This window comes from Macrotis lagotis, chromosome X (assembly GCF_037893015.1).
Source record: "Macrotis lagotis isolate mMagLag1 chromosome X, bilby.v1.9.chrom.fasta, whole genome shotgun sequence".
Taxonomy (NCBI): Eukaryota; Metazoa; Chordata; class Mammalia; order Peramelemorphia; family Peramelidae; genus Macrotis; species Macrotis lagotis.
The window spans coordinates 580,782,701-580,854,789 of NC_133666.1; the positions used below are offsets into that span (position 1 = coordinate 580,782,701).

The 72,089-nt window shown below is 35.1% G+C and overlaps 1 protein-coding gene across 1 annotated transcript; it reads right to left on the bottom strand.

Annotated features, from left to right (window-relative positions):
* Nucleotides 1-8,916: 8,916 nt before the first annotated feature.
* Nucleotides 8,917-49,547, bottom strand: TNFRSF11B (TNF receptor superfamily member 11b). Its single transcript, XM_074201415.1, is given in 6 exon segments — nt 8,917-10,152; nt 12,353-12,577; nt 14,220-14,411; nt 19,393-19,762; nt 49,409-49,522; nt 49,524-49,547. Coding segments are annotated over 6 exon segments (1,314 nt in total). The 3' UTR covers nt 8,917-9,763.
* Between the last annotated feature and the right edge of the window lie 22,542 nt (nt 49,548-72,089).

Genomic DNA, 72,089 nt, shown 5'->3' on the forward strand with positions numbered 1-72,089 from the left:
ATGCACTGATTATTACAAGATGTTCATAGAGGATTGAGGAAGAGACAAGGTGGTGATTAGGGTATTACAATATATGGGATGTCCTTATAAGACTAGCAGAAGAGTTGAAATGATGCTATAGATAATAGTCATTTGTCGCCTTCTAAGCAGGGGAATGACATGATAAAAATCTGTATTCTCAAGAGGTGGAAGAATAATCTTCCCAAATTATATTCTGTATATGCCCCTACTCTGCCTAGATATGTTCAGAGACTGACTTGAAATGTGATTTACTGTAGAGGATAATTTTCACTGCTATTTCATGAATGGAAAAACATTTACAACTATTTCTACTAGCTCTAGAAATGAAAACCAGCTTAAGTCCTCTCCTTGCTTAGCACTGGGCTTCCAAGGGACTGCTATACATGCTCATATATTTACTCTGTTCATTGAATGAGACCTCCAGTTTATAGCAAGATTGAATGAGCTAGACTTTGCCCAAGGCAATAGAAAGTTAAGGACTGAGCCAGGAAAAAAGTCGGTCTACCAGTTCCTTCAATTATTTCATGTCTTGTCCAGGTCGCTATGATAGCTACCCTCTGTTTTCCTGATAGGTCAATCAGTTGACAATGAATTAAACATTCATCTTGGATGATGGCAAATATACCTGAGAAAGTATATGCCATATAATTTCTTTTTTGTAGGGTGTTTTTTTGCAAGGCAATGGGGTTAAATGGCTTGCCCAAGACCACACAGCTAGGTAATTATTAAATGTCTGAGGCCAGATTTGAACTCAGGGACTCCTGATTCCAGGGCCAGTGCTCTATTTACTGCTCCACCTAGCTGCCCTATGCCATATAATTTCTGAGAATACTCACAAGTATAGCATATAAAATACAGTTATACTGCACTTGTCTTATTTAAATCTGGTGAAGTGAGAAATATGTAAGGCCAATTAGTTCACATCTTCATCAATGCAATTCCTTTGCATTTTTATATTTCTGTTCAATCTTTCTTTAACTTGCATCACTGTTAACCTTGGGACCTACAAAAGAGACATGCAAACACTGGGATATGTGTAATGCATCAGAACAACTTTCCAGGATGAATCTCCTTTCTTTCTCTCCCCCATTATTTCCTGGATATGTCAGCTTTCATTTTCTGCAGAATGACATTTCCATGCCTGAAAATGTAAGCTTGGTCATCAGAGATTATTTTCCACATATTGAGAAAGAATATAGTGGTGGTCACACCCTCCTCCTCTGAGTTTCAAATGACTTCACTTTTCTACACTTGGCCTTAGATACAAAATTGGGGTTTTAGGAAGAAATGCATCCTGCTAACTCCTTCTGAATTTATTTCACTTGTGGTCTATATTAAGTCCTACAACTTACTGGCCTCTTTCCAGGATGGGTATGCCTAATGAGACAGCAAGATCAGACTTTATTGGGCATGACAGAATTGATTTCCTCTTGATTAGGGGAAGGTTTTATTCAGTCCCTAAAAGTAGCAGGTAAAATTTTCCATTGAGAGTCAGTTTTGTCTTTGGTATAATCAGAATTGATGCAAAATTAGAAAAAAAGGATAGCATTGGAGGAAAAACCATTGACTTCCTGAAACATTTTATCCATGGATCAAATATTCCTATTTGAAAGCTTCATTTAAATGAAGAGAGACTCTTATGATTGCTGGGAAAACTTAGGCTCTATCTCATATCTATTCCTTGAAAGGGAGAAACGAACTCAATATTGTTTTCTGAAGACTCTTGAACAATGGCAAAAATTCTATGCTCCACAAAGGTAGGATTATGGCAAGTAAGAAGGCTACAATTATCGACATTTAAATATCAAAATATGTTTCCATTTAATAGCTCGTATAAAAGGGAAATATTTATCTTCCTTGGCCAGGTAACTAGCAGTTCTATTACAGAGTCCTTCCAAGGCTAAGTGATTAGACTGAAGTATTATTTTCAAAGCATTAGTCTCTCTTCATTTCGATCCTTCAGCCACTTAACTTCAAATGGCTCCCTATTGCCTCCGGGATCAAATTAAAAACTCTTTATTTGCCATTTAAAGTCCTTCCAAAATGGGTCATTTCCTACCTTTTCAGTCTTTTTACATTTTACTCCTCTCCCTTTTCTTGTTACTGGCCTTCCCAATGCTACTTGAAATCAATCCTTCAACTTTCCAACCACCATGACTAGTTGTTTCTTATGCATATAATATTTTCCCTCTTCAGCTTTGCTTCTCAGCTTCCCTGCTTTTTCAATGCCTTTCTTCTGAGGTTACTTCCAATTTACAGGAAATATATCTTGCTTGTTCAAAGTTATTTTTATGTTGTCTCCCCTAATAGAATATGAGCTCCTGCAGGGCAGAGATTGTGTTTTTGCCTTTTTTTGTATACTTACTATTTAGTTCATAATAGGACTTAATAAATCCTTTTTGACTGACTGTACCATCTTTCAGCAAAACTATAAATTACACAAGGTTTGCTTGAGGAGTTCAAAATCAATTTTGACCTTCACGCAAAAATTCTACATTGTTTTCCTCCACTCTTGTTTCCTAGGTTTCCTCATACACTTATGTATACCTTGTTAATGTTCCATGTTAATCCTTCAAACACATCACCATCAAGCTATCTTATTTATATTGAATAGTGTATGCCCAATCAAATCATACTTCAATTATCTGTTTTAACCTACTAAATTTCATTAAGTAACTGTGAGGTAAAATTTTTCTTACACCCAGTCCCAACATGCTGCAACTCTTTGTTTTCTTTTGTTTTTTTCCTAAATTTTGGACATTTATGTATTGACACTTGAAGTCTTGGAACTTTTGACTTCTGTGAATTTCTAGGTATCTCAATTGCTACTCCTATTTATTCTTTAAGATTAATTCTACAGTATCAAGAAAATATGTGGAAGATACACAAGTAGTTTCACTCCTCCACCTTTTTGTTTAGTTTACAATTCCTTTGATTAGATTCATGAGATAATAAGAAAATATATTCATGCTAGCTTTTGCTAAGCGTGTTCCTTATCTGGTCAAGAATCAGGAACCCTATATTCTAAGCCATGATTGGAAATTCAAATCCCATTCTCAATTAGTTATTATTAGTTAGATATTCACTTCCTAAATTAATTTTTTATGCAGAGAGAAAATACATTCCTTGCCTTCAATGTGCAAGAATGAGGAAAATACTATAATATATAGTTGCTTGACTAAGATTTTGTAATCATTGATAATAATTTTTTAGACCTCTCCTGGCAATGTCACTTGTGCCAACTTGTATCACTAAAAATATGTGGTTGTTGCTCATTTTGATATATTGTGTAAGGTTATCTCTCATATTTGGGAGCGATACAAGTCCAAAGAGGACAAGAGATATTTCTATTATTGCTATCAGACTAATAAATTGCTGCCTCAGTACCCTTGAGCAGGGAATCATCAAAGACTACAACTCTTTTCGACATCCTCTGTCTCTTAATGGTTGAACTCTCACAAATAGCTTGATGACTCTATCATAATAGTCGTGGGAAGGCAAGCAACTTCTTTAAATTATCTAACTCTTTTTTTTCAAATAAAAGCCTCAAATTTGTTTTAAATTCTTATTGAATATCTAATGCTTTTTCCTTTTTCTTTCTCCTCTATATAAAATTCTTTCTTGCTCTACTATATTCAGAATGGTCATATCCTCTCCTCTCCCTCAGATATTTGTTTTTTTTTTCTCTATTGAAATATCTCTTCTTTTTCATTTAGGGAGTCTTCATTCTCTTAACAGCCTGGAGTATGTAAAGGTGTTATTTGATTCCTTTTACTTTGTCTCTGTTGGAAAAAAAATCACTCTGTACTTATAACACAGATAATAGTCACTCAGTAATAGGAGAAATGCAAACATCTTTCCCTTAATAAAAGTCTTTCACAAATTTCGCCTTTCAATAACAACATTGTGAGATGAACAAACTTGATGGAAGCAGCTCCTCTCAGCAGTTCAGAGAGCTAGGACAACTGTATTAGACCAGCTATGGACTATGTTATCCCCATCCAGAGGAGGAAGAAAAATATAACAAAACAAAACACATACACACACACACACACACACACACACACACACACACAAACACATATATACACACAAGCACGCATGCGAAACCAATCCATAATCTGATGAACACTTTATAAAAATTATCTCTTATGTATCTCTTTCCCTTAATCCTAATTCTTCATATCAAAAATAACTAATACTGTTCTGTAAACATGTTTATCAAAATATGTATGTACAATGTGAACCTGACTACTGCTGATGGGAAGGGGGTAGAAAGGGAGGGTGGAAGAATATTTTATAACTTGAAAATATGCATATGCAAATGGATGAAAGTAAATAAATAAATTAAAAAAAAATTCCCCCTATTTAAAAAAAGAAACAAAAAGAAATTGCCCCTATTTTCTACAATAGTTGATATCCAGGCTTTTTTTTTCTTGATCAATAATGCCCATTTGTGGAAATGCCTGGGGTAGGGCACTAAATGCATTATGTTTGTATATTGTGCAGAATTATTAACTTTCCTAGGGCTTTTCATTAGTGATAGTTTACCAATTTTGTTAATGATGATGACTCCATTTCCCCTAAATATTGCATCATGAAATGTTTCCTCTCTTGATCTTATTTATACTTCATTCCAGATAGATAAACTAGCAATTAGAGCCAAACTCTGAAGTTAGTCCTTAATAAAACTGACTCAGGTTGAAGTGTTAGAACCTTCAGACAAAAAAAATGACTTTAAGGCTTTATTTTTGAACAGATTTTTAGGTCTTTATTTCAGTGTTGCTGCTATTCACAGAAAAGTCTTTTTTCCTTTGTTCAGCTGGGAGGATCACATGGTCTTAAACATCAATCAATAAATATTTTATAAGTACAATATATAGAAATAATTTAAAATTTATGCTAATTAGATTGCTTGTCAGTCTTCAATATCATTGATTCTTCTTTAGTTTGTTCTTAAATGTTATTTTTTAAAATTATCAAGTCCATTGTTTTTCTCCTTTTTCCTCCCTTGATGAAAAAAACAAAAGCTTTGCAAGAATATTTATCATACTTCCCATTCTACAAAAAAATGATTCTCTTGGTATTCTTGACTTCTTATTTCTGTTTTCTTTCCTTTTAAAATATTTTTCAAATTTGTATATTAAGTAAAACAAACTTTTCATATTGGTCACATCCAAAAATATAGTTCTCATTTGTCATATTTAGTATATTAGCATATTGGGAAGCTGAGATGAGGTGAAATTCTTTACCACTGGTCCTCTGAAATAATAGTTCATTTTTTGACTAGTTTTTAAATGATAAAAAAATAAGTAATTTATATAACACTTACTATGTTTCAGGAACTTGATCTTCATAATATCCCTAGAAGGTAAGTGCTTTTATTATCCCCACTTTACTGCTGAGGAACTGAATAAACAGGTTAAGTGACTTACCCTGGTTTACATCACTATTTATTATCTGTATTTAAATTTGAACTCAGGTCTTCCTGACTCAGGTTTAGCATTGAACCAATTTGTGGCAACTATCAATATTGTATAACTGGTACACCTTGCATCACTTCATACAACTCTTCCCAGGTTTTTATTTCTCATAATTTATTAGAGTATGATAATATTCCTTTATATTCATATATCATAGTTTGTTCAGGCATTGCCTAATTGATGCTACCCTTTTTTTTTTAGTTAATTGCTAGTTCAAAAGAGATGTACAAAATAAGCATTTTTTAAATCTCTTTCAGGAATGGTGTGAAAATGTCACTGGATCAAAGAGTATGCAAAAATTTATTCAGATTACCAACATTTGGTTAGTCCATAACTCTTTTTTAAATTTTTTTGCAAGGCAAATGGGGTTAAGTGGCTTGCCCAAGGCCACACAGCTAGGTAATTATTAAGTGTCTGAGACCGGATTTGAACCCAGGTACTCCTGACTCCAAGGCTGGTGCTTTATCCACTACACCACCTGGCCACCCCAGTCCATAACTCTTGTAGTATTCTAATAAGACATTTAAACTTGATCATCTATGAGAATTTTAATGTGAGACTTTTTATTTACAGGACTATCTCCTATGACTTTTAATGTCATATCTAGGAGTTATTCTTTTCTTCCTTTTAAATTTTTTACAAAGTTTTGGTAGATGAAGGTTATTGTTATATTTAGAAATATGACAAAGAAAAAGATCAATAAAATAAAATAAAATTTACAAAAAATCTCTTTCATAAGTTTCCTTGATTGTCTTCAAATGTCAGCTAACACTGCACATTTTGCAACCTTGTTAGATCTTCAAACTGTTTAATGCCTTCCCTCTAAGATTCTGTCCACTTTAATCTGTATATATATATCTCCTGTTTGTATTAGTTTTGTTCAGTTGTTTCAGTTGCATCTGTTTCTTCATAACTCCATTTAGGATTTTCTTGACAAAGATACTAGAGTGATTTGCAATTTATTTTTCCAGTTCATTTTTCAGGTGAGGAAGCTACAGTAAACAGGGTTAAGTGATTTTTCCAGGATCACACAGCTAGTGAATATCTGAACCCAGATTGTTTTCGACCCAATTAGACCATAAGCATCTTGAAATTAAACATTGTTTCTTTTTCCCATACCTTAGGGAGATGATAATAGTTCTATAGCTGTACTCTTTGAATTCTCCATTTAGATGATTAGAAGAGTATTGAATCTGAGTATCAAATTTGAAGGAGGGAAACTGAGCAACTACAGCACATCTACAGGAGGACAAGGAGGATGCTTAGAGGACTTGAAGTAATTGAGATACCTTGAGGTACTAGAATTCCTTATACAATAGAGGAGAGTATTTATTTAGGACAGATACATGTAATCATTTTTGGTATCATGGATACCTTTGGCAGTCGGTGTCCTTTCAGAATAATACTCTTAAATTAACTGGATTCTAATCACTTATAATGTAATGAAGTTATCAAAATGTAAAAACCAAAACCAAAAGCAAAGGCCTCAGATTAACACCACCTAGTTGAAGAGCAACATGGTAGTCATGTCTAAATAAAGCTAAAAGGTAAATGTTGCAGGAAGAAAAAAAATTACCTTGCTATAAGAAAGAACCATGTACCTGGAGCAGAGGTGAAATGACCAATTGTCAGGAATATTATAGAGGAGATTTATGCTCTTAGTAAGAGTTAGAAAAGGTGGCCTCAAAAGTCACTTCCTGCTCTAAGGTATACTAATTGCAAATACTGAATAAAAAATCAATATAAATGTACGCATTCTGAGAAACCAATAGGATCTTGGAGGGTAAGCTCAAATCTCAGCATTCATTTTTGTCTTCTTATTGTCTTATTGTCTTCTTATTAGTCGTCTATCCTCAAATATTCAATTGGATCTATGATCTCATGGATTTGGTAGTTCCATCCAGTAATACAGATTAAAATCTACATATATTTGCCCATCATGTGAGAATTGTCGATTTATTCCCCAAATTGGGAATTTCTTTCTCAAAATTCCCAATTAACTGGAGACCTTGTTTCTTATCACCTGCATTTATGAGGATTCAATCCTATCACCTAACATAAATGTCTTGGCTGTAGAGGACAGAGGCAACACTAAGGAAGCAGCAGTTTTCCAACAAATATTGGAAATATTTACCAATTATTTCTGTGAACAAAAAATGTTAATTTTAAGATCTTGACAAATGAAGATTAAGTGTTATTGAGAAATAAGGTATAATTAATACAAATAGTAATATCACTATGTTTGTTGATGAGAGAAAAATGATGATTTTAAATTATTTAATTATAAAACTTACAAATTCAATTTCTTCCCTCTTTATTTCCACCACCTGAAATCTTCGGTTTCCTTTAAGATTCAGTTTAAGTCTCAACTTTTGCATAAGATCTCTCTTGGTCTGATACTGACTAGTATGGCTGAAATGAAGTGAACATGTTGGAGGATGGTGTAGGAAGATTGTAAAGGTAAAAGGGGCCTAGGTTATGAAGGGCTTTGAATGACAAACAAAACATCTTGTATTTGCTCTTGAAGGCAATAAGAAGCCATCATAGTTTATTGAGTAGGAGAATAACATGATTGGACCTGCACTTTAGGAAAATCACTTTAATAGCTAAATGGAATATTAGATCAATGAGACGGAAGAATAAAAATTGGGCATTTGCTCAACTGAAACAAAGTCTTTTGCTAGAACTGCTGAGTAAATAATTTTTAAAAAAAAATTATTGGATTTTCCAGTTTTCCAGTCCCCTTATTACCCTTGGTGGAGCTGCTCAACAAGAAATACTAAGGAGACAAGCCTAAGGTTCCAGAAATTGAGAACTGACACAGTCCCTTAATTTAGCACTATAAATTGAATGCAATATGATATAGTCAAAAATTCAATGTAGAATTGGACATGAGTTTAATTCATAGGCTTATCATTTGTTAACTCTTTGACTTCTAGGAGCTTCCTTTTGAAACTTCAGTTTCATTGTATTTGTCTTTGCATTTGTCTGTGTGTGTGTGTGTGTGTGTGTGTGTGTGTGGTTACTTATTTTGACTTCCAGGAGGAAACAGAAAGATTAATAATAAAAGACCTCTCCTGCCAATTGCGACCCTATCCACTTCCTTGTGAACCTCAAAATTTAATTTCCATCTTGGCTTCTATTTCAAGCACTAGAGTCTTCCACTCCTGCCTTTCAGATTATGAGCATTTTGATTTCATCTTTGCTTGGTTTTGTGAATAAAAGTTTTTGCCATCTCCCAATACTTGCAGTTTCCTTGGATTAGTCATATCTTAGATATGCTGCTGAAAATACAGACTATTATTAGTACTTTGATCAGTCAGATCTCTAGGCTCTTAATCAATGGAAGGCAAGCTATGGAAAGTAGAGGGAACACAAATCTCAAACTGCTCCTTTTAGGTAGAAACAATAAAAAAAAGTGAGACATTGAAAAGTCTACTGAAAAAAAATTTAATGAAGTTTTATAAAGTAAAATCATAAAAACTTTTAAATAAGATACATTCACTTTCTCAGAGCAGATAATTTACATATCACACATTTTCCCACATTAAAAACTCAACTAAATTATACATTTTTTCCTATCCATAGATGTTATAGCTTATACAGTGAAAATTACATTATAAACAATACTCCTTGGAGGGAGAATGGCAGGACCTATTAGGAAATGCTACATAGTCTCCATCGAAAAAAATATACTTTATCACTTTCATTTGTCATAATAATAAACAGAATATAAATTTCTCTTTCTAAAATTAAGACTTATACAATTCCCATTTAAGAAGATAAATATGTACAAACCTCCTATTTGAATGAATATAAATAGCAAATACTGCACTAGTGTTATCAGCACTTTTGGAGCTTTTACATAAAATGGCCTTTGGAAAAAAAGCATCCAGGACTGCTGAAAACTCCATGTTCTCCCAGCTAGACATTCCCATACATAGTAAGGCATGATGAAGTGAAAACATTTTCTGTCTGGGTTACAGTTTTCAGTTGAGTTACTTCTAGCAGTAAAGGGGATAAATAGAGTCAACTAGGTATTGAACCAGATCCAAGTTAGGGTATATTGAACTTTGGGGTATGCTGTCTCTTGCACATCACCAGAGTAAGTCACTTATTTACCAATTGATCACATGTTGGCCCAAATCAACAGAAGGTACCTCTACCCATCCACCCAGATGTGCCACAATGAAGAGATTGTTCACATGTTTCATCATCTCCCATCATTACACAAATTCTACCCCAAAGATCATGGCTGGTTATAAACAGCTGATTTTACCTGACTGGACTTGGTTCCCTATCATTTCTAGAAATAACTTTTGGTATAATCTGTACATTGTAAAACTGTGCAAAAACTTGACTGTCTTCCTTAGACTCTGAAGGATTGCTTTGGGAAAATGGTATGTTTTTAAGTGTTTCAGTCCTTGGGCCAAACCCTTCAGAGTATCTTGATCACCATTTTTTATTCTCCACAGGCTGAGCAGTTTTAGGATCTGATCAGTTGATTTACATAACTTCATAGTTTTTTCAATGTCTTCTATTCCTACTTTCTTCCCTGGTAAACTTTCCACCAGACTATGGAGCTGTTCCAGGGTGAGGTTCCAGCGCCCAATGTATTTCACCACACTGTTTTCACAAAGGTCAATATCTGTGTAAATTAGGGATCAGAAAGAGATGCTATTGTGATTCATATGCCCTTTATAAAGTCTCTTAAGCCAGCATATGATGAGTTTGCTCTGAGAATAACCTTTCATTTCTTAAATAGATAAAAAATATAAAATCATAAGCAGTTAAAAATAACAATTGAGAGTAACCAATATCTCAGTCTGAAAAGAATCAACAAAATCACAAAAAAATAAAGTTAATATACATTAGCCCAGTTGATAGTTTTTTATACTATTTAGGGTTAATTGAATGTTGAGCTGTTGGGCAGAGGAGGCTTATTTGTTTTTAGGTTTTTACAAGGCAAATGGGGTTAAGTGCTTTGCCCATGGCCACACAGCTAAGCAATTACCAAGTATCTGAGGTCAGATTTGAACTCAGGCACTCCTGACTCCAGGGTCGATGATCTATCCACTGTGCAACCTAGCCACCCCTGGCAGGTATATTATTTTTATAACATCAACAAAGATATAATAATATCACAATTTATAGAATCCAGTTCTTAAAAACAAACCATCTTTGAAATCCAACTAGTTCCAAATGCAGGAGAACTATCACCAGTGGATATAAATTGGATGATTTTAGCCAAGACAATAACAATCTTGATCAATGGGTAATATACTACTAAGGAGAAGTCAAGTAAATGTTTTCTAATTCTATTGATATTAATCTATTCTAATTAAAATTAACTTCTGTGGTATCAAGTCAGTCTTTAATACATGCATAATCTCATGAGACACCCCCCCATTAGTGAGGATAATTCCTGAAAACATACTAAGAAATTATCAAGCAAATGGTTTTCATAAAGAGAAGACTTCAGAGATGAGCTATGACATAATGATGGAAAAGAGAAGTTGTCCTATAGGACACTGCCTTTTCAGTTTTAGGGGAAATTATATATTTGAAAAGAACTCTTAGTCTCTTTCCTCTTTCTTCCCAAGAAATCTACCATCTGCAACAAATGAAAGCAACCAGCTGTTGTGTTGTCTGAGACCTTTACACTAAGAAATTATCTTTATGGCAATGGTTACTAATAAATTGTCTTTAAACAAAGTGTATTAAGAAAAAAACTTTTTTTTTACTGAATTTTCTTCTTCAGAATGGATATCAAATATCCACTGGTCTAGAACCTTTGCCTTCCTTTTAAACTACATATTTTAGGACTTAGAACTCATTTAGATGCAATTTGACTTGTGCATTTGGTTTACTGATTTTTTTTAAAAAAAGGTTTTTGGATTGGATTGTGTTTTTCCTCCAAGAATAAAGGAAAAGGAAAGTTTCTCTGGGAATATTAAAAATCTTTTATGCTGTTCATGAATATCTGATTTTAAAAGAACCACATTCATAGAAGCATTGATGGAAAGGATTTTAAGTATCCTCAATTATACCTACTTCATGTTACAGATAAAGAAATTGAGACCCAGAGAGGTTAAGTGACTTGCCGAGGATCACACAGATACTGTTATCTGAGAAAGGATTTGAATCTAAATAATTTTCATGCAATATCCCCACCATATTCTCCACCATATAATATTGGCTGCAACAGTTCTTGTTTTCATTCTGCTGACAGAATTCCAACAAATTCTAATCATGGCACTAGGTCATAAGGGCCAACTCACAGAATTGTTTTATTGAATATGAGTTTTAATTGAAGAAATTGTAACTTCAGATATTGCCCATTAATCCTCACAACATAAATATTTTAAACTATTTCTTGAAAAACAGGTTACATTATGAGGATTAATGAGAAGATACCTATAAACTTTACTTGATAAATGTGAGGTACTTTAACAAATAAATAGAACATATGTCCTTGATTTCAGTGGAAACTGAGGTCTCTAGTGGTTAAATGGCTTTTATTTGCTAATCAAATAAGAAACCCAGTAAGAAGACAAACTGCAGTTATAGGAGGCAGAGACCCTGCAATATCTTCATACCTTACCAGACTCTCAGAGTTAGAAATGGCTTTTTCTTAGAGGAAAAACAAGTCAATCTGCTTACTTTTAGGAAGAATGGCATCTGGTATTACATTAGCATATTGACCATATTATTTGGAACTCAGCAGGGATTCAAGATGAAGGATCATCAATTCTATACTATTCAATGGGAAAATTGATTATTTCTCCCTTGCTAAAGAAAGTATTCCTCTTGGATCCCTGCTTAAGTCTTGCTTTGGAATACTGTACCTTGAATAATCTTCTTGACCATATCTTGGTCTTTGTTTTGGTGCTTCCATAACTTGAGCAACTGAAAGGTTTGTTCTTGCGAACTATGCCGTCGCTTAATCCTTTCTATGGTTTCTGCATTCACCTTGGTACCAGGCAAACTGTCCACCAGGACACTGAGCCAATTAGGAGTAAACTTTGTAGGAACAGCAAACCTGAAGAATGCCTCCTCACATAAGGTGACATCTAAGTGGGATGACAGAGCAAAATTAGTATACCTATGGTTTAGATGTTTGATTCTTGAGAAACTATTGACTTTTAGAAGCTTTCTAGAAATAGAAAGTTTCCATGAAAGTTGTGTTAAAATTCAGTTGCATATTTAACCATTCTTTTAGCTGGAATTCCTTGAATATTGCCATCCTGGTTAGATGTAGAAGTAGAATATAAACTCCTTGAGAGCAAAGTCAGCTTCACTTATATCCTGGAACAGAGTGGCACTTGATTGTCTGTTGAGGTGAATTGAATTTCCAAGTTTTCTAGGTCACTTGATATTTTTTCTGACTCAATTAATTTTGAAGAATAATTATAATATCAACCTAAGTCTTTGCCTCAAACTATTTCTCTAATTTAATTTAAATAACTAAATTAAATTAAAGCTTATCTAGTATCCACAGGGTACTTTTAGATTCAGGGTACAAAATAGATTGCCTTCACTCTTAAGGAAATTACATTGTGACTTAGAGCAAGCATATCAAGGTCCTATATGATCTATATACAGAAATATTTGTCATATAGAGGAAAAGTAGAATAATTCTGAATAGGAGTCCATATTCTACTTCTCTGTGGACTATTTCTCTTAAGTTTTCTGAAAGAACTGAGGAAACATGTGAGGTCTTCCTAAGCATGATTCCAGATGTCTGAGTTGATTCCTGACAAAAAATTTAGGTAAGACAGCTAAAAGTTTAGCATGTGGGACAAGGAGGAACATAAAACTCTGCCTAATTCAAAATTAATTCAGATAAGTAGTAAGATCAAGGAATAGTCGATTAATAGCAATGTGCTCCATTGGTATACATGCAATGTTAAGGGACAAATAAGAAATTCATCAACACACTAGAATTTAGGGGGGCTATGTGAGCATATTTTAGACAGAATGATGAAGTATGAATGGATCATGGCCTGCACCTCCATGAATGAGGTAACAGATCCATCAGAAATTGAAGCACGTCTGACTTCTATTGAGTAAAATATTTGAAACTAGTAGAAGAGCTTTAACAATTTGCTTAGATGATAATGATATGTGAACCTTTTAGGCAATGACAATCTATTATAAATTACAATTATTTGTCAACTGACCTCATTTCATTTATTAATTTATACCTTAGTCAATAAAATGCTTACTAGGTGAAAGTAACAATGTAATCTTTCTTTAAAAATATTCTTTCATTTGAGATTTTCTCCTTTTTTGAACAGTCCACTCTAGTTCTCTCTCTACTTCCTTTGCTCTCTATTTCCTTCCATTGCTACCTATCCAATGAACGATATGACTACAGGCCACAAAGGGGGGAGAGAAGAATATAGTCTAGCAGCAAATGAAGGTGGAAAAGACTATATCAGTCAGACAATATGAATGCATTAAACTTGCAATTTATGAAGTATAATTATCAAATTGAAGATATAGACATGGAAGATCATAATCATAGTAACAACACTGAGGAATGACAATTCAATACCCTGAAGCAGGGAGGTTCTGAATGACATTAAGTGAGTAGACCATACAAGAAGAAGAAAAATAGTTGAATGGACAGAGAGGAAGAGATTTTAGGGTAAACCTTAACACACAAGATATTGCCACTCTACCAGATAAAGACTTTTGGAACATAATTACCTATTCCACATTTTTGAGTTGCTTCAGCGTTTCCAGTACAGAGATTGTCATGAGTTGCATTTCCTTTTGAAGCCATTTGGAGACCAAGGGCACTGCAATTTGTGTGTTTCCTGCATGGTGCTTTAGAGGAAGTCTCATTTGAGAAAAATCCATCTGGGCACTTTTTGCAAATGGTATTTCGCTCTGGGGTTCCTTCAGGAAAGATAACAATCAGTTTAGCACTTCAGAATCAAAGACTCTCACAGCAGGCCTGGCATTAGTACAGTTCTGAAAAACCCATTTAAAAAGTCCTCTAGTAAGTCCTTCCCACTGCTGTATACCACATAATCCATTGGACTGATTTTCTATGTTACTTATACCATAGAAAGAATGGTCAGGAAAAAACAGATGTCAACAGAATACTTTAAAGTATTATTCTTGAAAAATCATGAACTCTGGTAGAAAATAATTTCTGTTTGTTGTTCTATCATTCCTAGGAATTAATGTAATCTAAATGTCATGTCTTTAAATTCTAGCCAGCCCTTAGTGATGTTTGCTCTTGCCTTGAACATCAGCATACACACTGGCTCATAAATGTGCTAACCTCAGGAAGTAAAATTTTACAATATAATAAAGTGCTGAACAAAGGAAGGGAAATGGAGCTGCCTCCAAAATGCAAACCTGCCATTGAGCAATATAATAAATGTACAATGATATCCTATTTTGCTTTAGCTGTTGTGTTGAAAAGAATAGTCATTATAACTTCGAGGAAATGTGATTGTATGGGCATTTCACTGTTCTGTTGGAAGACATTTGATATGTTTGGAGAAAACATTAATAGGAAAAACTTGAACCAGCCAACAAATAAAGATGCTATTAAAATAAATAGTGTCAATACTCTCTTTTATGCATGGCTATGTCACACATTGTGTGGTGTATTTGCATATGAAAATATCTCCATCTAGTGTGAGTTAGCAGTATTTAAACTATATTTACAACAATAGATCATTCAAATACACTAAACAACAACAATAACATGCTATGCAATGCTAACAGCTAGAAAGATGTAAATGGGGAGAATTGTGTAATTCTCTCCCCGGTTAGAGACAGCTAGGTGGCACAGTGCTTCTGTCTCTGTCTCTTCTGTCTTGCCTCTTTAGTTCTTTTCTTTTTTTAACAAGACCTTTGATTTCTTCAGAATGTAGAACTCTACTTGAAGAAATTTATTTTGTCAAAATAGGACAAAATCATCTCCCTAATTTATAACCTTGGAAAGCTGCCTAAAGGGTAGTATAATAAGTTTGAGAGATTACCTAAAGTTGCACAACCAAGATGTGTCAGAGGTAAGAACAGAGCCCAGGCCTTCCTCACTCCAATGCTAGCCCCTCAATGGTAACACCCATATTTCCCTATTGTTTTGCAAATAACTGGCATTTAATGACTTGGGTAAAGAGAGTGGGGATGAAAAAGCTTTTAAGGTGAGCTCTAGGAGCTCCTAGCTAATACTCTTTCTGTTCTTCACTCAAGATCACTTCCAAAAGCTATTAGTACCTAGCAACAGGAAAGTGCCTTTTAATTATGATTTTATTATTTAATTTATTTGATTTTAAGCTTTGAAAATTAGAAATAGTGTGATCCAGTGAATAAACTATCAAAAGACTATAGTTTCACTGATGAAATCTCCAACATAATCTCATTTTAGATATTTTTTATAATTACTTTCAAGAAGAATCCAAGAAATTCAACAATCATTTATTAACTGTCCACCATGAACTAGGGTCCTAGCTATAAAGAAAAAAAAGATCCTCAAGGAGTTGATATTTTGTTGATTTATATGTAAACATAAGTATTTTTCAGTTGTGTCCAACTCTTCATGACCTCATTTTGGTTTTGGTTTTATTTTTGGCTAAGATACTGAAGTAGTTTAACATTTAATTCTCCAAATCATTTTACAAATGAGGTACTGAAGCAAACATGGTTTGCCTCAGTACCTTGTTTAGGATTACAGTGATTTACTCAGGATTACACAGCTAAAGTCAGATTTCAATTTAGGAGGAAGTGACTTCCTGACCTTGGGTAGGATGCCACTTTACCATCTAGCTTCCCCAAACAATTAAACATATTCTACATTGAAATTTGAGAAGGTGGAAGACATGAAAACTAAAAAGGATCAGGAGAAGCTTCCTAGTAGAGGTGATCCCATGACAAAAAAAAGCATAGTTGCCTGGAAAACCTGCATTAAAATACTTGTTGTGATATCCATTAATTCTGTGATTCTGGGAAAGTGATTTAAACTCTCTGTGTGCTTCAGGTAACTCTTTTAGAATGTACTATTAAATTGTAGGTTGAGGACTGAAAGAGATGTGGATGGAATTAGTGTTGATGGAAAGAGCTTCCATGGAGGAGGGGTACAATATCTTTTCTATAATTGTATATAAATCACAGTAATTGATCCTGCTCCCTAACTTCATGTGAGCAGAAATACAAAGAATAATCCTTAACATCACCAGAATGTGTAGAAATAGGCCTTCAACACAGTTGGAGACCACCATTCTATATAAGAAATTCCTTGTTACTTAGAAGTGTAGTAGGCACAGGAGAAGAAAACAAGGTGAAGAGGCATTTCATTGAAAAGGGGAGGAGGAAAGATGAATGTTTTGGAAACTGAAATCTCATATCCTTCCTTCTGCTTATGTTGGAAAATATTTTCCAGTTTGAAGACAGCCTGTGTATTCAGGGAAAGGGGGTGGGGGGAGAGACAGAAGTAAAGGAGGCCTTCTGTGGTGAGGCCAAATAGAATGGTTGCCTTTGTCCTGAGAATTCTGGTCTGACATTTCTTTTTGGAAACATGGTTTCATGCTTCCTTCAATGAGGTCCCTTTTTCCTAACTTCATTATTGTAGACATTTCATCATTGAAATTTAAAATTCCTATTTCTGCTCCAATCTAGATTAAATTACTTCAAATAATTCTATTCCAGTGCAAACTGGGGAGGGTTGGGCAATACTTCTTCCTTAACGTTTTCCTAGGAAACTCATTTTAGTGCCCTCCTTAGAGAGAGAGAGAGAGAGAGAGAGAGAGAGAGAGAGAGAGAGAGAGAGAGAGAGAGCGCAAGCTGGAGGGAAATGGATGATGTTGATGATGATGATGAAGTAATATCATTTATTTTACAGAAGAAAATCTTTTTTTTCAAGAATTGGTTGAACTACACAACCATTAAGATGGTACCTTTCATCTTTGAAATTATGTGATTCTGAAGGAGTCATTCTACAGGTACAGAAATGGTAAAGCAAGATATTTCGTATTCTGGATGTGACATTAAAATCAGGATTACCTTATTCAAATCATGCCTCAGTACTTATTAGTTCTATGACACTGTATAAATCACTTAATTTCTCTCAGCCTCAATTTGTTCATCTATTAAAATGAGAATAATAATTACACCTGAGATTGAATTTGAACTTAAGTCTTCCTGAGAGCTACTCGGTATTACTGTGGTTAGGGTCAGGAAGACATCTTCATGAGTTCAAACCTGGTTTTCAGATGCCTACTAGCTGTGGTGACCCTGATCAAGTCACTTAAATTTATTTGCCTCAGTTTTTGGTTAAATAAGCTGGAGAAGGAAATGACAACCCACTCTAGAATCTTTGCCTGAAAAACCCCAAAAGGGTTTCTAAAGAGTCAAAAGATAAATAGTTAAAAAACAACTAAAATTTCCCTGACTCTAAGGCCAGCACTCTATCCATTGGAAGCATCTAGTTGCACATCATCTGTCTTATTCTCTCATTTTCACTTACAAGTTATGTGTTCTTGGGCAGGTCTCCCTTAAACTTAATTGTCCTAATTACTGGATAATTTCTGAAGACTAAAATATCATGATTCTCTAAAATATTCTAAAATTTTCAAGTATGTAAGGGCTTTTTTGAAATTTTGTAAATGTGATTAGCAAAAAAAATCAGATTGTCTGAGGATTCCATGACATCTGACCCAAAATTATGATCTCAAAATGGAGTTTAAAGGAAATAGGGTCAGAATCTGTGATTTAATTGAAGTATGGAATTCCCAGGTGAGGAAATACCATCTATCAAAATAAGTTGACAATTTCTTTGCAATTTAAAATCTTTCAAATTGCATGTAGCACTGGTGTCAAACACTGTCTAGTAGGTCATGCTACAAGTAACACTCCCAATATGTGTATTGGGGATGGGTGATGAGAGGGTAGATTAAAATAGTTGAGAAATATTTAACAAAACAAACTAAAATATGATAAAACATGGATAATGTTAATATGTGAGTTTCTAAGTTAATATGTGAACTGCAAGGATCTTTAGATGTTTAGTGGTCTCCATTTCTACCTGAAGTTGACTCCACTGGCTAGAAGACTGAGAAGTTCTATAACTTGCCTAGAATCTAGCTAGAATGTATCAGTTGAACCTAACTGTTCTTGTCTGCATGGACAATTCTCTAACCATTATATACCACAGTGTTTCTCAAGATATAAAGGAAAGGGAACACTTTGTTTATAGATGAGCATTTATGCTAGGGTTCAATAATTTGTTTCATCTAAAATAAAGAGTAAAACTATTGAAGATATATCGCTCCAGCCTTTATCCTTTTCAGACACACAGCATGTTTGAATTTCCTGCCAAAGGAAGAGCCAGCTTTCTTTTTAATAATAAAAATATGCACTCCCAAATGGCTCTCATTTTTTGACATAATTAATTATAACTGTGCATTGTTACAACTTTAGTGCCTCATTAATATTGTTATAATTACTCTCTTGGTATCAATTAACATTTCTGATGTTTGTCAAAAAGCACTGTAGCTTGAAGCAGCCCAGCTTCCAAATGAAAAACGTAGTATTTATCAGGTATAAACAGTGTAACCCAGAGTAGCCTCCTTTTAAAAAAAGGATAATCCATCATGTTTTTCATTAGAGGGCAATTTGCTACATTTGAGACTTGTCACTAAATTGCATTTTAGTACCAAAGGATTCCTCAGAGAGCAATTCTTTTGGCAACAGTCCATGGCAGAGGTATAAGCCTGAGAAGCTTCTCCCATTGCTTTTGGAGTTTGCTATCCAGTAATGTCATCAGAACAACTTTGTTTCTTTATCTATCACTCTGGCGATTCTCCCATGCTATGTACAACACTAATTAATTTTTTTTTTCTGGGGATTGAAATCAGCCACCTACCTGCTTGTACTACACCAAATCCTGGGGGACAGCTGGTGTGCCTTAGACAAAACTCCAGTTCCAGATACCGTCCTTCCATACATTCACACACACGGTTGTGAGTACTGTTACATTCTTGTTTTATAAACTGCAGCTCTTTGCACATTCCACTGCAGTAAAGACACTCCTCATTAAAATGCCAGCTCTCAGTGTAATAGTGATGGGGGCAGGGCTCACACTGGGTCCTCCTCCGTGTTGTGCAGTGCTGCTTCAGGTAAGTTCCTGGGGGACATTGGTCACACAACAGCTGACGAGACGATTCAGGGTCATAATGAAGGTATTTTGGAGGAAAGGTTTCCTGTGCGGACCACTTAACTGATATGTCTAAGAACTAAAATGAGGAAAGGAAATAGACACAGTTACACGTCAAAGTTTGATATTCTCTAGTTATCAGTCCAATCTTGTATCAAAGTTCTCACCTTAGCTTACTACTTCTAGTTCTTTAGTATCAAAGAGAATGGCAAACCAACCAAATCATTGGAGGTGTGAGTTGCACAATTATGTGTATATCTAGTAAGGTGTGCTGTGCACCTTCTCACTTGCCTTGACCAGAATTGTTCCATTCCAGGACTACTATAAATGGTCTGATTGTTTCAGGAATCTCTTGACCTTAAAATTTTTTGATTCCTCCCATATCAGCAAGGCACCACAGCACAACATCAATGTCAGTAAGCACTAGTGTGTGCCATGTGATGACACAATGCGACAATCAGATGTATCCTAACCTGTCTCTTGATGGGCTAATAGACATTATGGAAAGAACATACCTTAGCATAGTACCTAACAATACTTCAAGGATCTAAGGTATAGGTATGGGTAGAAGACTAGAAAGGACCTCAGAAGACAATCCCTTCATTTTGTAGATAAGGAAAGTAAGGCTGAGAAAAGATGATTATTTATCTCCCATATTAATAACCAATTATTGAATTGGGACTAAGATTTTTTCCTCCCTTTCTCATTTAGAAATTAGTTCCTATAGATTATTCAGGCAGCCTTTGAAGTGTAATGCTCATATTGAGATGAAATCTTGCATGAGCCTGACCCAATTGGAAAACTTAGATCTGTTTAAAAGGTAAAGAAATTTTACTTTAGGTGAATTAATAGATTCTTACTCATTGTGTTTTACACAGACAGATCTGAATAGAAATGAATTCCCCCTTTCATTTAGATTACCCTAGATGAAGTAATATTAGTATAGACTGTCTTTTTTGACCAAGAATAAATGATCAGTCACATTCCCCCAGATCCTCATTAGAATAAGCCCACCTCCCATAACAGTCAAACTATCATTACTTATTAACTAATCAGTCAGCTGCCACACTCAGGAACACCCACTCTTCCAAGGATAAATAAGTGTTGGGAGAGCTTATGAGTGTGGCCTTTGGCATTCAAGAGTGCCACTGGTCTTTTTATTAATTATATGTTAGCATGATTAATAAAATGATTAATTATTCAGAAACTATATTTCTCAATCTTTTTATATGTCACGAAGTCCAGGGAAATAAAGTGTCTCACACAAAGTCAGATTAGTAAACAGCAAAGTAAGGATTTGAACTCAAGGCATCTTCCTCCAAAACCAATGCTTTTCCCACATTGCTTCTCAATGACAATAAATATTCTACTCCGTTACTTAATGGTCTCTGTGATATTCTGACTTAATTTTTTCGATCACCTTGTGGCCAACAGTTTGTTGATGAGCTTTTCAAAGTGGGATAAGTCTAATCTCCAACAAGAGAAATTTTTTTGCTAGACTAATACCTGAAACCCATCAGCTGAGTGAGTTGTTCCAAAGTCTTTTATTCAACTGGCAGGGAAGAAGAATATATTTATAGGTTTGAAATCCTATACAAAATTGTCATCTCCAACTATGAAGAAGAGAGGAGATTCAACAACAATTTGCCTACCTAATTTTTGAGAACCAAAGTTCAACTTTATATCATTATGAGGCAGGTAGGTGGCATAGTAAGTTGCATATTGAACAAGGAAATCAGGAATTTCTGTGCCTCCCTTAGATTCTAACTGTGCAATAGTGGGGAAGGCATTTAACTTTCTTCAGCATCAATTTTCTCATATGCAAAATGGGGATAATAATATCACCTACCTCATAGGGTTGTTGTGAGGATCAGACAAGATAATATATATAAAGCATTTTGCAAATATTAACCTTATGAGCATAAGAAGCAGGAATCCCAAGAAATTTGCAATAGATATAGATGTATCAGAGCAGTTTGGGGGTCTATGGACTTTTAAAGAAAATTGATGATACTATTTTAATGTAAATCATTTCTTTTGTAATCTTATGCATTTCATTTTATGTATTTAAAAATATTATTCTGAGGAGTTTAGAGTCTTCAAAAAGCTACCAAAAAGGACCATGAGCAAAGATGGTTAAGAACTCCTACTCCAGGGGATTATCATAAAACTCAAAACACTGATTTTACCCAACATGGAACTAACAACATTAGTACACAGAACACTATGATAGGAATTTACTTACAGTATGAATCTGCCACTAATTCATGGTATAACCATGGGCAGGTTAATTGCCCCTCTGTTTCTTCATTTTATCATCTACAAAATAAGGGGTCTGGCTAGATAACTGTTAAAGTTCCTTCTTTTCCCTATGGTCTACAGCGCTAAGATTGCAACTAAAACATACTTAAGTAAATTAGTATTTGCAATTTGTACATACAATGAGACAAAATCTTGCATGAAATTATCATCTCCAAGTTTGGGGAGGAGATAAGATTCAACAATAATCAAAAGATATTATTAAGAGTCTACTATGTACACTAGACATTATAGTAGACATTGGGACTACAAAGACAAAAAGCAGTTTTGACTTCATGAAGCTTACTTTCTACAAGATAGAAAAAAGTAGGTGGGGGAGAGGTAAAAGGAAAGGAGGAGGACCAGAGATGGAGGGGGAGGGGGAGGGGGAGGGAGAGGGAGGGATGGTGGAACTGGGAGGTGTTTACTATAAGAGATAGCACCTGGATAACTTTGACAGATTTTAAGAGTAAATGGTAAAGAGAGAGTAACTGTTTATAAATACATGGAGGTGGGAGATGGAATGTCTTGTACTTGAGTTGTCAAGTCAACAAGTACTTAATAAACACCATTTAAAATCCAGGCACTGATCTAAATGACTGGTACTACCAAGAAAAAGTGATGATGATGATGTTTGTCCTTCATTCTCAAAGAAGATCATGACTTGAGGGATGGATGTCATGATAAACATTTGAATTGAATTTGAGGGGAGAACTGTGCAAAGTCACCAGCCTTACTTGCTCCTCCAGAGCATTTGAGTCCAGTGCCCAGATATGCATCAGGATAACTAGAGAAGACCCTGGATGTGAGGGAATGAAGGTTAAGTGACTTGCCCAAGGTCACACAACCATAAATGTCAACTGTCTGAGGTCATACTGGAACTCCTGTTCTCCTGCCTACAAGGTCAGTGCTCTATCCACTGTGCCACCTAGCTGCCCACCTTTTTTCTCAAGAACCTCATGGTCTAATGGCCAAAGTTTGCTGCAGCACCTAATTGACAAGGATGAAAGGTGCTGAACAGGAAGAGAAAAGAGTTTACTTAAAAAGATGGGAGCTGTCTGGTAAAAGTTTAAGGTGACAGAGAGGATGATGATGATATGGCAGTGTAACTTCCTGTGAATAACAACTACATTTCAACCCAGTCAACCTGAGATTTGTGACAATGTATATGAAAATAAACTGAAGATCCTGTTTCAAATCAGGGACCATATTTTTATTAGATGTAAAAGAGTCTTCAAGGAACACTGGTATTGTTCTTCACTCAAATGTTAGCAAGGGAGTTTGGTTAATTATCCTTAGTTCTCAAAGATGATGATGACATCAGGAAGATGATGCCATGAAAAACAAGTAAACTGGATTTGAGTGAGGGTATGTTGTGCAAAGACACAAACCTCACTTTCTCCTCTGGAGCCATTTGGGTTCAATGACCAGATATGAGATGTCCCTGGATATGAGGCAGTTAGGATTAAGTGATTTGCCCAAAGTCACATAGTAAATATCTGAGGGTATATTTGAATTCAGATCCTCTTGACTCCAATGCCAGTTCTCAATCCTCTGTGGCACCTAGCTGTTCTAGAAGTGGATATTATGCTTTCAAGCTTCAGCTTTTAATAGCCTCATAGACCAGTTTGCTGATACTCAAAGCTTCCCTGACACTCATTGCAATTGGTATCTATCCAAAGACAGAGAAGATGTACTGTCTTCAGTTTGGATGGAAACAACATGTTCATAAGCCTATTTATTCAGATGTTTCCATCAGAGTAACTTCATTCTGTTCTTACTGGAAAACCACAGGTTTCATAATTCCAAGCAAATGAAAGGTTGATATTATTTGGAAAAGGTATGTTGTCAGATGTTTGACAACTCATCCATTGTTTCCTCAGTTTGACATCTGTATATCATTATTCATAAAACTCTGAAAATCCATGATCATCACAACCACCTCCATAATAATTGTGGACTCTGCCCCAAGAACCCTCTACACTATTGAACCATTTTTTTCTCAATTTCTTCTTCCATTACACTTTCAGTCCTATGCCATTCTACCACACATGTTACTATCACTCCTTTTCAGTTTCCCTCTATGTGTATTTCCCCCTATTAGAATGTAAGCTTCTTGAGATAGGCATTTCCATGCCCACTTTTATTTGTATTCTCAGAGACAGTACTTGCTTGATATATAGTATGCTTAATAATCTCTCTCTCTCTCTCTCTCTCTCTCTCTCTCTCTCTCTCTCTCTCTCTCTCTCTCTCTCTCTCTCTCTCTCTCTCTCTCTCTCTCTCCCCCCTCTGTCTGTCTCTCTCTAGCTCTGTCTCTGCCCCATCTGCCTTTGTCTCTCTCTGCCTTGTTCTCTCTGTCTCTCCCTCTTTTCCTTCCCCTTTAAAGTGTGGAGGTGAACCTAGCTTCTAAAACAGAAGGTAGAAAATTTAAAGTTTTAATAGTTCTTATTGATCTCACAAGTCTTCAGGTCTAGGTCCAGGTGCAGTAATAAACCATATTTTTGAAGAATACTCTAAGTTTAGAAAGATCATTTCAAGGTTGCTTATGGGGTGAAATTTTTTTAGTCATAACTTTTCATGTATTTTTTATCTATTCCTCATATATAGCATTCTATCTTCTGTCTCTGTGCTTTTGCTCTGACTGGCCTATCTTTTGAAAGCATTCCTTCTTTGTCTTTATTTTTCAGAATTCCTATTTTTTAAAGATTCAGGTTAAGCATTATCTTCTACTGCGCCTCTTCCATACTACCTTGTATTTAATTACATTATAATTATTTACTTCATATGAATTTAATATGTATTTATATGTATACTTGTTTTAGGGTTTTTTTGCAAGGCAAATGGGGTTAAGTGGCTTGCCTAAGGCCACACAGCTAGGTAATTATTAAGTGTCTGAGCCCAGATTTGAACCCAGGTACTCCTGACTCCAAGGCCGGTGCTTTATCCACTATGCCACCTAGCTGCCCTATATGTATACATTTAAGAAATGTTAAGGGATCCCCTGAACTTGTCTTTTTCAGTTACCATATTTTCCAAGGAAAAATAGACTTAGAGCATATAGGAGACCATGAAAGTGTCAAGCACAAAATCCTCCACTACACCCCTGAGCTAACCTGTACCACCACAAGCTGGATTCCTTGCGTGTCCTTGGGAAGCAAGACAGGCACTAGTCAGTTTGTTCCAATGGGGAAAATGCTTGTGCAGCTGGGGTCCTTTGTATACCCTACTGTTTCTTAGTCTAGCTGTTATGAAGGGAAAAGAATGAGTTTTTGCCATTTCCTTGCTCCTCCCCTTCAAGAGGGGTTTTATACTTTTCCTACCTTTATGTTACTGCACCAGTCTCCTCCTATGCCACATTGCTTCCTGATATCTCCTCCTTCCTTTCTCCTGCTGTCATAAATATGCAACTCTATATGGACTGTGAACTCTTTGGGTTCCATGTGCTTGTTCATTTTTTTGGTTTTCATGTAACTTTCATGATGCTGTGATTGCCTCTTGACAGTTCTTATACAGCTGCCAGCTGCCGTAACCCAAGTGGGAGAGGAGGGGCTTCCTGCTCCCATAGATTATCTTATAAGTGATTAGAAATGATCACATTTGAGATCTTCACTAATTAAAAAGTTTAATGACTCCATTGTTAACTGACTAGTTATTGGTAATCCAATTGGCAATTTGCCACTTAGTGAAGTTGGGCACATGTAAGATATTCTAGTATTCCTTTTGTGACTTAAATGTTTCTAGTCCTCCTAAAAAGACAATCAAGACACAGAGGGTGCTAGGGGATGAGTCAACTCTGATTGCAACTTAAGAACTTGCAGCTGATCATAGAGAGAGGGGAATGAGCAATTGTTAAGTGCCTACTGTGTATCAGCTATTTCATTTGATCTTCACAACAACCTGGGTGGCAGGTGCTATATTCTCTTTTACAGTTGAGAAAATGGAGGCAAAAAGTGGCTAAATTATTTGTCCAGTGTCACAGATCTGGTGAGACAACATTTGAAATCAGGTCTGAAATCTGGCCAACACCAAATCTTTTTGCAACTCTTACACACTTCTCATCTCAAGTTGAAGCCATTTAGTTTTTGCCTCTAAGTGCTACTCTGAGCTTATGATAGTTCATTAGAATAAAAATGGGTAATGATGGAGACCTTATAAAGACTTTACTAAAGTTTGCAATTAGTTATTATATCTCCTGATCAACCCAAAATTCTCACTGCTTCTTCCTCACTCTTCACTTTCATTTCCCTTAAGATAGCTTACCCTGAGTCCATTGAAAGGGCTGAGGAGGTCTCAAAACACAAAACAATTAAGAAATATGTTTTATCCTATTGTCTTTCTATTACCTTGGAAGCTGAATGTTGTTAAGAGCATCATTTTCTTCATCTTTTTCCTTTACAGAAGGACAGGTTGAAAAGAGATGAAGCATTATATTCATTGTCCCTACTCTTCCTAACTAATGTAGTTAAAGAGTGAGTACTGCTGAATATCTATGTTATCTTTACCATATGACACTATTTAAGTATAATCTCTCAGTGACTGTGAATTCTATAAACTTTGCTGTTAAAAAATTTATTCTAAGCAATTAATTGAACATTGTTAAAGTCTAGTTACTCCCAAAAACATATTAGGAAAGTAGGCATCAAAGAACTTCCTTAATCCAGAGGTTGATAAAACCCAATAATATTAGTTTGAGAATTTTCTTCTATTTTGCCACCATTTCTGCAGAATTAGAAGTGGACGTGCATAGACCTGAGAGTGATCATAATTGTAGATATAATACTAAAGAGACACATGATAGGTGAATAAATGGATGGATAGACAGATAGATGGATAGATGATAGATGTATAGACAGACAAATAGATACATACATGTATGTATTATCTACATACATTCACACAAAAATAAATAAACACATATATTCCTCATACAGTGCTAGCCTAAACTTTGAAAGCCCATGGCAACTTCCATATTCCATTTACCATCAGAGTACAACTTTCAGTTGGTGTTGAGACCAGATGTCTTAAAACATTTTAATTGCCTGAAGGAAAAGAACTGTCCCTGTATCCATTTTCTGCATTTAAAATCATATTTTCATAGATCCAGTTTGATTTACCTAAAATTTGTCACCAATTAGTGATGTTGCTCAAGTATATATACACCTACATTTTTTAAAAATATCAGTTAGTTTTGGATAGATTATAAATTGAGTTTCTGTTCTTGATTTTAAAATTTTCCACTTTAAAAAGAACAGTACACTGTGTGGTTGAAATTACACATTTAAGTCTCCATATCTGGTTAGCCGAGATACCCACACAGAATTTCTGGTGAATAGGACCAGTGAGAGTCTAAAACAGGATGAAAAAAAGATTAATACAGCCTTTTATCTCAATTCTCCATTGCTCCCTTTCAAGTTCCCTTCCAGGATTTTTCTCTTCCTCTCCATAGAAGCACTTAACTCAAACGCTGAAGTCACCTTTGTTCTAATACAATTATACATTGGAAATTGACACAAGGTGATTTAATAGCTTCCCTAGAAATGCAATTAAAATGATGCTATGAAACAGATAATCTGTGTATTTTCCATTTACACATTGCTTTTAAAACCAGATTTAAGGATTAAATGAAAGTTTTAGTATCAAATATGTTTCCATAAATCCTCTTAATTAGATTAAATCATAGAATCACAATTCTAGGACTGGAAGGGACTTTAGAGTCCGGGTAATCAGATCTCCTTCATTTTACACTTGAGGAAATTAAGGGTCAGAGAGTTTTAGTGCCATGCCTCTGGGTAAGTAGACAGTAGGCATCAGAAATGGGAGCTGAATACAGGTCCTATGAATCCAATCAATGCTCTTTCTAACTACACCATACTTCATTCAATTTTGTAAACTGCAAGGTTAGGAAACTTATTTTATTTTTATTCTTCCCTCCCTCATCCCAATCCCAGAAAAGAATTTTACATATAGTATGTACTTAATAACTTTGTCCAACTAAAATGAATAACCTTTGAATTCCTAGGATACTCACAATCTGTAACTTTTCTTCTCTGTCTCATTATATCTAACTTGTGAAGAAAATGTTCCTTTTCTTTTAACTTAGTTATATTATTACTCATTCTTTCAATAAAATTATTAAAGTACATGTTGTACCTTGTCACTGCTCTGCTAAAGAAACTTCTGTAGCTCACTACAAATTATAGTAAAAAAATCTCCTCTAACTGACCTTCACAATTAAAACCCTTCACAATATGACTCCTACTTATTTTTTCCATATATCTCACATATTATTCTTCCTTACATAGTCAATATTTCAGAACAAGTATTCTAGTGCCATGACTGTCCTAGATGACTGGAATGCTTTGGTTCTTCACTTTTACCTCTAGGGATAGCAGGTTCCCTTAGCTCATGAGCCACCTCCTGCCCATGGCCTTTGCTGATATCCCATCTCCCAAATGTTAATAATCTTATACTCTGAAATTATTTTGCATACATACAACTTGTACATATTTTATACTTATAGTCCTACATTTTTTACCTAGAGAAATGTAAACTCCTTGAGGGTAGGAACTATTTTCATTTCTATTTCAGTATCCCCACACCTGGCACAGTCCCTTTCATATTGACTTGAACCGAAATGAATTGAATTGTCTTTTGAAATGAATTGAAGCCTTAATTAATTCTTAATTTAAATGATGTTTAAGAACTCGGCTGAATTTTCTGAAAGCATTTTAAATTCAGCAAGTCCAAAACTAAATTCATAAATATTACCCCAAGCCCTCCCCTCTTCCCATCAAAAGCATCAAATAGAAAGATCAAATAGAAAAAAAACCCAACCCCATATTTGCCTATTAATGTCTTTCAGTTTTCTTGTGCCTTATTCCTCCCCATGATCCAATAACACTGTCCCTCATACAAAATACTTCATCCCCCCAACTCAGCATTTTCACTAGCTGTCACCTGGGCTTAGAATGTGCTCCCTTTTGGGTCCTTTCTCGAAGCTTTTTGCCTGGTTTCTCTCAAGTTTCAACTAAAATTTCACCTTCTTTAAGAAAGTTTACTGGTATGTTTTATGCTAATGGCTTTCTCCTAAGATTATCTTTTTCCTCTATATATTTATTTTTCTTGTGTATATTTAAACATAGTTTTTTCCATACCCTTTCATACCCTTATTTGACTGTGAGTTTCTTGAGGGCAGGTACTGTTCTTTGCCTTTCTTTGTATCCCCAAGGCCTAGAACCTAGTAGGTGATTGACCAATTCTTGTTGATTTGTCTTTACATTTCTGGCTCTCCCTTTTTGTTTATGCTTCAAACATGTCTGAGGAATGTTCTTTTATCTCAGGTTCACTTAAAGATAAGTTGTACTTCTGCCATTTGCAAAATGAGAGGATAGGACTCATATTCCCTCTAAAGTACATTCTCGCTCTTCCAATCTTTTTCCATAAGGGTAAATAATAGTTTGTTTCTCATAACAAATTCTTTCTCTCTTCCACCATCTGCCATTTCCTTACTCCTACTCTTTGTGGCCCTTTATTTGTAATAATCTGAAAGTTCATATACTAAAGGAAGGATGGAGAGATAACAAGAAGGTAAATGAAACTGGACTTTTGAACTGAGTAGAAAACAATAGTCTTTCAGGCAGCACACATTTCAGAGCAACTGCTATATTACTTTCAATAAGTCTCATCTGCACCACATCATTTAACCTTCAATTACACATTATGTTGAGCTGTAAACTAGACAGTTACTCAGTAACTTGAATATTGTTTAATATGTTGTAAGACCTTTGTAGGGTTTATCTGGAGTTGTTTAAAGTGGTAATGTACAAGTGAATAGTCTTAGCTATAAAATTGTTAAGTTTTTTTTGCCTATAATAGTAAATGTTTATAACAAGAAGAAATTATATATTATTTTGCAGTGTCTTTTGGACAAATCCCTGTGATTTTTTTGTATTCTCCACAACACTCAACATAGTGCTAGGCCCATAGCAATCAATAAGAAGAATCACTTATTGTATGATGAATCATTTCAAACTCATAAATTCTTTGCTGATTGAATGAGCAGGCATCAGTCACAATGTAGATTGAGTAAATTATTCAAACACAAAATCCAGTAAAAGCTGGAAGAGACCTCAGTGACCATATAGTCTTGAGGCTCTTTCCCTGAAGTCCATGAACTCTTTCAGTATAATTCAGCATAATTAGTTTTCTTTGTAATCCAATACATTTTATTTTTTTTCATTTAATAAAGTAGTCTTTGAAGAGGTCCATATGTTCCTCCTCCTCCTCTTCCTTTTTCTCCCAGAGCCAGAGATCCAATACATTAAAAAAATAAGGAAGAATAGTTAAAAATCCTTGGTCTACAGATGTATGACTATCAATTAATCCTGTTTTCCTCAGTTTCTGAAAAATGAGCTGGAGAAGGAGATGGCAAACCACTCTAGTATCTTTGCCAAGAAAATCCCAAATAGGCTCATTAAAAGAACGACACAAGGTGAAAGTCATTGTATTAAGTACTTTGTAAATATGTGATCCTTGGTCAGCAAAGATCCATATTCATGTTGTCTTGCTTTTAACTTATATTTTCATCTCCTTTACTAAAATTTGCAACTTACTTAAATTTGCATTTCTTGTAGATAGTGCCTACACTGTAATAAGCATGGAAAAATAACTTTTGCCATGTCTTTCAGTCATCCTGGTGCCTTCCTTCCAGGAGCTCACCATATTAGTACTGGATTTAGTGTAGCAATGCCTGCTATAGCTCAGATGTCCTGAATTCAAGGATCCATCAGCCTCAGCCTCCTAGTAGTAATGACTCTAGACTGCAGTAGGTTTACACTAATTCTAAAGCACTTTTGCATATTCCAAGCAAGGACTTAATTAAGAGCCCAGTCAGGAGGCCTTGGTCAAAATCATAGCTCTTTTATTTATTTTATGAGTTAATACTAGAAAATAATTTAAACTGCCTGAAACTCAGTTTACTCATCTGTAAAATGAAGCATGTGGATTAGTTGAACTCTAAGGTCTTTTCTGGATCTAGATCCAGGAGCATATTTCAGGGATATATCAAGATCCTTCAGAAAACTACAATGCTAGAAGCTTTTTTTGAATCTTTGAATGGTGAGAAAAAGTGTTTAAGAATTATTTTTATCCCCTTCCAGAGAATACTTTCTATTAAATGGTATTGAGATGGCAGTTTCCTAGCAAATGGGCAAGTAGAAAAACACAGGGTATCTTCTCCTGAAAAAAAAAGGAACTTTATCCTAAAGTACAAGAAAGGGGAAAAAAATCACCTTCCATTAAGAATATTTTTATCTTAGGAAATACAAGTTCTCTGCCCTAAAGCTTTTACTCCAGGATGTGAAGTCATGAATGGGCTAGTGGGTTTCTGCTTTTAGAAAGTTCATTAAAAGGAGCCCACACAAACTCTTGAAATAACTGCTGTGTTTGGGAGTTCCTCTGGTGTTGTTTCGTCATGATTTCTGCCACAGGGAAATTCTTGAGGATGATCCAGAGTTAGCTACATTTCTGGTCAGTCTGTAAGGATATGTATAGCTGAAACTCACTGAAGCCAGGACAGAATGAACTAAGGCTATTCACTGTGGTGTGTTACTGAAATTTCCATTTGTCATGTATGTGATTGTGACAGTGGAAAAGTCTCTCCTTTGAAAAATGACAATGACAATGACAAACTATTCTATTTGCCTTCAGAGAGAGAAGTGAAGAACTTAAGACACTGAAGGAAACATGTATTTTTGGATTAGGCTAATGCAAGATTTTTTGTTTTACTGAAGCTAAAGTATATTTGTTGCAGGGGTTTTGTTTTTCTTTCTTTTTCTAATGGGAGGGTTGGGCTAGGGAATATAAGGAAGAGAAAATAAATTTTGTTATTTGAAAAAAATGAAAACCAAAGTACTAGATAATTTTAAAATAAGAAAGAACCTTGAAGAATTTTTAGTTGTTCCTTTTTCTAGTTTTTCTCTCTGATTAACAGAATGATTAGAAGTACAATCTTGTAGTCAGTATAGTACAATGGAAAGAAAACTGATTCTAGAGTCCAAGAATGTAGATTCAAATGTTACCAATGACACTCACTGTGTGACCTTGGATTAGTTACTTAGATCATTGGGCTCTTGTTTCCTCCTCTGTAAAATAAGGGGACTGGACTAGTTGGCCTTTGAAGTTCCTTCCAGCTCCACTACAGTGAGATATTATGAGTTAAGAAAACCTAGCTTCAATCTCCTCCCTTTTATAGTCCCTTCAATTTTGTGGGAAATCCCCTAACCTCTCAATGCTCCCAGTTAACTGTCTGAGGTGAATTCCTAATTTTTTTTTACTGTTGTTTGTTTTATGAATCCTTTGTTAGTGATGCCTATGGAGGACTTATACACAAGATTCTAAAAAAAGTTAATTATATTGAAATAGTCATCAAAACATTTTAAAAATAAGTCCACATCTCAGGTCAAGAACCCCTGGCATAAGACTATGCTAGAGATAAGGTATTCTTCTTCAGGTTAGGGAGTTACCATAGCAGAAGTTCCCCAAACAGATGAAGTCATTGGTCCATTCCTCCTCCTCAACCTGCAAATCTCAATATGGCTCTAAATGATCATAGTAATAAATATTCTCTATACTTCACAGGATCAAATGAGATTGTGTATGTGAAAGCATTTTTTAAAAAGCACTCTTGTACTTGAGGTCTGCCAGAAATAAGAGGTATTGTTACATACTATAAGTATAGGGGCTGGAAAAAAGAGGTTTAGAGGACCATTTGATTCAGTTCAATGTGTATTTATTAAATGCCTATTGTATGTGGCATATATCCTTTCAGATATGTGGCATATATCTTTTCAGAAAGAAAAAGTAGTTCCTGTGCTGAGACAAATGAATAGCCTGGAAAGGTTACCAAGATTTCTCTTTCCTTCAGGAAGGAATATATCTAAAAGATAGTCTGCCCATAATTTTTTCTTCTTAATTGTCTCCTGGCTTTGCATCTTATTTCACTATGTTTAAAATGAGAATCATCTTCATTGTTGCTATGATAGATAGCATTTTAGGAAAGTATGGATGCCTACCTCAGCTACATGTGAATTATACAGGTATAAAATGCATAAAAAGTGGCCAGGGCATTGAAACAAAATTGATCTCAATTTTTCCAACTGTAAAAGATGTATAAAAATCATCAGTTTATTATTTCAAGAACTAGAAATAAAGCAATTTTTCCTATTAGGCACCTCCATGGGACAAGGAGGTGACACAGTGAATAGAGACCTGGGCAAGATCTAGTCTGAGACATAGCCTAGTTGTATAACCTTGGGTAAGTCATTTATAATCTATTTGCTTCAGTTTTTTTTCACCTGTAAAAATGGGGATTAAAAACCATTTGGGAGTTATTATGAGGATCAAATAAGAAAATAATTGTAAAATGCTTCATAAATACCATGTGAAGTTATTGGGAAGACCTCTTTGATGCTTTCTATCCTCCACTAGAATTTTTAAAATAAAGACTGTATACCATTTGCTGAGGGTACTCTAGAGAGTATTCTCATTCATGACACTGGGATTATAAATGTATGATCATGGGTAAAACACAATCTCCCTGATTCTGAATTTCCTCTTTTTTTAAATTAGCAACAATACTATTTATACTAATTATTTTATAGAACTGTGTTAAGAAACAAATTTTGACAACCCTAAATATAAATGGGGATAGGGAATAGACTTGTGATTTCATTGCTTTGGGGAATTACTAGGTAAAGTAGCTCACTGTAACAATGTAGGTTGGCACCTTCTGTGCAACTTGTAAATGGAGACAGTTGTCCAGAATTTGGAGAGTTTGACTTGCCTAAGTTCACAAAGTTAGTATGTATCAAATATGAGAGTGAGTCCAGGTTCCTCTTTCTGAGACTGACTTACTCAGATTTAAATAGCTGCTCAGATTAAAATGAGAATCATTATTATTAATGTTATTTTTAATTTCTCTCAATTCTATAATACTTCTGAGTTCCTCCCCTCTTAATCATTTTTCAAAAAAGTTAGTCCTCCATCATCAACCCCGGAGCTTTTGGTGACAATGAAGGTGTAAATAAATTAAATCTGTTCACCTATAAAGGACTATTCTCATGGCAACTGTTTTCACAAGATCAACAGGGCGGAAAGTGCAAACACTATGATTTATTATATGAATTATGGGGCATATTTATTCCCTATTTTGTGCACATGAAATTGCAGTGAGGCTGAGAAATCTCCTCAAAGTAAAACGAATGTTCTGAATGTGTTTCTCCTTTTAGAAGCTTCATTACTATGTAACTTTTCCAATTAATTAATGCTTTTAGTAATCAAAATTGACAGTGTACAAATCTGTGGATGATATTGTTTCAGATAATTTGTGTACATGATTTGGAACAAAAAAGCTAACACTTTAAATATTAAGAAAAGAACCCTTAGAAATATCATATATATATATATATGTATATACATATGAATTTATACATTTATATGTGAGAATACAAGTGTCCTAATCTATCATTTTAAACTTTAAACATTAAAATTTTTGGAACATTGTATGTATGAAAGTATGTGTATATATATATTATATATATATACATATATATACATATATATCACTTAGGAACTTGGAAACCACACATATGTATATATACACATATATGTCTGTATGTTTCATATATTTATATGTATACATGCATATCTATTTATGCACAACATGAAAGTTTTTTATTCAACAAGAAAGTTCCTACTTATCAAAGACCCCAACTTAAAATCCCTAAGCTATTTTTTCTGGATCTGGCTTCCTGTTATATCTCCTCATTTAATTCTGCTGATCTACAGAATATACTGCAGAACCTGATTTCCTAAGTTAAGTCGATGGGGCTCAGTTAACCTCATTACAATTTTGGTAATAATAGCTCATTTTAAGGGAATTCAAGAGAGAAGTTTTAAGGTAGGAATGGAGGATAATCAAGTATTGAAAGGACTGTTGTATGGAAGAGGCATTAGATGGGTCCTAACTAGAAGGAATAGGTAAAAAGTACAGTAAAGCTGATTTGGGATTGATATAAGGGACAAACTAATAGTTAGATCTTAGCAAAAGTAAAATGAACTGTCTCATGAATCACTGAGGTCCACATCAGTGGAAGTCTTCTAAAGAAAATTTGGTTACTCCTTTTCAGGGATATTCTAGAAGGGAATATTTATTTCAATATGTATTATACTAGATGAAATCTACAATTCCTCCCAATCCAGATATTCTGTGTTTCTGAATTTTGGTTTTGCCCCTTATTGGTAGTAGGTCAATTCAACTATCTAAGCCTCAGTTTCCTGACTTATTAAACTAGAATAACAATATTTGCACTATCTGCCTATAGGGTTGTTTTAAGGAAAATACTTTTTAGAATGTAAAGCTCTCTACAAACAGAATTGTCTTTCTTTCTTTCTTTCTTTCTTTCTTTCTTTCTTTCTTTCTTTCTTTCTTTCTTTCTTTCTTTCTTTCTTTCTTTCTTCCTTCCTTCCTTCCTTCCTTCCTTCCTTCCTTCATTTTCTTCTTCTTCTTCTTCTTCTTCTTCTTCTTCTTCTTCTTCTTCTTCTTCTTCTTCTTCTTCTTCTTGCTCCTCCCAGTCTCTCTCCTCCTTTTCCTCCTCCTTTTTTCTTCTTTTCAATGAATCTCAACACTGGAACATTTCCAACAATTAAGAGGCACTTGGACTGAAAAATATTCATAGAGGTCTGGACTAGAGGAGTCCAGTATTATCTATCAACCTTCCAACATTTATTAAGTGCCTATTAGGTGCTGGAAAGGGAAATAGTCCTTCCCTTCAAGGAACAAACATTTGGATATAACACATATTTTTAAAGATACATTCAAAGCACAGAGAGTAGATACAAGGTGACTTTGATCAAATAACAAGAGAATTTGAGAATGATTAGGGAGTTTAGCTGCCAACTATTTCAACCACTATATGAACTTGGAGAGGGAAGACCCTCATAGTTAGCAGAGGCCAAGAGAGGCACATGTAGAAGGTAGCTGGTATTTGTTTTCCTGAAGGAAGTCAGGAATTATGAGGGATTCATGACAAGAGAAACAGTCTAGGCATGAGTCACAACCAGCAAGTACAAAGATATGTCCCTGAGGTACCTCACAAGATTATCTAGTCCATTCACTCATTGGATAGAAGAGGAAACAGGCTTGGAGCAGGAAGGTGACTTGGTCAAGTGATTATCCCAAAGACTGTAAACCAAAAAAAAAAAAAAAAAAGGATTGAATCCTGGTCCTGTTGCTCTAAATGTAAAGAGAGATGAAGAATAAGGGATTTCAGCAGGAAGCAAAGGTTCCTTATTAACCACTATGGCTACCAAATACACGAAGATATTCATCATGAGTGGATTTTTGGAAAAGAGTGAAGTTCCTATTTTAAAGGCCTTGTGGTCAGAAAATTACTGTTTCCATCTAGTATCCTCACATTGTGGTTGGAAACCTACATTGATGAGGAATGACAAGACACTAAAGATGAATAGCAGCTCTCATCCATTTGCTTTGCCTCTCCTGTGACTTCCACCTCTGGGCTTAGGGTAAATATCCAGTCCACAAGAAGGACAGAGGTGAAATCCTGCTTAAAGAAAAGATCCTCTCTTTGTACTCTTCCTTGATAAAATGCAAACTCCTTGGGGGAGCTGTTGAAGATGTAACTGGCTCCTTTTAATCCTTTTGGGGTTTGCTTGGAAGATAAACTGAGCAGTTGCCATTTCCTTCTCCAGTTTATTTTAAGAGATGAGAAAACTGGGTTAAGTGACTTGCCCAGGGGCAGAAAGCTGTGAAGTATCTGAGACATAATTTGAACTCGGTTCTTCCTGACTTGAGGCATAGTGTTTTAACCACTGCATTATCTAGCCAGCTAACAGAAGCTTTATGATTTGTTATTACATCGCTACTGTTCAGCACAGTTTCTGGCACATACTAGGTATTTGATGCAAGGGTTTTTTATTCATTGATTGAAACTATAATCAAAGTTTAGAATGTCCAATAAATCTTTCAGTTAAAGACTAATCAATTTTTGAATCAAAGGATCTGCTCTGAATCTTAGTTATTGTACTTAAAATATATGTGACCTTGGTCAAGTCCCCTATCCTCCCATAATTTCCTCATCTGGAAAATTAAGAGTTTGGACTGATTGACATTTAAGGTCCCTTCTACTTATTAATCTAGAATTTCTAGAGGTAAATAGATGCCAAAAGTGATAGAGTGTGGTAGAAGGAAAATTTGAAAACATATCCTGCCTTGGGCGCTTGCTAGTTGTGTGATCCTGGAGGACTCACTAAATTTCTCTGAGTCTTAGTTTATTAAAATGTAAAATGGAGACAATAATAGCGCCTATCTCCCAATGTTGCTAGGTAGATAAAATAATATGTAAAGTATTTGAAAACTTTTAAGTGCTAAATAAATGCTTGCTATTATTATTATTGCTGTTATTATTATTATTCTACGCATTTAGATATATTTAGCTGATATTATTCTACATATTAAAATATATTTAACAGATTATTGAAGCTCTTACAATTCTACATCATCAGGCAATTTTCTCTTTTTTTAGGTTTTTTTTTGCAAGGCAAATAGGGTTAAGTGGCTTGCCCAAGGCCACAAAGCTAGGTAATTATTAAATGTCTGAGACCGGATTTGAATCCAGGTACTCCTGACCCCAGGGCCGGTGCTTTATCCACTGCACCATCTAGCCGCCCCAATTTTCTCTCTTCTTACAAAGGCATATCCCAAGTTTCTCTTTTGGAGCTTCTATTTTTCTCTTTCTTCTTTCTCTTTCTGGGTGATCTCATCAGATTCCACATATTCATTTATCATCTCTTTCCTGATAACTTCCAAATCGACAAATGCACTTGATATTTCTCTGGAACTTCAATTCCATATCACAAAATGCCTGTAGGTCCCACAGGATCTTCAACCTTAACATATTCCCAAAAGAATTCGTTAGCTTTCCCCTAAAATCATCATTCTTCTTGACTGTCCTATTTCTATCAAAGGTACTTTGCCTTTTCAATAATCTAAGCTTCATAGCAGTCATCCTAGACATTTCCTTCTCCTGCACTACTCATGTCCAATCACTTGTCACGTTCTATTGATTAGACTTCCCCAACATTTCTTGCATCTGTCTCCTTTTCTCAATGTCCCTGGCTACTATCTTGAGTTTGACTCTCATGATATTTCATATGAAATCAAACTCTTCTATTCGATTCAATTTTATCACACACACACACACACACACACACACACACACACACACACACACAGTTTCCAAATTAATATTGTTAAAGCACAAGGCTGAGCATGTGAAGAATCCCTTTGGCTTCTGGGACAAAAATAATAATAGTAAATATATACTACTTTAAGAACTTCAGATTACTATACAAATATTATTTCATTTTATCCTTGGGATAACCCTGAGAAATAGGGTTCACCCAAATTTTAGCAGATTAATAAACTGAAATTTTAAGTGACTTATCCACTCACACAGGAAACTTCTGTAGCTAGATTTGAATTCAAGTCTTCTTCATGCAAAAGTTGAAGATTCTATCTATTATGCTACCTATCTACATCTGGAATTTTAGGTCATTTACAATATGGTACCAAATTAACTCTCTGAACTTATCTCAAGTCATTTCCATTCACTTCCAGTCAAAATGACTTACTATAGTTCTGCTCATGACATTCCACTTTCCAACATTGTGCCTTTGGACTGGCTATTCCCATGTGTGTGAAGCCTCTTAGGAATACTCAGCTCCATTCAAGGATCAGTTCAAGGATTTTATCCACCAAAAGATTTTTCCCATGCTGAATTTGTTAGCACTCTTTTGTTTCCAGTTGTTTCAGTCATGTCTAACTCTTCGTGAATCCATTTGAGTTTTTCTTGGCAAAGATACCCAAGTGGTTTGCCATTTCCTTCTGCAGTTCATTTTACAGATGAAGAAACTGAGGACAACAAGGTTAGGTGATTTCTACAAGGTCACACAACTAGTAGCTGTTTGAGATCAGATTTGAACTCAGGAAGATGCTTCAGACCCCGAACTCTTTCCACTGTGCCACCTAGCAACTCATTTTGGATCTATTTTTCATATATTTCCCTATCTTTGTATATATCCCCCATTCTTCAATCTCCATGAAGAAGTCTTGAAGACAGTATTCTAGGAAGAAGTCAACATGAGAGGAGCTGGCTGTCTCCATTATGTTGGCTTCTTTCCTAAGTGATTTCCTTCATTAGACTGAGATGAGGTTGGCATCTTCCTTCTTCCCTCCAAAAGAAGTCAAAAGCACCCAAAGTAACCAGAGCCCGAGTGAAAATATTCAAAGAAATGAGATTTCTGGCCTCCAGCCTTCACTTTACTCTGCCCTTCATGCTGATGTACCATTGAAGTGCATCTCTCTCTCTCCACCAATGAGGATAGAGTCCTCTAAACTTTAGGATTTGCGTGCATATCCCAGATCCCAGCACATTACATGGTATGTAATACATATTCAGTTGTTGCTTGTCAATTGAATTGATTTCATCCTACTTTCAGGATCTGGATTTTTCCATTGCTCATTAAGAGGGTAAGTAATAGAAGAGGATAGCAGATCAAATCCATCAATACAATTTTTTGTTATGAGCTTGGGCAGATTTGGAAAAGGAGATTAAAGCTAATTGTATGTACCTAAATTGCATGTTTTCAATTATTTATTATTTAATTTATAATCCCCTACCCCATCATGAATCATTTATCAAGCATTATCAGTAACCTTAAAACAAGGTTTATGTTTTCCTCTTAGACTTTTTTTTTTTTGGATGAAAGTCTGGTTGAATTTTTTCTCTTGTGCAGATCAAAGAAAAAGAATCTCACCCAGAAAACTAGAGCATTTAGAAAGATATCACACATCTGTGAAGTTTATTAAATTGCTATGCTTACTTGTCCTAACATCTTGCTCACCATATATGAATAGTGAATGATTATTCCTAAAAAGAAAAGTTGAGTTGTCAAGTATTTCCTTAAATATTATATGCAACTCAAGAAATTCTAGCTAATAACTCTAATGAGAGTGTTAATGATCATAATTATAATTGTCAAGAAGTACTTAAAGGAATGTTTTGAAATTGTAAGCTAATAGAGTACAATATGAAAATTATACACATTTACCATATATAGATAGATTGATAGATAGGTATATGGAAATGTAAGCCTACATATCTTATAGATGTGTGCAAATATATATATATATATATATATTAATACAGCTAAATATATATATGATACACACATGTATATTATTTAGAGGTATATATACATATGTGCATATATATGCATATGTACCTATATATCACATTGTATATATATTATATTATCATATTAAAAGTGTGTCAGGAGAAATTGAGAATTGAATTTAGCGAGAAAAATACCAACATTCAAGTCTTGCTCTCCATGAAGGCAGGAACTCTTTTACCTCTTTTTATTTCCTAGCACTTAGCACAGTGCCGGGTCCACAGAAGGCACTTAATAAAGTGATATATAAATACTACTTGTGTGAGCATGGGCAACTCTTAACCTCTTGCCTCAGTCAAACTTCTATGAGGTTCCATTGTCCAGGAGTTGGAGAACTTCATTGATGAAGAGTATATCCAGATTTTGAATTCCTTCCCTGTGTAAAATCTCAGGTCTAGACTACAACAAAGATTACAAAAATTTCAAAAAGTGCATTCTTTTATAAAGGGCATTTACTCTGGAGTCAAAAACCTGTTTCAGATCCTGATTAAATGCCCTACCTGTGTGACATTAAACTAGAACTGACAATATCTAGAACTTCTTCCAACTCTAAATTTAAGACTATGATGATAATAACAATAATAACAGTCATTTTAATAGCAATTTAAAACTTGAAAAATGTTTATAAATTCTATGTCATTTTGTCCTCACAATAACTTTAGGAGGTAGGTGCTATTATTATACCTGATTTATTGATGAGGAAACTGAGGTAGATAGAGTTCAGGTGATTTGCCCAGGTCACACAACTAGCAAGTCTGAGATAGGATTTGAACTCAAATCTTCCCGACTTCAGATGCAACACTCTTATTTACTATGACATTTCACTGCTTCATGCATTATTCTTTGAGTTGAATCTCTATAACAAAACATAAAAATGGCCTCAATTCAGACTAATTTTAGATTTTTAGTAAATAAAATGTAATAGTAATAAATCTTTCTGGGTTGAAACATGCATGGCCAAAATTTCAAAAAGTTTTCCACCAAGACTTGCATCAGAATTTTTTAATTTAAGTTCTCTAGTTGGCCGAAACCATGCCAACTGCAACAAAGTCTCTTTTATTTTGGGGGCTCTTAGGAGAAAATTTCTAAAAGAAAAACAAACCTCCTCAATCATTTTGGTCCTTAATCATGAACATAATGTAGACTTTTTTCCTTTAAAATTCAAATAATTGGATACTAAGAACTTTGACATTAGAGCAGTTATTCTAATCCTTTCCTTTTACATATGAGAAAACTGAAACTATGGAAGATCTAAGTGATCTGTCATCCAGGATCCCATGGTTAGTTGGTGGCAAAACAAGAACTAGAATCTGAATCTCCCATAGACTTTTTCTTGTTGAATCAAAAACTTAAAAAACCTTTCAAAAATGTGCTATGCTAGGACTTTCAGAGAATAAAAGAAAGTATTTTCAGTCCAGAAAGGAATATTTTATGGCAAAGACTTTGAGGTTTTGGTTCAGGGGCCAGAGAATAAAATTGACTTTACTAAGATGGTAAAGGGTAAAAAAAATGGCTGTACCAATGTCTGTTTTTAATCTTAAATGTATCTTCTCATCTGGAGGTCTGATACAAATATCTCCAAGTCAATATTTGAGAAGATTTATAGAAAATATTGCCACTGTATAATGTGAATTCAAATGAAAATATTCTTTTAGTTCTAAAATAAAATAACATCATTTGAATGACATTCAAAATTTCATTGTTTTAAAATTAAGAATGCTTTTTTTGAAAAAAATGAATTTCAAATAATTACAAAAAGAAACTTGATAAGCTAACTTCATTAGCATATGAATATTTTTAGAAAAATGGCAATGTCCTTACTCTGAATGATGGGTTCATATCCTCTAATAACATGTATACAATTATAGTCTGAGTAATTATGATGGGGTATGGGAGCTACAGTCCACATGGTCAGTTATGTAATTTTGCAAAATGTTATATAAAGCAATTTACATTTTTTAAAAAATAATTGATTAGGTTTCTTCACTAAGCAACCTCAAAATCAAAACTAACAAATATTTGAGTATGTCTATTCACAAGTTAAGGTTCTACAGCATAAACGATCAGAGTCTGAGTATGTAATAAAGGGGATTCATTAGTGTATATCATTTACTAATGCTTTGTACAGATATTATGTTCTTAACGAATGCCTAACTTTGTCATGCTTTCTGTGTTTCTTGCCTCCAAAATATTCTGTTAGCTGCTTCCAAAACCTAATTACAGGTCATATAAAAATACCATACTTGTATCTATTTCAAGTTTACCATACCTAGCTTCATTTTTTTAAAGATAGTTCAGATATTGCTGGTATTGTCAGTGTACCTAACTCTTGCAATTGTGGACCATTGTGTTTTAACCCAATCTGACTGGCTTTGGAGTTTATACTAGATTGTTAGCCATTGCCAATGCCATTAAGGACTCTTACAATAGCAGTGTACATCAGTAGCAATAGCAAGACAACAGCTCCATCCTTTGTTGGTAAAAAAAAAAAAACAACAAAACAAAAAAAAAAACCAAGGAACCAGGAAGGAAAATAGTTTGATTTGGGCATGAATATTATCCAGATACAGCCTTCCACTGTTTCCACCATCATCCCCGAGGGGTTAGTGTGGCACACAGGAATGAGTCTGGATCCTCTGTTTAGGAGACTGGCTGCATAATCCTACATAGCTTTTATATATTGTTTTCCACATTAAAAGTTTAGTTCCTGGGCAGCTAGGTGGCACAGTGGATAGAGCACTGACCCTGAAGTCAGGAGGACCTGAGTTCAAATCCAGTCTTAGACACTTAATAATTACCTAGCTGTGTGGTCTTGGGCAAATCATATAACCGCATTGCCTTGCAAAAAAAATTAAAGGTGAATTCCTTGAGGGAAGAGATCTCATCTTTGCCTTTCTTCATATCCTCAGCACTTAGCACAGTATGGCATGTAGTGGATTATAAATAATGCTTTTTGATTGCATGCTGACCTTGGGTAAATCACAACTTCTCAGAAAATTAATCTCTTCATTAATTAAAAGAGGAAAACAGTACTTTTATTATACTATCTCACTGAGATGCTATGAGCAGTCTATGCCAATTTTAAAGGACTAATTACATAAATATGAGTTGTAAGGGGTAAAACAAGATTGTTGTGAATAAAGTATATATATATATATATATGAATAAAGTATTATATATACTTTATCATTATCATCACCATTATCAGTTATTTTTTTCATGTACAATCCTCTCTTTAGCAGTAAATATACAATAGAGAAATCTATAGATCTCTCATTATATAGGAAGAATGGTTTCTGAAAAGTTGCCAGTGAAGTAAAATATTATCAATGATCCTTGAGTAATTCTCTGCCTATGTTACATGATAATTTCTCTTTTAGGATCACATCTCTAATTTTTAAAACTGTAAGTCAATGGGAAAATAAAGTTCAATATATGGACCAGTATCTAACAGGAAACTTTTCAGTAATGCAACTATTTTTTTCTGACTGACTTGTCAGCACAAGAACTCTGTAATTGGCAGTGCCACTACCTTAGGGTACCATAGAATTCCATAATTGAGTCTCCAGATACTGTATACTGAATCCACTTCCTACTTTATTAATTCCATAAGATTGACATTTCTCATATGGAGCTATTCCCCAGAGGGAAGAAATAACATTACTTAGACCAGATGGTGACCCTGGAAGCCTCTCTCAAATGACCTTCCAAAGGGAAGGTAATTAGAAACAGGGCTAGATTGACAGCAGGGGTGAAGTCAGAAATCACCAGAATCATTGGTGCCATCTTTTGACAAGAACAACCCAAAAGATGGTGCTTGAGGTAGAGAACTGAGAAATATAAGATCTAAAAGGGCCTTATAGATTATGGGTGCAACCTCCTCATTTTACAGATAAGGAAATTGAGACCCAGAGAGGTAAGGTGACTTGCTCAGAAATGTACACATAACTAGTAGACATTTCTTTTGAACTATGTCAAAGACTCAATGTGGGACCTGAAAAAAGTCACCTCTTTGTTGTCTCATCTGAAAGAAGCCTTCGCATCAGATTGTGATGACTTATTTTTCTTATTATAATACAACTGAGTCACTGGTTTCCAGTCTGCCTCATCTCTTACTTTAGGCCTCTGTCTTCTCTACAGCTTTACATATACAAATTACTTTCCCCCTTGATTAGGTTTTTGATTTCACATATGTAGAAGGCTCCCACTAATGAACTTTTGCTATCAATGAAAATTCTCCCCATTTTTTTTTTGTAACTCATGGAGAGGTTCAATAAATTTTTATTCCTCTGGGTCATATCAGAGAAAACGCAAGTCTTCTCCACTCAAGAGACCAGTATTCTCTTCACTCTGACACTGACTCTCAGGTACCTTATCAATGCTTGATGAATACATTAATGGACTATGGAAACATGATTCATTCCCTGCTTCTCTCAAGTTTTCTCTATACAATGAGAATAACAATATAGAACATTATAGCATTATAGCAGAGATTGAATTAAAAATAGTAACATTTATTAATTTTCTATTGTGTGCAAAACACTTTGTATGCAAAAAAAGAGACTGAACTTAAGATTTGAAAGATATGGCTTAGGACACAGTTTTTCACTCTAGCAAAGCTGAAGAAGTGTAGGCTTGTCATTCAGGTTGCAATGCATAAGGACCTGTCTAGAATAACCAAGTGAAGCCTAGATTAACCCAAATGTATATATGCATATAGACAAATACTATATGCACACATACTTTCCTTTCTCTTTAAATATTGACTAATTGAGGAAAAAGTGTAACAGTGGTAGTTGTTCTTGGAATTAACACCTATCCCTAGGCCAATACATTTCCCCCTTCTATGGACAGCTAGGTAATATAGTGGATAGCAGAAGACTGGTCTTTGAATCAAGAAAGCATGAGTTTGAATTCCACCTCAGACATCTATTAGGTGTGTTACCATGGGCAGGCCACTTAATCTAGGTCAGTCTTAATTTTCCCCATATGTAAAAAGAGGATGATATCAATAATACCCTCCTCTCAGAATTGTTGTGAGGATGAAATGAGAATGTGGATGTGTATTTTTTTTTTGTTTGCAAATCTTAAATCCCTGTGTAAATGTTAGCAGGGTGATCAGTTTCTGTTTGAACACCTCCAGTGAAAAGGGACTTCCTGATACATCATTAAGTTCATTAGCTATGCAAGGTTATTTTTGAAGGCAGAAGGCAGAAGAAAGAAACTCTGATTCCAACATGTACTGCTAAAAAAAATGCCTTCCTTAGAATGCTTTTAGCAAAGGAGGAAAGCAGGCAGGGGGTTAAGAGTAGCTGAAAGCAAAACTCAACAGGCTAAATATCTGTACAACTACAAGAATATTAGCTGATGTCTGGTACAGCTGCTTGCTAGCACTAACTGGGTTGAACATCTTGGCAAGAAAGTTTAATTCTTCAGCTAATGATTTTTGGCTGCTGAGGGTTTAGCTGAACTAGTGAATTTAAAGTCTATATTACAATGAAAAACTGCCTCAAAGGTTGCTAGGTACAGGTATATAATTGTTTTTACATGTATTTTGTGTTCAATTTGCCACACATTTTTCTGTTTTCTTGTTCTCTCTTGATAAAAGATAAGCAAATAAATCCAAGCATACAAATAAACCAAAAATCCATTTCTGCCTACATTAGAGAGACAACCGAGAGGGAAAAAACATCTCACACATACAACCCTATGACTGTGAGTTTATGAAGCAAAAAAAACAAAGGTTAATTCTGAGGGTTCAATAGAGGCTACTGGTACCTGAATAAAAGTCAAGCTTTTACCTCTTATCAACCAGCTCAAACTCAGATCTGAATTAGGATAATGCAAATCTAACCACTCATTTCACATTCAACCATGTAGGATAACTAGTATCCTTAACAGTGTGTCCAGGAAAGCCAAATTTTTACCCAATGATTATCTCTGCAGGGAAATCATATTAGACTTTTGTCATCACCAACTCATGTGCATCCTGGACTTTAGCCAAACCAGTTCAGTGGAAAGAGAGCTTTTATTGGGAATTAAAGGAACTAGATTTGAATCTCAGTTCTGATATTCATTACCTACGTCACCTCAAGTCACTGAAAGTCTCTGTTTCCTGACCTGCAAAACAGGGAAGAGTGGTTGCAACCAATACCCTCAGAGGTCTGCTCATATTTTCCCACATCTGTGTCTTTACTCATGTCATTGCCTTCCACCCCCTGCTCGACTGCCTAAATTTTTCCCTGATCTTACTTGATTGGGTCTTTATGCCTTTTCTGTGCAGCCTGAATAACAAACCTCCACATTCGTGTGAAATTTGACAATTGATTGGTTAATATGCTTGCAATTTTCTTGTTTGTATCATCATGATGGGCTTCTTCAGCATTGCTAGAGGAAAAAATTCTCTCCTAGGTCATATCCTTCAAACATTAGCACTGTCTCCTTTTGTAACTAAAATACCTTGCACATAATATTTACTGCTTTCAATCTCTCTGACCACATGTAGGATACTTCTACAATTTTATATGTGCATGTGCATTGTGTATTTTTCCTACCAACCATGTCAGTGAGGTTGTTTAAGTATTATTTGTCACTTTTTACAAATGAAGAAACTGAGACTCTGAGAGGGCTAGATATTTGCCTAATGTGGTATGTGGTACAGTTGGGAAGAGGAATTTAGAAGACTCAGGAAGACAAGTATTCATTTGCTTCCTTTGATGGTTACTACATGTGTGATATTGAAGACCTAACTTCTCCGAACCTCAGGACCTAAAATTATATAAATATATAATAATATTGTATATAACATTATTTTAATTATCTTTATAATCTCTCTCTCTCTCTCTCTCTCTCTCTCTCTCTCTCTCTCTCTCTCTCTCTCTCTCAAATAAGACTTTGTCTCCTTTCCTAGGAATACAACATCTAGCAGTACCTTGCACATAGTGGATCCTTTATAACTGCTAGTTATGGTTGTCTAGGTGGCACCGTGGATAGAACACCAGCCCTGGAGTCAGGAGTACCTGAGTTCAAATCCCGCCTGAGACACTTAATAATTACCTAGCTGTGTGGCCTTGGGCAAGCCACTTTAACCCCATTTGCCTTGTAAAAAACTAAAAAAAAATAATATAACTCCTAGTTACAGGAATGAATGAAAGCAGATGTGTAAGGTATCCTAAAGACCATTTGCTCTAACCTCCTTGTTTTACAGATTAAAAAAAAAAAAATAAATGAAAAATGTTTAATCTGGAATGCTGTCAACATTCAGTATGAAATCGTTTCTTGTTTCTTGAGCACACAATTGATCATTTAAAGAAAAGTCTCATCTAAGCATGTTTATAACTGCACCTACTCTGATTATGGTGCTTATTATCTTGGTATTAAGCACCTTAAAATCTGTAGTCTGTCATATGGGCCAAGAGACAGAATTATGCTACCAGAGTTCTTATGCTAGCCCAAGACATATAGAAATAACAAGCAACTGCAACTAGATAAGCATTAAATAATTATTTACAGCCTGGTGACCAATGTGACTTTTTTCATAATTTTATAATTTATTTATGCTTTCCATTGCCCAGAAACTTCCTGGAAGCCTACATAAGCTGCCATTCACTCTTTGTGGGCTAGAGGTTATAATTTATGTAGCCATCCCAACAACTCCAAAACCCTCCTGTGGTTTAAATATTTGTTTTTGTAACTTTATGTAGCAGTGAAGGTCTACTTCATATGTAGGTGGACATTAGACTTCAGGGAAACATAAGACTAAATCAGAGATTGTATAATTAGCAATTTGTAAGTGCTATTATCATGACTGGGAAAAATTATTTTAATAGCTACAGAGGGACTCATGCTAGAAGTTAAAATTGAATCCTATACAGTAATGTACAGTACTTAGCAATGAATAGGTCAAAGTGTACTTAACACAATGTAATATTTTCTCCTCTACAGTATGGCTGAAATGATATCATTTTCTTAAAAATTAAAAAAAATTAATTAAAAATTGATTTCACAGATATTAAGTCTTTTATCATCACAGGTTCCTAGATTTAAAGTTAAATGGCAGCTAAGGCTCATCTACCCTTTATTTTACAGATGAGAAAACTGAGGCCCAGAGACCCCCAGAAAACTCAGTTGGTATACATAAATTTAAACACAGATTTCTTACTACAAATTTAAAAAGTTCCCCCCCACCCCATACCAGTATGTTTGCACAATCTTTCCTGTGCAAAAAAGGAAGCAAACCAGTTCTAGTTTGAATGAAATGGCAACCTACATTTATTGATACTACATTCAAGCTATTGCCTAATAATTATTTCTAAAATAAAATTTTAGTACAGATGTTTACAGAATTTTTTAATGTTTACAAATATTGCCTAAAATAACTCAGCAAGTTAGCACAAGTATGATGTCCCCATTTCACAGATGAGAAAACTTTGGTGAAGTGGCTTACATAAGGAGAGATTCAAAGATGGTTTTCAGGACTGCAGTTCAGACACTTTTCCACTACAAAATCTTGCCTTCAACCTCTTGCTAGCTCTCGCCTGAGTCATATCATTGAAGAAAAAGATACAGATCTTAATGTAGAAATTACACTTAATATGACATTCATGACCTTATGAATCCCATCCTTGAGGGAAAGGACACTGGGACAAATATGACAAGGGAGTCCATAAGAATTTGACTGCAAGAAAGAAAGACGGGGAAAGAATGATTTTAGTTAAAAACATAAAAACCATTGGGAAAACTACTTTAAAAGTTTTTAATGTTTTTCTCTTGTTCCTTTATTAGGGTTCTTGACCTGTGGCGACACTTATGGACTCCTGGGAATCCAAATTTTAAGTGCACAATATAAAATAGAGGATTACCTACGAAATGAATCCTATTGAAATGCAATTATGAACCGATTAAAAAGAAGTTCATGCTCCCCAGGTTAAGAATCCCTGGGGAAGTAACTTTTTCACCTTATACATTTCCCAGAATTCGGGGAGAAAGGAAATCGATGAACTCTGTAAATGCAGGGTCCCCGAGCCCCTCTACCCCGGGGCCAGGGACCACTGCAGACGGGAAGGGGACGCGCAGGCAGCTCAGAGCCTGGATCTCCCTCAGTTGCCGGACTTACCACAAGCGTGCAGCAGAGGAACTTGTTCATTGTGGTCTCTAGGGAAACCCCGGGAGCTGGGAAGGCAGACAGACAGTGAAGGGAGGGAGGGAGGGAGCTCTGGCTGCTTCGCTCGTCTCCTCCCAGATGGTGCTGACATCCCCCCAACATTACCCAGCCACTTATATACAGAGCCTCCTACAACAGGAAGTATTGCCTCCTCTTTGATCATTCATTCCCTGCCCGTGACCAAACTTTGAGCCTTTCTTTTTAAGGAACTGGGGGGGGGGGGGGGAAGCAAAGAAGAAGGTTGGAGGTAGGGGGGCGGTAAGAGGGAGGTGCCTGACGCGTTCAGTGCGGAGGCTCAGAGGGCCCCAGAAGGGTGCAAAGGGGATCGGAAAGGGGGTCGGGGAGAGAAGTCTGAGCGGGACGCGGGGAGGAAGGAAGAAAATGGAAAAAAAAAACCGAAATAAAGCCACAGACTGGGCTGCACGCAAGGGGAGGCGGCTGTCTGGAGGCAGCCCGTGAGCCCTCCAGGTCCCTTCCCGGAGCTGGGACTCAAGGCTCCGGGAGCGCCCAGGGTCCTCCCAGCGCATTCTCCGGACAGAGATGTCACAAATCTCACCGCATTCGGCACGCGTAGCTTGGGATCACTCCAGTCCCTCCCAACTGAATGGTCACCTCCGAGGCCAGCGGCTTCTAAAATGACGCTCCGCACGGAGGGAGCCGGCTGGATCCCAGCACTGCTGCTGGCTTGGGGCAAGAGTCAAGCCCCAGCCCAGAACTATGGGAGGGAAGGCAGCAAGGCTCTCTCTTTCTCCCCGCCCCCCTCACCTTTTCAGTTTACTGCCAGGTACTCCAGATTCAGATTCAGAGCTAGAAGGGATTGTCGACATGACCTAAGCTTCTAATTTTGCAAAGGAGGAAACTGAGGTGCACGGTGTCAGCCAGGCACAGAGAAAAACATAGAACCTTGAGGAAGTGAATTCTTTTTAAAAATTCAATCACTGTGTTTCAGTCTAGTTGGGTTTCTTTTGTAGTTCGTGTGTTTTATTTGATGCTATTAATATTATTCTGAGAAGGACTCACTAGGATTCACCAGACTTCAGAAGGGGTTGACACCAAGAAGTGCAAAACCCCTGGTGTAGTCCAACCTTCTCACTTTACAGATGAAGAAAAGGACTCAGATTAAACTATTCTCTGTCCCAGGTTCCACAGAATCTGAGCTAGAATCAGAGTCTTGTCTTCATATCCTCCCCACGATGTCTGCTTCCCTGGAGACCTTGAACAAGGTGTTTGGCCTCTCTGGACCCAAGTTTCCTCATTTGTAAGGTTGGGGTCCGAGGAGGATCTCTGAGATTATTCAATTCCGCCATTTTACAGACTAGGAAACTAAAGTCCCGAGAAATCAATGGTCTTCATCAACATCATATCAGTCAGGTTCAGAATCCAGGTCTCATTCCAAATCCAGTGCTCATGACTTACATTAGATTACCCAGATAATAAATAGATAGCATCTGACTCCAAATCTTTGTCTTCACCTTGGTACCTGTTGGGGAAATGCTCTCTGGAAGTCAAGAGAGAGCTCCAGGAAATTATTATCTTTCACAGGACCATATCCAAAGAAAGCTTCTCACCACACCTGCAGTACTCAGTCTTATCATATAAAAGTGCCAACTAGTCTCTAATCTGTGGATGACTGAAGATTCACAAAACTAGAGACAGGAAATTCAGGATACAAAAGAGGCTTAATTAATTTCAAAGTGAGGAAAATGATGTTTGCAAATAGAAGACCCCTCAGGATTTTATACTGCTGAGGCTATGACCACTTATATACATGGAAGGAGTTGGGCCAAATAAATTTTGAAGATAGTTCTCATGGTTGGTATTCCTGGGGACAATATAGGCAATCATGGACTTGTGAGTACAGTTGCTGTCTTAAGTCTTGGGAACCATGATTACTCTGTGGGGTTCAGAACCAGAATTCTGTGATAGGAACCAGAGTGGAGTACCTGACAATTACTGGGAACAGGGGATTCTGAACATGTGATGGATGGCCCTGGAAAATCCATCAGTGAACCCTGGTGCTGGTCCAAGCAATACACCGCCAGAGTGTAACCCTCACATAGAGTGCAAAGGATTATTGTTATGCCAAGCTCAAGGCACAGACCTTAGCTCTGGGAAACAGTGTGTCTCAAAATATTTTGACAGATGCATCATTCAAGTGTGTAGCTGAGTCACCATAAGTTCAACAGGCACATCCCTTGCAACCTAATTGCTTACAAGTTTTTTGGAACTTAGACTGGTGACAAATACTAGGGTAGCACAATGCATAATGACATTTTGGTCTTTATCCTTATACCCAGAAACCTTTTGTAGTCTAACAATAATAATAAATATGCCCATCTTAACAGTTTTACGTAATTTCAATATACATTGCAGGCAGGGAAACAGGGAGGAGGAAGGGCAAAAGACTGGTTTAGCATTGTTGAGAAATTAAAACATATAATGAGGGGAAGATGAAGTTTAGGTTTCTGGGAAGAACTTCCTTATCCCTTCTCTCCCCCACATGCATATCTTAAGCATCTCAACACTCATCAGAGTTTCCTCCTCCTTTGGTTGGCAGGTATCTGTGGTGAGGTGTTAAGAAAATGTTTTGAAACGATATCTAATTGCACTCAAAAATATTTCTTGATAGAGAATTTGGCAATAATCTGTGAATAATATCAGTTTCACAAACTTGCTATGAACTCCATATGGATAAGACACTGTCCTGGAAGCTACCTACTGGGGCTGATGATAAAAATCACTGTTCCATGTCCCTCCCACATTCTTTGTTCCCCTTCATATCTAGAATTGGATTCTGTGTTGAAGGTCCAGAGAATTAATTCTCCACTTTTCAGATGTTAATCACTGCTAGATTTAGATAAGTCATTATTTAAGTTCTATACATCCTCAGGCTAGGAACTTCATTTACCTAGATTTGGCTACATACCACCAGTAACTTCATATGAATGGAAATACTTGTGATCATATTGATACAAATTCCTGAAAGTTTGGTCAAGCTTTAATTGCAGGTATTACATGTAGAAAACTCATAGTTCTGATCGGAAAGAGATGAGTCAAGGAAGTAGTGAGACAGAAGCAGGCATACTTATAGCTATTGATTTTCTCTTCTTTATGAATTCTTGTTTAATTCTACTAGACAGAATTTTTGATTACTTATCCATCACAGCAAGGTCATTGTCATAAGAAAATCTTTGAGTTCAGCAATTTATATTTTAAGAAAAGAAATGTATTTGTATCATTCCCACTAGCACCCTAGGAGAGATTCTCCTTTTTTCAAAAGTTGAGAGAATGGTAGGTTAATCTCATTTGATCTTCACAACTTCCTTACGAGGTAGGTTTTATTATTATCCTCATTTTACAGATGAAGAAAATATGGTTAATTTGGCGGGAAAGTGCAGGGAAATGGCTGAGGTAAGTCTTGAACTGAAATGGTCCTGAATCACAGGTTACCCTGAATCCTCCCCTACATCATACTGTCTTTCAAAGTTAGTTTTCCAAAAAAAAAAAAGACATGGGTTAATTTGTCATCCAACTACAGTTTATTCTCTCTCCTGCTGACACAGCACCCAAACCAAAGGATAAAAGAAGACAGGTTTCCATTGTTCCTCCCAAGCAGTGTAGCTGTGTACATTTTATCCCTCCTGACTGGGTGAGGTTGTTTGCCAGAGCTAATAGGAAAAAGGGAAGTCTTACATTTGGGGAGCAAAGTTCCTTAGAGTAAGAATTCAATTATATTAAATAAAATAGACTCTGGCCACCAGAGAAAAGAAAACCATCTGTAGAGCCTGCAGCACATATGAAGTGTCTGAAAAGTTTTTTCTTAATATTTGCTCATGGTATCTTTATATGGGGAAGCTGGAAAATAGAGAACTGACCACTATAGAGTGGATGATTCTGTGAGTATTCTGGGAAATAAAAGTAATTCTGTATTTGTATGATCCTGTCACTTATTTTGGTTGCTTCAAATCTGTTTTTTTTTCCTGGAGCTGGGATCTGTATCTTTAAACCATTTAGTGCTCTTTAATAGTAATGGTATTTCCAAGTGAACTCCTAGGATATTTTAAGTAGTCACTCACTTGGGTGCTTTGGGAGGGAAAAAAAGTTGGCTTATATAGGGTGAGCAGCAAAGAATCCGGATTTATCTCCTTTTTTTTCCTACATTAAGGGATAGGAATTATAGATGCCTGTATAGGCAGGTCAAAGATTTCATTGTATTTTCGAATATTAATGAATCATAGACATATCGTTCAACTTCTTCTTTTTTATACATGGGAGTAATGGGGCCCTAGAAAATAGGAACACTTGCCAAATGCCAGGTGGTTTGGACTGGAACTCAGTCCTTTTGGCTTCAAAGTCAGTGCATTTCCCAATATATCACAACGACTGCTATTTTAATTTTTTTTTTGTCTGAAAAATTAAGAGGTTTCCCCCCCTTGAAGAAACTTAAGGGTCATAGTCTAAACCGCTCATTTTAGAGATAACAAAACCAAGGCCTAAGGAAATTAAGTGACTTGTCCAAGGTTACTCAGATAGCAAATGACAGAAAGGATTCATATTTATCCAATGATTTAAAATTTTCTGTTTTATCTGCTTGGGTCAAGGATTAAATATGCAGGAGATGAGTCATTAAGTTTGAAGTACTTTAAAACATTTAAGTATTTTCACATGAACCATTATATAGCAATGTCTCCCCTATCCTTTAATTCATTTTATAGGATCATAGATTTAAAGTTGAAAGGGACTTCAGAGGTCATTTTGTCTGACCCTTCATTTTACAGATGAGTAAACTAACACCTAGAGCAATTAAGTAAATTACCCAACATAGAACTGTTTGCTCAGATAGCACTGGTTCACCCAGGAAGGTCTAGGCCTTCTAATATTGAATCCGCTGCTTGGACACTCATCTCTGTTGTCTATTTTTTCCTGTGCTTCTATAGTAGACTTTTTTAAAATTCAAATGCAAGACTGATAACTCATCTTCATAGAAATACATGCACATACACACACACACACATATATATGTGTGTGTGTGTGTATATATGGTATATATATTATATATATGAAATCCTAGACAAGTCACTTAGGCTCCCTGGGTCAGCTTCCTCATTTATAAATCAGTTAGAGGCAATGTGATCTAGTAGATAGAGAAGTAAGAAGATCTGGATTCAAATCCTACCTCTGACATATTGCCAAAATGACAGTGGCAAGGCACACATTTGGATATGAGGAGCTCTTTTCTATTTGTGCTACTGAAATATAGCCCAGTCTTTAATAAACACTAATCTTTTCTTTTCTTTTTTTATTCATTCATTTAAGCAAAAATTGAATGATAGCGTTGGGCGTGTTATATTTGTAGATTTTCAATGAGGTCTTAAATGAATTAGAGACCCCTGATTTCTCTTCCAGTTCTTAAATTCTATGATGAATTGAGAATATTCAGAGATCTGCTAATTGTTTTATTTTGGGGAAAGTAATATTATTATATGGAGGTGACCTTAAATCAAAAGTGTCAAACTTGGGGCCTATAAGAACCAAAAGTCTTGAAAAACTCCTGAGTAGAGGCAGGAACTAGATTAAAATATATTTGGGGAATGTTTAACAAAATTCAGCATAAATAATGTTGATTTAGAATTTTCTTTTGACACAATTATCCAAGGATATGCTCATTCTGGTACAACAAAGTATAGTTTGGTGTTGATGTTTTTTAAATTATTTTTGTTAAAAAGTGCATTTTTTAATGTCAAAAGATTCAATCATACCATTATATTGATAGCTTTATGGTGTCAAAACTTAATAACAGTGTGACCTTAGACAGGTCATAGAATACTTCTCTGAGTCTCAGTTTCTTTTCATCTATATAATATGAATACTAATCTTTGTACCAGGTGTCTATTATCACCTTAGAATAATCAAATGCAACCCTACATTAAGGATTTTACAAACCTCAATGGGCTTTGTAAATATTAGCTACTATTGTTCTGAAGACTCAAAGTCTACCACAAGGAAGAAGCAGGTAGAAGAACAGAATACTAGCTAGAATATCTATATCTATCTATCTACCTATCTATCTACCTATCTACCTACCTATCTATCTATATCTATATCTATCTATCTATCTATCTATCTATCTATCTATCTATATATATATAGAGAGAGAGAGAGAGGTGAGATTTGCACCACAATTTACAATTATTTTCTCATTTCATCATCACATTAATACAGGGAGTTACTATTCTGTTATCCCATTTTGCAGGTGTGGAAGCTGAGGCATACAGAAATTAACTTGTCCAAGATTATACAACTAATAAATTAAGGTATCTGAAGTTGAATTTAAAATCGTATCAGTCTGATCCCAGCAACTACCTGACCCCAGAACATAAGAAGCTTTCAAATTTTGCCTAGATCATACAAATGCCTTAATCGTGTTAGGAGCAAAGTTTTATAAATTTTATAAATTTCTGCCATATTGACTGGAACAGATATTCTTAAGACCTTACCTGACCTTACTTTGACAAAGGTACTAAAGCTCTTCTTGAGACTTGATTGACTCAGCAGACTGACTCAAGATTGTAAAGTTTCTTGATCAAAAGAGTTCACAAGAAATTCTATCACCTTCTTTATGTTTCTGATTATGGACTAACATCATGATCAACACCAGGAAACTGAGCCCAGCTGTATCAATATGTCATTCTCACTGAATAACCTTGCTGAATAGCCTTCCCCTACTGTGGGAAAACAAACCTCTTTTGTTGATTGTTGAAAGACCAACAAGTGTCTCGTTTCATTCCAGAGGCGGACCTGTGCCATCAAGGGACTAGCTAGAGTAAAAATCAGCCCACAACATCAAGCATATTATATACTTATTCCAAAATATTTTTTTCTTCCACCATATCTTCCTTGGTAGTGTAGCAGTAAGTATCCTTGCCTACTTCTCTAAATTTGGGCTGCATTAAGGAAAAGAGGGAAATAATTGGAGAATATCATCATCATCATCATCATCATCACCATCATTATGATACTGGATTTGGGAGTGAAGAATCTCAGATTCAAATCTAGTCTAAGATCTGTCAATTATTTTGTTTGCTTCAAATCTGTCTGAGGTCTTTTTTCTTTTCTTTTTTGTTTGTTTGTTTAGTTTTGCTGGAAAGGGGAAGTAATCATCTCATCATTGCCTAACTTATAAGAGCTGTTGAGAAGAAAGTACTTTGTAATACCTGAAGTCATTTAGCTGATTTAATCATGATTTCTTATTAAACACAAGAAGGGGTAGATCCTGTCTAGGAATTAGTTGTGGATTGTCAGACACCAGTAGAGAAAAGGTTAAAGGAAATGAACAAACTTCTCAAATGAAGAATCACAAACTATTAACATGATAAGCTATGAAAGAATGTTACAAACTCACTAAGAATAAGAGAAATTCAACTCAAAACCATTCTGAACTTTCACTTCAAATCTAGCAAGATGGCAAAAATAATGACAGTAACAGTTTTGGAAGTTGTTTCTAGACAGACACATTAATGAATTGTTAGTGGAACCATAAATTAATACAATTGTTCTGGAGAGCTATTTGGAATGATTTAAATCAAATTACTAAAATGTCCATAACAATTTGACCCAGAGACTTCTGCTAGGCATACACCCCAAAGAAGTCTTTAACAAAAAAGAAAGGCCCCATTGCTGTTTAATTATTTCTGACTATTCATGACCACATTTGGGGTTTTCTTGCCAAAGATAGTAGAGTGGTTTTCCATTTACTTTTCCAGCTCACTTTACAGATGAAGAAATTGAGGCAAACAGGGCTAAGTGACTTGCCCAAGATCACAAATCTAGAAAAGTATCTAGAGGTGAAATTTGAACTCAGAAGGATGTCTCTTCCTGACTCTAGACCAAGTACGCTATCTACTTTACCATCAAGCTTCCCAGATACCTTAATATTTGGAGCAGTACTTTTTGGGTTGCAATAAACTGGAAACAAAGTAGATGTCTGTCTGTCATTTAGGGGAAAGGTTATACAAATTGTGATACTGCAATTGGTTATGCAATTAAAAACTTAAAAACAATTAACATGGAAAAAAATTCTTCCATCAACTGATACAAAGTGAATGAGAAAGAACCAGTAAGATAACATTGACTGAAGCCATGCAAAAAAAACCCACATAAAACCAAAGAAACCAAAAAAACCCCCAGTAGCTACAGAACAATCAACTGAATTTTGCAAATTCTAAGCAAATTTGATCACAAAGAAAAGATATAGGCCACTTTTTGCAAAGAAAGGTTGTATCCTATGAATGTGTGATATTGAATATGACATCAGATATTTTTGAAGTATTAATCACTTTTATTGAATTTTTTTCTTTTCTTCCCCCTTTTCTTTCTTTTTTAAACTAAGGTTATTTTTTAGGGATGGCTCTCTGGGAAGGAGTGAGGAAAGGAAAAGGAGAAGTGGTCTAGGTAATATAAAAACAAATAATACTGGTAAAATGTGCTTTAAAAAATCAATTGACTAGAATGTAATCAAGTCACACTTATATAAGAAGCACAAAAATATGAACTTCATAGATCATCTTCTCCAAACCTTTCATTTTACTTGTGTCACATATGAGACCCAGAGTGGAGTTATGGCTTGTACAGGGGCCATATTGTGGCAATTTACTTTTATACAAACATTTTTAGTTAAAGTACTTTACAGTTCTGATGCTGCCCATTCTAGAATCTAGGCTAGTGTGTTTTTTTTCCTGGCATCCATCTTAATAGTAACTGAACACATTTTCTTTAATTCCCTGAAAGGACCAACTACTCAAAGAGGTCAGTAAAGAGAAATTAGGCCTATTCACTCTGACCCTAGGGAATAGAACTTGGAACAATGGGTAGGATCTGCAAAGACAGATTTAAGTTTAATGTAAAGAAAAGTGTACTATTCTAGCAATTAAATCTTTCTGGTGCCTTTAGAGGTAATGACTGGTTGGTTACCTCCCAACTTAGGATTCTGCAGGCAAAGATGAAATCAACCATTGCTTGTGAATGGATGCTTATATGTATTCAGGTAGTTATTGAGTCAAATTACTCATTATTTATTTAAAACAGCCATAATTCAAATGATTTATAATGGAAAATAGATAAGAACCTCTCTTGGGGAACTCCTATGACAAAGGAAATGGTATTTAAAGTTTCAGTAATAAATGCTATAGGAGCTTTATGGCATGAGAATGTGTTCAATTCAGGGAGACAGTGTAGCTCCATGGATGGAACCAAGGACTTCAAGTCAAGAAGCCCTCAGATACTAGATGTGTGACCCTAAGCAAGTCCCATGCCCTCTGAACTGTAGTTGTTCATCAACATAATGAGGGCTAATTATTATTATCCTCATCCATAAAATGATGATGATAAAAACTCTTACCTCATGAGGTTGTAGTGAGGATCAAATTAGTTATGTAACCAATTATAGGAGGAATGGGGTATATGGTAAAATGGCCAACTCCCTTTAAAACCTAGTATTAATTTAGTCTTGTGGGTAGGTCTTTTAAGTGTGTTGTGGCTTTTTCTCTCAGAAACAAGTTTCATATGTTCAACTCCAATGAAGTATAATTCCAGGGGAAACAAAAGGACATTCATATTTTTTTAAACCATGGCAATTTTGGTGATTGGAAACATATCATATAGTAGATTGAAAAATGGATAGGTAATTAGATGATACACATAAATAGATAGGTGGTGTAGTAGATAGAATGCCAGGACTAAAATCGGGAAGACTCCATGTCCTCTCAGTTCGAATCTGACCTCAAACACTCTCTGGCTATGTGATTCTGGACAAACCAACTCAGCTTGCCTCAGTTTCCTCACCTGTAAAATGATCTGGAGAAGGAAATGGCAAACTACTCCAGTACCTTTGCCAAGAATATCCAAAATGGGGTCACAAAGAGTTGGATGTGACTGAAATGACTCAACAAGAACACCATATAGAAATGATTAGAAATAGATAGATAGAGACCTGGAGTAATGAAACATTAATTATGTCAGACACCATACTAAATTCTGGCGATACAAATTCAAGCAAACAAGACTATCATCTAAAGGAGATGACATTCTAATGGGGGAAGACAGAATTTCACATAAAGATAAGCTCAATGAGAAGAGAAAGTGAAGTGAGAGTACATTTGAGGAAAGGGACTAGGCCACTGCTGAGGAGACTGAATTTCAGAGACTGAGTTCAACCCAGAATGAAGCCGGCATGGCTAGTAACCTTCATGAAGTATCCAGGCTATGCACTAACCAATCAAGAAACTGGACATTAGGGCAGGTTAGAAAAAGATGCTTTCCAAAATATATTAATACTGATATGATACAACCAAGCCTCCTAGCCTAAAGAATAGTTTCACAAAGTGAAGAAGAAAAGTGACCTAGGATAATCCGGAAATTTTTCTTATTCAATTTTAGAGAATTGTTTACTTGGTTAGTATTAGTCAAAGGGTACTCTTCATTTGTCAGATTTCAGTATTTGTCTTTTCCTCATTCTCATTCAGGATTCCTAGCCTGTATTTTACAATGTTATGTAATAAAGGTCTGGAACAAGTCTGTTTTTCCTCTCCATGCATCATTATACTAACCAAATCTATAAATGGGTTTGCTCTTTAAAAGTTTGTCTGCCTGACAGAACAACTCAAAACTCCAGGCGGATGACTCTGGGTTTGGCAGATGGAATCTCTATGACTGAGTCATCCCAATAGGTCAATAAAATTTTGTCACTTTTGCCTTCTCCCCATGTCCTATTCCTATTTCTTCTCTAGTAAAGACAGGATGTCTCAGATTGTGCTGTCTCATAGATGAGTCTATGAACTAAGACTCATCACAGACCACTGAACTTCAACCCACTCACATAGGATGGTCCCCCAGAGACCTCCTTCCCTGCTCATGCACATAGACCAGAGAGGTCCATGAGAAGATTCATTCACCACACATTTTCTAAGCTTATGTTCCTGGTACTGTTATAGGTCAGAAATACCCCAAAAAAGGCATAATTCCTTTTCTTGAGTTTATTTTTACTGTAGGAATTATAACTTGAACACAAATAGGTAAAATATGAAGCAAGGAATTTTTGGAAAATTTGAGGAAGGACTAAATCTTTTGATAGAATCAGGGGAAGATGCTTTGTATATTTAGAATCATGAATGAATCTCATGTAATGATAAAGATTATGAAAGACAGTGATGAGGAAGGAGTATTTGCTAGAGATGACCCACAAGTATGTGCAGATTAGAATAAAGATTACTGAATTCAAGGAACAATTTGGAAGCACAATTCAGTGACACATAGTTCATGAAAGCTAGTATGGAATAAGATTGTGGAGAGTTGGCGGTTGGAGTCCAATTTTCCATGTTTTTATTCTTGATTAAGGATTTTTATACTAGAGATAAAAGGGAGCTTTGGAACATTTTTGAGAAGATGAATGATATGGTGGAACCAAAGTTATAGAAAGATTATTTGGAGAGTTGTATAAAACTGCAGATTTGGATAGGAGAAACAATGATAGGGAGAAGTATTAAGAGACTATTACAGTAGTTTCATACATGTGGTGATGAAAGCCTGAACAGTCAGCCTAGTAGTGGGAGCTGAGAATTTGACATTATAGAAGTAGATAGCTAGCCAGCTAGCTAATTAGCTAGCTGGCTAGATAGATAATTGAAGATTAGGCACTGTCCTTCATGCTCAGAATATATACACAAGGACTTCCATGTTAATTGAGTAAGATAATACATAAGGAAGAGCTAGAATGGGGGTGGTGCAGTAATTTGATATTATTTTAAAGGATGGGACATGCCATCTGGTTCGATGTGGGGTGGGGGGCAGAGTGAGAGATGAGAAGTATAAAAGCTGACATAGGCATTTTAAGGCAGGGTGATTGAAGATATTGGTACATTGAGAAAGTACAGGAAAGTTAAAATAAGGGGCAGAATTGGAGGGCAGTGAATTAACTTTTGGATTTGTGGAATTTGAGGTGATAGACAAAAATACAGGTGGAAATATTTATCATAAAGTTGGAGATATGCCCTAGAGTTCAAATAAAATATTAAGGACACAAAAATGTTAGGCATATTGCATAGAGGTAATAATTCAAAGCCACTGATTACACCCCCCCCAATACCTGGGGGAGATAATCCACCTCTGTCATTAGAGAACTAAATTCCCATAAAGCACAGCTCCATCAAGCAAATTCCAAGTTCAACCCCCTGCTTCCCGTATCTTGGGCTTCTTGGGCTCTAGTCCTAAGTACTCCGACTTTTCAGCATTTCCTTTATATACTAGCCACAACATCCAGTCTTGGAATCTTGCCTCCAAGGTTGTCATAGCTTGATTACAGATCTAGGGATTCTTTTACCTGGGCATGGAACTAAAGTAGACATATGGAACAAATCCAAACCCCAAACCTGATGTTCAGAATCACAAGTCCTAAAAAGGAAGAGAAGGAAAATAGCTTTCCCCCCTCAGTACAGTTCAAGATTCCAAGACTGTGTAAGTAGGAGCTTCCAACTTTCTGGATTCCAAGGGAACTAGAGAGAACAATGCAGTTTTTTTTGAATAGAAGCAGCCTATTTTGATTATTTGGACAATAGAAAGTGACTCCTCCCATCATATGGTAGGGGAACAGAAAATGTCTTCTAGAAACTAGTCTTTAGTGTGTCTAATATGACTCCCTCTGTTGTAGGTAAGCAAGACATGCTCACCCTGTTACAAAAAATAGATAAAAGAAGTGAAAGGATTATATGAATGCCTGTTACTGAACAGGCCCAGGGAGGGGGCAGTATGGAAAGAGTAATCTTTAGGAATTCTCCTCAGTGCTTGAAGACATGATCATAATCAGGTGCTTCATTCTTGCTTCTTTGTTCAATATGGAGGCATCTGGTGGTACAGTGGTTAAAGTATTGAGTTTGGAGACATGAAAACCTGAATTCATATCCACACTTAGTAGCTGTGTGACTCTGAGCAAGTCACTTGATGTTTTCTTGGCTCAGGTCACATTTGAACTCGGGAAGATAAGTCAGTGGATAGAGTACTTTCAATTGCAACACCTAGCTATCTAATGAAAGAGAAAGGGAATAACTAATGGGATCAGATTCCTTGAGAAGTTGCTCTAAGAATTACTACATCATATGGAACTGGAGCTAAGAGAGAATAGATGAAGCTGCAGAAAATTTTTTAAGTATAGAGAAGGGAAGATAAGAAATTTCATCAGAGATGACCTCAATCTATTAGTAATTGGAAACATGCACAGACCATTTTAAAATCAATATAATATATTTAATATATATTATATGGTTAAATAATTCATTCTTTTTTTTAGGTTTCTGCAAGGCAAATGGGGTTAGGTGGCTTGCCCAAGGCCACACAGCTATGTAATTATTAAGTGTCTGAGGTGGGCTGTGACTCAAGTATTCCTGACTCCAGGGCTGGTGCTCTATCCACTGCAACACCTAGCCACCCCTAAATAACTCTTCCTTAATTTCTGAGGTAGTCCTATGTTCCTTTCAATCAAATAGTTAAAACATTATTAGGAACCAATTTTGTGTTGACCAATTGTCAAATCATACTGCCTGCCTTTTAGTCACCTTTATATATCTCTACCCAAACTTGGTATCTGTCCCTAAGACTTTGGGCTATATAGGTAGACTTGTGTCTTGCTTAGTCCAGAACCAGGACATCATACCTCTTCCTAACCATTTCCAAACATTGTACTTCTTTGTACCTCTTTCTTCCCTTGACCCCAGCTTCCCTTTATATAGTCTTCAAATAGTGCCCAGCACTTGATTAGAGTTTAATAAATTCTTACTGATTTTACTTGACTTCCCCCATTAGACTGTAAATTCCTTTAAGGCCCTAGTACTTAGCACAGAGTCTGACAATTAAATTCTTAATAAATTCATTCATTCATTCATTCATTCATTCATTCATTGTCCAAGATGCTGGAGATACTACCAGATACAACCAACAGTTGTAGTTTAGGTTCATTGGAAGATCTCAGAAAAATGAGGGTGGATTTCTGGCAAAAAATCCACTTGATTGTTTATACAGGCCTCCCATTGAAGTGTGTGGGTGAGTGCTATCTCAGAACCTGTGACTGATTCTATAATCTTTAGTATTATTTTCTATAATCTCATGCTCTCTGCTAGATTGTGCTCAGATGAACCATAAGAGCAGTTGGCATTAATTGCTTCTGAAATATATTTGACCAAAGCCCAATTTAGATCAAAGGAAGGCTGTTATCACAATTATTAGAAAAGTGGAAATCCCACAGAAGGAAGGAGGGGAATGAGACACTGTGGGAAATGTTACAAAGGGGATTTTGGGTCATTCTCTTAAAATATTAAGATTAAGTCTCTATGGGAAAGGACCCTGGGGAATTTGGGGACATTTCCCTATTTGAGTTTACCTGGGCCTCAATTGGAGTCCTTCCAGCTCCACATCTATGATCCTAATTTCCTGGCTCTTCTATTCAGTTATTTTTGCAATGGTGAGAGAAGATTCTAAGTTGATGAGTTTCTGCTGTTACAAATATTCTAGTATTTTCAGGCTAACTGTATGGACATTTTGCATCCTTAACTTGCTGCCCTTCTTAATTTCAAAAGAAAGAAGTAGAAGAGGCTATTCTCATTATCTCTCACTGAGATGAGGAGCCAATCAATGTCCTGAACAAACAGTAACCAAGAAAACTCTCATTAGCTTCTGCCATGCCAGTTAAAAACTCAGCCAGCCACTGACACTGATGGAAAGGAAACATGATCCACCCCTCCACTCCTACCAAACATGTTCTAAAAATAGTTCTTGTACTCCAGAAATAAAAATTTTCTTCACACAGCCCAGGGTGATGTGAAGATCTGACCATAGTCCAGGTACAGTAGGTTACAGATAATGATGATGATATTTGTTCTTCAGATTCAAAGAGGATCATGACATCAGAAAAATGATGGCCATGACAAGCAAATAAATTGAATTTGAGTGAGTGAGGGCTTTGCTAAGTTTTCTCCAGAGCCTTCTGGATTCAGTGGCCAGGACAACTGGAGATGGCCTTGGATGTGAGGTATAGGGGTTAAGTGACTTGCCCAGTGTTTGTTCATGGATACAAACTCCTGTCCTCCTAACCCTAAAGTCAGTGCTCAGTCCACTGCACCACCTAACTGCCCTTACAGTAATCAGTATCAATAGATATTTGGATCAATTCAGACCCATATATGTACTTATTTGGACTATAAATGTATAAATACACATATATGTGTGCATTCTTTTGTGTGTAGTCTGGAAAAATAAAGATTTAGAATTTGAAATATTACATACTTACATATATATGCATACACAGAGAAATTCTGAATTGGTCCAAATATCTATTGACATTGATGAAGATATAACAGTAATTTAGTTTATATGTGTGTATGTTTGTGGCTAAATATGTTTGCATAGATAAATGTGTATGCATTTATAGAAAGGAAGAACACAAAGAACAATTAAAGGGCGATATAAGGCCTCCCAGTGCCTAGGTGCTTCAATGAGTGGGTACAATCAGTGTAAGAGACAATGTTATAAAAGGTCAGAAGAAGGAAAGGCCACTGTGGACTAAAGGGGTAGGAAAGTTGAGAAATGGATCTTGAAGGTTGAGTAGGACTGAAATTGATCACATTTTTTTGGGAGGAGGAAGAATTCGATTGGATTTAAATAAATAAGAGATAAATAAAACAAGACTTAGTCTTTTAATTCAGTTTTCCTGACAGATTTACAATGAGACATCCTGGATTACAGTTGAATTCATTTCTGTAATGGTAGGATAACAAGAGGCAGCATAAACAATTCTAGATTTTGAGGCAAAGAATATGGTTTTAAATCTGAACTCTGCCAGTGTATGACCTTGGAGGTCATTGAATATCTCTAGATGTCACTTTATTCACCTTTCTTTAAAATAATTTTTTCCATTTTTTTAACTTTTTTATTTAAAGTTCCAAATTCTATCCCTCCCTTTTCCTTCCCCTGGCACTCAATAATCAGATAGAGGTTATACTTGGACAATCATGGGCAACTTTAACATATTAGTCACTTAAAAAAAGAATCAAAAGAAAAAATGAAAGAAAGATAGTGAAAATAGCATGCTTCAGTTTGTATTCAAACAATATTAGTTCTTTCTCTGGAGGTGATAGTATGCATTGTTATTACTCCTTTACCTATTGCATCATTATACTTCTGAAAAGAGCTGTTATTCTCAGTTTTTCATCAAATAACATTGTTTTACTATGTACAACATTCTTTTGGTTCTGTTCACTTCACACTCATCAGTATATGTAAATCTTTCCATGTTTTTCTGAAATCATTCTGCTTATCATTTCTTATAGCACAATAATATTCCATTATAATCATATGCCATAGCTTGTTTAGTCATTCCCAATTTATGGACATCCCTGTTATTTCCAAGTCTTAGTCACCACAAAAAGAACTGCAATAAACATTTTTGTACAAATTGGTTCCTTTTCCTTTTTTGAATGCCTTTGGGTTACTGACTTAGCAGAGGTATTGCTGGATCAAAATTATAACAATATAGTTATAGTTCCAAGTATTCTCTTCAAATTCCAACATTTTCTCTTTTTTTCTCATACTAGACAATCTGATAGATGTGAAGTGATAACTCAGACTTGCTTTAGAAATTTACATTTCTCAAATTAATAGTGATACAGAGCATTTTTTATATGACTACATACATATAGCTTTGATTTGTTCATCTGAAAAATACCTGATCATATTCTCAAATGGAGAATGACTTGGGTTCATATAAATTTGAGTCAGTTCTCTGTATATTTGGGAAATTAGAATTTTCTATTTCATTTTTATTGCTATTTTTACTTTTCCAAATACATGTTATGAAAGGATTTTTAAACCTTTCGCCTTTAAATTTTAACCTATGCATATACCTATGCACATTTCTAAGTTACAAAATTTTCTGCCACCCTCCCTTCCTATCCTCCACCCCTTAGAGGCAAACAGTAAGGTTAATATTGTTCTTGCATATTTGTCTTAAGCATGTTTACAGATGAACTATTTTTGGTATGAAGAATTAGGATAAAGGGAAAGAAATAAATGAGATATTTTTAAGTGAATGTAGTGTTCCTCAGATTCTGAAGGATTTTTATTTGTTTTTTCTGCTTTTTTATTTTTGATTTTCTTCCTCTAGACAGGGATAGCACTATCCATAGTTAGTCTAATGGAGCTGTCCTAGTACGCTGAACTGCTGAGAGGAGGAGCTGCATCCATCAGGATTGATCATCCTTCGACATTGCTGTTAATGTGTACATTGTTCTCTTGCTTCTATTCCCTTCACTCAGCATCAAATCCTGTAAGTCATTCCATGCTTCTTTCGAGTCTGACCATTTATGGTTTCTTAATGAACAATAATATTCCATAGTATTCATGTACCATAACTTGTTTAACCATTCCCCAACTGATGGGCATCCCTTCAATTTCTAATTCTTTGCCTCTATAAAAACAGCTGTTATGAATATTTTGGAACATGAGGACTTTTCCTGTTTTTAAATACTTTTTCCTGGGTATAGGTCTAGAATCAGAATTTTGAGGTCAAAGGGTATTATTGGTTTTCTAGCTCTTTGGTCATAGTTCCATATTGCTCTACAGAATGGCTGGATCACTTCAACTCCACCAGCAATGCATTCTTGTCCCAATCCAACCACAACCTCTCCAATATTGATCATTTTCCCTTTTTCTCATTTCAAGCAACCTGATAGGTGTGAGGTGATACCTCAGAGTTGTTTTAATTTGCAATTCTCTAATCAGTAATGATTTCAAGTATTTTTTTATTTGTTTTTTTATTTTTGTATTTTCATTTGATAGCTTTAACTTCTTCATTTGAAAATTGTCTATTCATATCCTTTTATCATTTATAAATTGGAGGATAGCTTCTGACCTTATAAATTTGATGCAATTATCTATATGTCTTGGAAATGAGACTCTTATCAGAACTCCTAGTTGTGAAGATTGTTTGCCAGTTTTCTGCATTATTTCTAATTTTGGCAGCATTTATTTTATTAATGCAAAACCTTTTTTAAATTCAATAGAGTCAAACATTCATTTTGAAGTTTTCAATGTACTCTAATTACTTTTTTTGGTCATAAATTTGTCCCCTTTCCATAGATCAGAGAGATAAAGTATTTCTTAGTCTATTAGTTTATCTATGGTGTCACTCTTTATGTCTACAACCTGTACCCATTTTGATCTTATTTTGGCATAGGGTGTGAGATGTGGGTTTCTGCCTAGATTTGACATACTATTTTCCAATTTTATAAACAATTTTTTTGTCAAATAGAGAGTTCTTATAACAGAAGCTAATATATTTGGGTTGGTCAAATAGTAGATAACTGTAGTCATTTACTACTGTTTTTTTAAACTATCCCAATCCACTGATCCATTACTCTATTTCATAATAAGTACCAAGCAGTTTTGATGACTGCCACTTTATAGTATAATTTTAAAATCTGGTAGACTACGCCACCTTTCTTTATATTTTTTTTTCATCAGTTCCCTTGCTATTATTGGCCATTTGTTGCCCCAGCTGAATTTTTTTAGCATTTTTCCTTGCTCAATAAAATAATTATTGGTAGCTTGATTGGTACGGCACTGAATAAGTCATTTAATTTGGGTAGAATTGTCATTTGGATCATATTAGCTCAACCTATCCATGAGCAATTGACATTTTCCCCAATAATTTAGATTTGACTTTATTTGGGTGAGATTTATAATTGTGTTCATACAGTTTCTGGGTTTGTCTTAGGAAGTAGATTCCCAAGTATTTAATGTTGCCCGCATTTACTTTAAATGGAATTTCTCTTTCTATCTCTTTGTCTTTGAACTTTGTTGTATATATATATGTATGTTATATTTATATGTTATATGTTATATATGTGTTATATATGTTATATATGTGTTATATAAATGCTGATGATTTGTGTGGATTTATTTTATATCCTGCTACTTTGCTGAATTTGTTAAGTGTTTTAAGAATTTTTTTAGATTATTTTATCAGGTTCTCTAAGTATATCATCATATCATCTGAAAAGAGTAAATGTTTTGCTTATTCATTGCCAATTCTGATTCCTTCCATTTCTTTTTCTCTTATTGCTAAAGCTATCATTTCTAGTACAATATTAAATAGTAATGGTGATAATGGGCATCCTTCTTTCACCCCTAATCTTATTGGCAATGCTCAGAATTTATCCCCATTACATATAATATTTGTTTTTGGTTTGTTTATTTATTATTTTAAGGAAAACTCCATTTATTCCTGAACTTTCTAGTGTTTTTAATAGGAATGGATGCTGTATTTTACCAGTCTTTTTCAGCATCTATTGAGATAATCACATAATTTATTTTGGTTTTGCTATTTATATGTCCAATTATGTTTTCTAATAATAAACCATCCCTGCTGGTATAAATCCTTTCTGATCATAGTGTATTATACTAATAATAACTTGATGTAATCCCAGTGCTATAATTTTATTTGAGATTTTTCCATCAATGTTCATTAGGGAAATTTGATAATAATTTCCTTTGCTGTTTTGATTCTTCCTGGTTTAGGTATCCGCATTATGTTGGTGTCATAAAAGGAATTTAGTAGAACTTTTTTCCTATTTTCTTAAATAGTTTATGTAGAATAGGAATTAATTGTTCCTTAAATGTTTGGTAGAATTCACTTGTAAATCAATCTAGACCTGGAGATTTTTTCTTAGGCAGTTTATTCATGGTTTCTTCAATTTCTTTTTCTAAAATGGAGTTATTTTAATATGTTTTTTTCCTCTTCTGTTAATCTGGGCAGCTTGTATTTTTGTAAATATTCATCTATTTCTTTCAGGCTATCAAATTTATTGGTATACAGTTATGCAAACAAACTCCAAATTATCTCTTTAATTTCCTCCTCATTGGTGTTTAGTTCATCCTTTTAATTTTTAATACTGGTAATTTGGTTGTCTACTTTCTTTTTTTAAAAAAATCAGATTAACTAAAGGTTTACCTATTATATTGAATTTTTCAAAAAAAACTTAGTTTTATTTATGAGCTCACTGGTTTTCTTGCTTTAAATTTTATTAATCTCTCTTTTTATTTTCAGAATTTCTAATTTGGTATTTAATTGGGGATCTTTAATTTGTTCTTTTATTCTAGATTTTTTAGTTGCATACCCAATTCATTGGTCTTCTTTTTCTCTATTTTTATTAATATAGGCATTTAGAGAAATAAAGTTTTCCCTCAAAACTGCCTTGACTGCATCCCATAAATTTTGGTTTAATGTTTCATCATTATCATTTTCTTGGACATAATTATTGATTATTTCTACGATTTGCTGTTTGATCCACTCATTATTTAAAATTAAGCTATTTAATTTCCAATTAGTTTTTAGTTTCTCTTTCCATGACCCTTTATTCCATGTAATTTTTATTGTATCATGGTATGAGAAGTATGAATTTATTATTCCGACTTTTATGCATTTAATTAAGAAATTTTTATGCCCTAGTACATGGCCAGTTTTGGTATAAGTGCCATGTAGTACAGAGAAAAAGGCATATTCTTTTCAAACCCCATTAAGTTTTCTCCAGAGGTAGAAATGAGGTTTTTATCATTAATATTTCTTACAAATTTTTGCCTAGTTTTCTGTGTATAATTGTGTTTTCATTGGTACTATTTGTGCCATTTTTTTGTAAATGTTTTGTAATCAAAATTATCTATTTTATATTCTTCAATGCTCTATATTTTATTTGGTTCTAAATTCCCCTTTTAGCCATTAATCTGCCAAATAAACTCTTTCATGTTCTCTTAATTTGCATATGACATCACTTATTATCTATACATTTTTTACCCATTTTGTCATTATCTTGGTATATGGTATGAGATGTTGATCTATACCCAGTTTCAGCTTTATTGTTTTCCAGTGTTCCCAGAAGTTTTTGTCAAATATTGAATATTTTCTCTAAAAGTTTAGATCTTTGGCTTTAGCATATACTATGGTGATTTACTATTTGTACTTATTCTATTCTAGTGTTTCAGCACTCAATTTCTTTTTTTGAATTATTTTTTCTGTTTTTCTTTTAATTTTTGCAAGGCAATGGAATTAAGTAACTTGCCCAAGGCCACACAGCTAGCTAATTATTAAGTGTCTGAGAATGGATTTGAACTCAGGTCTTCCTGACTCCAGAGCTGGTGCTCTATTTACTGCACCATCTAGCTGTCTCCTCAGTACTCTGTTTCTTAGCCAGTCCCAGCCTGTTTTGAAGATTACCAATTAATAATAAAGTCTAAGATTTGGTATGCCTATATCACCTTCTTTCAAGTTTTTTTCAGTTGATTCCATTAATATCCTTGAATTTTTGATCTTCCAGATGAATTTTTAATTATTCTTTTTCTGTCTATAAAATTATTTTGACACTTTTATTGTATGACACTGAATAAGTAAGATTTAGAAAGAATTATCATTTTGTTATATTGACTCAGCCTGCTCATGTGTAATTAATATTTTGCCAGTTATTTAAACCTGACTTTCTTTGTGTGAGAAGTGTTTGATAGTCCTGTCCTGAGTTTGTCTATGCAGGTAGATTCACAAGTATTTTATATTATCTATAGCTATTTTAAATGGAATTTCTTTTTCATTCTCTTGCTGCTGAACTTTATTGGTACCACATAGAATTATTGATAATTTATGTGGGTTTATTTTGTATCTTGCAACCTTGCTAAAATTATTAATAATTTCAAGTAATATTTAGTAATTCTCTTGCATTTTCTAAGTATGTTATTTCATTTTTTGTTTTCTCATTTTATTTCCTCATTGCCTATTCTAGTTCCTTTAATTCCTTATCTACTCTCATTGTATATCTAGCATTTATAGCTAGCATTTCTAATACAATATTAAGTAGTAGAAGTTATAATGAGCTTGCTTCATCTCTAATTGTATGAAAAGACTTCTAGGTCATCCCCATAACAGATAATGCTTGCTAGTGGTTTTAGGTAAATATAATATATCATTTTAATGTTTATTATTATACTCCTTAGTACCACAGAAGCATTCAAGCTGTCCATTAGTCTTCATTCACTACCTGATTGACCCATATTTTTGTGTACAGTTGCCTTGGATGATATTTTGAAGTAATTCCTTATGAATAATTTATAATTATCTACAATATAAATAATTATCATTCATCATTATGTAATATATGATTGTGTATATATAACTATCATACTATGAATAATTGTCAGTTAGAGAATGAGACTTGGACTTGTACTTTCATAAATACAGACTGTTCCAGTGAGGAAAATGTAGGTTTTTAACTTCTTCATAACATATTATAGAAAGCTGTCTAGTACATTGAGGATTTGTCCAGGGTATCACATTATGTAGCAGTGACAGGACTTGAAATTTGGTCTTCAAGTTTAGAGGCCATTTCTCCATTTTCTCTAACATCCTGTTTCTTCATAATAATTGTAGCAATTTATGGGGTAGAATCAAGACGGCAGCATGAAACTAGAACAATGCAACAAATTTAAATGAAGAATCTATACAGACCTTAAAGCTACAGATCCCACAAAGAAAAGAGTGAAACAAATTCTCAAC